At 39.9% G+C, this 72,089-nt stretch overlaps 1 long non-coding RNA gene across 1 annotated transcript; it reads left to right on the top strand.

The window, feature by feature from the left end:
* The first annotated feature begins 25,230 nt into the window (after positions 1-25,230).
* On the top strand, positions 25,231-44,770 carry LOC134364101 (uncharacterized). Its single transcript, XR_010021801.1, has 8 exons — positions 25,231-25,292; positions 25,888-25,958; positions 26,317-26,508; positions 28,002-28,094; positions 29,830-29,921; positions 34,409-34,480; positions 42,644-42,755; positions 44,229-44,770. It is a non-coding gene; the product is annotated as an uncharacterized LOC134364101 (long non-coding RNA).
* Positions 44,771-72,089: the final 27,319 nt, after the last annotated feature.

The raw sequence follows: 72,089 nt of genomic DNA, 5'->3' as shown, positions 1-72,089 counted from the left end.
TTGCTTTACATGTGCATATCCAGTCTTCCCAACACAATTTATTGAAGAGACTGTTCTTTTCCCATTGTGCGTTCTTGGCACCTTTGTCAAAAATCAATTGACTGTAAATTTGTCAATTATTTTTCTTTGTTTCTGGTCTCTCTATTCTGTTCCATTGGTCAATGTGCCTGTTTTTATTCTGGTATCATGCTGCTTTGATTACTACAGCTTTGTATTATATTTTGAAATCAAGTAGTATGATGCCTCCAACTTTGTTCTTCTTGCTCAAGATTGCCTTGGCTATTTGGGGTCTTTTGTGGTTTCATATGAGTTTTAGGATTTTTGTGAAAAATGACATTGGAATTTTATTAGGTATTCCATTGAATCTGTAAATTGCTTTGAGTAGTATGAACATTTTCATAGTATTAACTCTTCCAATCCATGAGCAGCGTATATTTTTCCATTTCTTTGTGTCTTCCTTAATTTCTTTCATCAGTGTTTATAGTTTTCAGTGCATAATCTTTCACCTCCTTGGTTAAATTTATTCCTAAGTCTTTTTTTGTTTTGTTTTGTTTTTTAGCTATTGTAAATGGAATTATCATCTTGATTTTTTTGCGGGGGGGGATAGTTCATTGTTCATGTACAGAAATGCTACTGATTTTTGGAAGTTGATTTTATATCCTGCAAGATTACTGAATTTATTTATTAGTGCTAACAGTTTTTGGTTAATTTTTTTTTTTTAGGGATGACCGGTAAGGGGATCTTAACCCTTGACTTGGTGTTGTCAGCACCACGCTCTCCCAAATGAGGTAACCGGCCATCCCTATATAGGGATCTGAACCCGTGGCCTTGGTGTTATCAGCACCACACTCTCCCAAGTGAGCCACGGGCCGGCCCTGGTTAATTTTTTTAGGGCTTTCTATATGTAAGTTCATGTTGTCAGTAAACAGAAACAATTTCACTTCTTCCTTTCCTATGTGGATGCTTTCTATTTCTTTCTCTTTCCTAATTGCTCCAGCAAGAACTTCCTGTACTATGTTAAATAGAAGTGGCAAGAATGGGCATCCTTTCAACTTTTCACCACAGAGTATGATGTTAGTTGTGAGCTTGTCATACATGGCTTTTATTGTGTTAAGGTACATTCCTTCTATATCTAATTTGTTGAGGGTTTTATCATAAAAGAACGTAGAATTTTGTCACATGCTTTTTTTGCACCTATTGAGATGACCATATGGTTTTTGTCCTTCACTCTTTTAATGTGGTATATCACATTTATTGATTTTTGTATGTCAAACCACCCACACATACCAGTTGATCATGGTGAATGATGCTGTTGAATTTGGTTTGCTATCATTTTCCTGAGGATTTTTTCATCTATGTTTATCCGGGATATTGGCCTGTAATTTTCTTTTCTTACTGTGTCCTTGTCTGGCTTTCATATCAGGGTAATGGTGGCCTCGTTAAATGAGTTTGGAAGTATTCCCTCCTCTTCGATGTTTCGGAAGAGTTTGAGAAAGACTGGTATTAGTTCTTTAAATGTTTGGTTGAATTCAGCAGTGAAACCATCAGCTCCTGAGCTTTTCTTTGATGGGAGACTTTTTATTATTGATTCAAACTCCTTACTAATTATTGGTTTGTGCAAATTTTCTGTTTCTTCATAACTCAGACTTGGTAGGTTGTATGTGTCTAGGGGTTTATCCATTTCTTCTAAGTTATCCAATTTATTGGTGTGTAATTGTTCATGGTAGTCTCTTATGATCCTTTGTACATTTCTGTGGTATCAGTTGTATGTCTCCTTTTTCTTTTCCAATTTTGTTTATTTGAATCATCTCCCTTTTTCCTTAGTCTAGCTAAAGGTTTGCCAATTTTGTTTTTCTTTTCAAAAAACCAACTCTTAGTTTTGTTGATCTTTTCTATTGTTTTTCTAGTCTCTATTTCACTTATTTCTGCTCTGATCTTTATTATTTCCTTCCTTCTAGTAACTTTGGGCTTAGCTTGTTCTTTTTCTACTTCCTTGAGGTATAATATTATGTTACTTATCTGAGATCTTTCTTCTTTTTGATGTGTTTTTTGCTATAAATTTTCCTCTTAGAACTGCTTTCACTGTGTCCCATAAGTTTTGATATGTTGGGCTTCCATTTTTGTTTGTCTCGAGATATTTTAAAATTTCCCTTTTAATTTTTCATTTGACCTATTGGTTGTTCAAGAGCATGTTATTTAACTCCTAGATATTTGTGAATTTTCCAAAATTCCTCCTATTATTGATTTGTAGTTTCATACCACAGTGATTGGAAATGATACTTGATACAATTTTTGTCTTCTTAAGTTTATTAAGACTTCTTTTATGACATAACATATGATTTATCCTGAAGAATGTTCCATGTGCACATGAGGAAAACTTGTATTCTGCTGCTGTTAGATGATAAGGATCTTGAGATGAAGAGATCATATTGGTTTATGGGGGGGTGGTCCTAAGTCAAGGGCAAGAGTCCTTATAGGAGACATGTTGGGAAGATTTGATAGAGGGCACAAAAGAAGGCAATGTGAAGATGGAGCCAGAGATTTAGAGAATGTGGCTACAAGCCAAAGAATGCCAGGGAATGTTAACAGTCACCAGAAGTTGTAAGAGACAGGATGGGACTTTATACTAGAAACTCTGGATGGAGGATGGCCCTGCTGATACCTTGATTTCAGACTTCTGGCCTCCAGAACTGTGAGAAAATAAGTTTCTGTTGTTTTAAACCACAAAGTTTGTGGTAATTTGTTATAGCACCCACATGAAACTAATACAATGGTTATACCACATTTTATTTATCTATTCACAAGGTGATGGACACTTGGGTTGTTTTTACTTTTTGGCTATTGTGAATAATGCTGCTATAAATATTTATGTACAAGTCTTTGTGTTGGCATATGTTTTCATTTTTCTTAGTTACATATCTAGAAAGGTGCCTTGGGTTGAATGTTCCTCTAAAACTTAATTCCACTCTAACTGTTGAGGATGGGAAATCCTATTATGGTCATTGAAAGGTGGGGCCTTGAGAAGGTGATTAGATTGCAGGACCTGCAGTAGTGAATGGATTAATAATGGTGATCATGCGCATGGTACTGAGGGCTTTAGAAAGAGAGTGAATGAGGAGGTTAGTCTTTCTTTCTCTCTCTGCTCCACCATTTTGCAATGTGATAACCTGAGTCACTGAAGCCACCTCCAAAGAAAGCCTTCACCTGATGTGTTCCCTGGACTTTGGACTTCCAGCCTCTGAAACTGTAAGCAGTAAATTTTGTTTTCTTTATAAATTACCCAGTTCCAAGTATTTTATTATAAGCAACAGAAAACAGATTAATACAGAAAATTGGTAGGCTTGACCCGTGGCTCACTCGGGAGAGTGTGGTGCTGACAACACCAAGTCAAGAGTTAAGATCCCCTTACTGGTCATCTTTAAAAGAAAAAAAAAAAAGAAAATTGAGAAGTGGGGTTTTGCTTATAACAAATACTTGAAAATGGGGAAATTGCTTTGGAACTGGGTATTGAGGAAAGGCTGGAAGAATTTGGAGGAGCAGGCTAGAAAAAGCCTAGCTGGTGGTGAGAGTTTAGAAAACAAGAAAACCAGGGAAAGTTTGGAATGTTTTAGAGACTACTTAAATGGTAGTGACCAGAAGGCTTACGGAAATATGGACTGTAAAGACCATTCTAAGGAGGTCTCAGATAGAAATAAGAAGGAATTTATTGGAAACTGGGGCAAAGGTCAACCTTGCTATGAACTGGCAAAGAATTTGGCTGCATTGTGTCCATGTCCTAGGACTTTGTGGAAGTTGGAACTTAAGAGTTGTGAACCAGAGTATTTGGCAGAAGAAATTTGTAAACAGCAAAGCATTAAGGAGGCTGCATATCTTCTTGTAACAGACTATGCTGTTATGGTAGCAAAGGCATTGCATAAAGCCAGAGTGTAAAGATTTGGAAAATTTACAGCCTGGCCATGTGGTAGAGAAGCAGAGAGAATTTTTAGGAGAAAAATGCAATAGTGCTAAGAAGATTAGTACAAAAGAAAGGAATTATCAAGAGAAGGGGAAAAGGCCCTGAAGGCATTGCAGAAGCTTCTGGGGCCAACCCTTCCATTACATGCCCAAAGGCCTAGGGAGTCAGAATGGTTTTGGGGAACAGGCCAAGGCACCTTCCGTGGACTCACTGCCCAGGGCCACCTCATAATGCTGGTCCATGCACCAGCACCCCTGCTACTTTGGCTGCTCCAGCTGTGGCTAACTTTGCCCCAGGTGCGACTGGACCTGTGGCTTTGGAAAATACAAGCCGGGTGCCTTGGCGATGTCCACATGGTGTTTGGTCTGCAGGCTCACAGAATGCCAGACTTGTGGAGGCTTGGGAATCTCCACCCCAATTTCAAAGGATGTATAGAAAAGTCTGGGTGCCCAGGAAGAGATCTGTCACAGGGCCAGTGTTACTGCAGACAGTCTTCATTAGAGCAATGCTGAGGGGAAACATGGGTCGGAGTTGCAGCTGAGAAACCCCATCAGCACCATGTCTAGTGGAGCTGTGGCAGCAGGACTGCCATGGAGACCCTAGACTTGTGGAGTTACCAGGATGGAACGCCAGCTTGGGAGAGCTGAAGTGTGGCCTGAGACCAGCAAAGCCATAGGATTGGAGCTGCCCAAGGACTTGGAGACCCAACCCTAACACCAGCATGTAGAGGACATTGAACACGAAGTCAAGGTACATGATTCACCAGCTATAAAATTTAATGTTTGCCCTACTGGGTTTTGGACTTTTTGGGGACCAGTTACACCTTTCTTTTGGCCTATTTCTCCCTTTATGAACAGGAATATGTATCCTATGTTTGTCCCACCACTGTGTCTTAGAAGTAGATAACTCGTTTTGATTTCATAGATGGGACTTTGAACTTTGGACTTTTGAATTTAAACAAGATTTTGAGGATAAAATAAATGTATTTGTTTGTGGAAAGAACATGAGTTTTAGGGGCCAGGGGTGGAATGCCTTGGGTTGATTGTCCCCCCAAAACTTAATTCCTGCTGTAACTGTTGCGGGTAGGAAATTCTATTATGGTAATTGAAAGGTGGGGCCTCGAGAAGGTGATTAGATTGTAGGACCCTGCAGTAGTTAATGGATTAATAATGGTGGTCATGGGCATGGTTCTGACGGCTTTAACAAGAGAGTAAATGAGGAGGTCAGTCTTTCTCTGCTCCACCATTTTGTAATGCGATCCACTGCCATCACTGAAGTACCAAAGAAAGCCTTCACCTAATGTTCCCTGTATGTATAACATTTTGAGAAACTGGAAAACTGTTTTCAGAAGTGTCCACACCACTTTGTATTTTACATGTAGGGTTCTAATTTCCCCACATCTTCACCGTAACTCATTATTTCTATCTTTTTGACCACAGCCCTTTTGGTGGGTGTGAAGTGCTATCTCATGTAGTCTTGATTTGCCTTCCTTTAGTGACTAATAGTGTTGAGCATCTTTTCACACGCATATTGGCCATTTGTATATCTTCTTTGGGGAACTGCCTATTAAAATCCCTTGCCCATTTTTCAGTTGGGTTGTCATTTTATTGTTATATTCTTTATATATTCTAGATGTAAGTCTCTTATCGGATATATGATTTGCAAATATTTTCTCCCAGTCTGAAGAGTTCAGTCAGGTAGCACTTTTTTCCCTTTTTTTTTTTAACCTGTAGCACTTTTATGGTAGGACATTTTTGAGTCTAAATAAAGCACCTAGGGACTCGTTGAAACAGTATAATGTTACTGTGTGAGGTGGTAGTGGAATTATGAATTCTTCCTTGCTGTAAAAAAAAAACCTTTCATTTTAATTCATGTAACATAAATATTCAAGTGTCAAAATGTAAAGATAATCTGTACTGATTTCTTAAACCTTAATGACATACAGGATTATTATAGTCTTTTGAATATATTAATTTCATATGGACCACAATGAATAGCTATGAATTTCATGTACTCTGATATTTTTCATTGACTTTGTGATTTCTCCTGCTTGTTACCAGTGGGCAGATTTTTAAAAAGGTCTTGTATTTGAGAAACATCTTGTCATGATATTACATTAGTAGTTAAGAAAATTAGTTATTTGTTATTGGTTAACTAATATAATAAAGAAACTCCGCTAGCTGAGGTTTGTCTGAGTACATTTGGATTGGTCCTGTTTTAACTCTCATTTTGTAATTAAACCTCTGTCTGAAGATTTGGGGAGAAAGACCTTCATAATTGGACTTTTCTTCCTTCCTTCCACTTGTTTATTCCCTTCTATTTCTTTCAGTGGGGTGAACTTGCAGAGGTGAGGTAAAGATAATGTTCTCCAGCAGGGGAGAAGATTCATAGGCATAGGCAGAATGTCATGGCCAAGGACAAGTAGAAAGAGAACTTAGGGCCCTTAAAGAAAGAGGGCCTATCTCAGAGAAAATAGAAGTCATCAGAAGGGAACCTTCAAATAGCACCAGCTAAGCTAACAACCCTCCTGTGTCCAGATGTTTCCTTTCTTTCTATTCCAGTGGAAGACACACCCTTTAACCAATAGCCAGAGTCCTAGCTTCACAGATCATCTTCTCATAGTCCTGTGTCTTCAACTTTTCCCTCCCTACTGGATTTTTACCGTCAATATCTGAACGTGTTCAGATCTTTCCTACTAAACAAGAAAAATAAGAAAATTTAAAAAAAAAATCTTCCTTAACTCTTCCTCTACTCTTAAGACACTCCAATCCATTCTCTGTACAGGAGCCAGAGTGATCAATATGAAGATCCATCTCATCATGCCGTTCCCCTTTTTAAAACCTTCCTGTTCCTTTCAGAATAAAATTCCAAATCCTCACCATGACGCATAAGCCCTGCAGAATCAGCCCCTTTGCTTCTACCACTCCCTCTCTCTTCTTTCTCTGGCTCAGTGGATGCCAGTGAACTGGTCTCTTATCTGTTTCTGGAACTTGCCAAAATCTTTTTACTTTTACCTTTTCCCAACCTGTTCTCCACATTGCAGTCATGACAGTTTAAAAAAACAAGTCCATAATCTTAGCATGGCCTATGCAGCATTAGATAATTTAGCCTCTACTGACCTCTCCATTCTTTTCCCTCACCATTCTATTCCTTTCTCTCCATGGTCTGGTTGTATCAGAATTATTTTGATACCTCTAACATGCCAGGTTCACCTCCAGCCTCCATGCAAATGCTGGAAATTCTGCCTCGAATGCTGTTTCCTCACACTCCCGCCCCTGCAGCTCCTCCTGTCCCCCTTCACCTTAGGTAACTGCTGTTTTTCAGATTTCTGCTGAACGCTTCCTTCCTCATCACTTCCATTTTCCTTCACTCCCCAAACTAGGTTGCTTCCTTGGTAAATACAGCTTCCTGTGCTTCCTCTTTGCTGGGATTTAGCAACTTCAGGATTTGTATTTGATGACTGGCTTTCCTATTACACTGTGAACCTTGTGACGACAGGGACCACATCTGCTGTCTTATTGACCATTGTATCCTCAGAATCTAGCACAGTGCCTGCCCCAGAGTAGCAATTCTAAACATTTGTTCATTAACGGATTCTTCTAATTCCCAATATGTAACATAGAGAGGCTATAGTTGAAATAGGGAGCTGTCAGTCCATAGCCCTGTATGCACACATCCCTCCAAACACAGACACAATTGCTTTTTCTCCCCTCTAAAGTGTCTTGAAGTAAACTCTCTGGCTCTAAAGAACATGGTTTGGGAATTGTGTATTAGATTAATAAGATCACGAGAGCCTAAATTAATAAAATACCAATAGGGAGATTAAATAGTTATTTTCATGGAAGATTTAGCATGTTTTATTCACTAGTTAGAGACAAAAAATGATGGGCAGAAAAGATAGTTCCCATGTTTCTGAGTCCAGTGACAGGGTGGATGATAGGACCATCTTTCAATATAGGAAATAGGTAAGGGACAACTTTGAAATTCATTTTGGAAATGTTGAGTATATACCACTTGTGAGATGTTGAAATGGAAATGTCCAGTGGGCACTGAGTGTTCTAGAGAGTAGCTGTGCGCAGGATAAATAATTGTAGGAGTGGGTAGAGTAACCCAGGGATTTTTTTTGCAGTGAGAAGAGGACTAAGAACAGGACCACAGGGGACACCAAAATGAAAGAGCTGGGGAGAGGCAGCTCAGAGCCCAGAAGGATCGTATGGGAAGAGAAGAACCAAGGCCATTGTTGCCATTAAAGCATTCTATTTACATTCCCTTATGAAGGAGCTACTTTCATTTATTTTTCCTAAAACTATTTTCTAAGCCTTTCCTCTTCATTCTCAAAAAAGACCATAAACCATAGATCTTATCCTCTCTATCAATGTTGGAAGCAGCCTGAATACAATGGAAAGATCACCAGAAGCCTCTTGTTTGTTGGGAAATCTTAGGCAAATTATAATTCTGAAATCCTTAGTTTTCTCAGTGGTTAAAAGGTGCATAACAAGATTGTTTGTAGGAGAAAATCATCAGAATCATGTATATAAAAATGATTTGCAAAATGAAAAGCAGTATATGATATTAGCTAACCTTTACTGGTGTTTCTAGGTGTCAGGCCCTGTTGCAAGCTTACCTGTATTATCCTTAAGCTTTGCCTCTTTTGATTCTTATCAACCATAAGATTTCTCACTACTATTATCCCTGATTTACAAATGTGGAAACTAAAGTTCAGAGAGGTTAAATAGCCTATCCAAAGTGTGAGAATGGTGGACTAAAGATCTTGCCTTCTTCATAGATCAGTCCATGATCTGTGAAGACACTTTTTCCAATTTTAATCGTTTGTTCATAAAAAATAAAAGAACATTACAGAATGGAGGTAAATGTAACATGACGCTAACAGTACTTCTAGCAGACATGTCAAGAGTATGAATCAGGCACTAAATATTGAGAGCTAGACCTGAGAAGTAGCAGAAAGGCTGGGTCTCACGGTATGCTGTCATCCGTCCAGGAAGCGGGACGGGGACACTGGTGCGCACTGGGACAGTGGGGAGCATCTGCGGAGAGGACCTAGGTGAGAGGAAATCTCAGAAGTGGAAATTGGGAAATTGAAAGCACCGAAGACGAACTTAGCCTGGGTCACAACTAGAGCCATTCGTGTTCACTGTCTTTTACGAAAACATTGGGGCCCGTTGCAACCCAAGATGAGGTGGTTTCTTTTTCTCGCTGAGGAACCCCCAGGAAAACGTGAAAGCCCACCTGCGATGCCGCTTCACGCGGAGGCGTCTCCCAAGGCAACCGGGGAGGCGTGGCTTGAGGATTGATCCCGCCTCCTTTCTCTCCAACCCGAACAATGATTGGTCCGGAGGCGCGGCGGAGGCGCAGGGAGGCGGATCCAGGACCACCCTCAGGCAGGCCTGTGCCGCCATTTTGGGTTGTGTGGGTTTTCGGGACGTTCCGAGTGCGGCCGCACGCCCGGCCGGTTCCTCAGAACGCAGGCCGGTGGCCCTCATCCGAGTGTCAGGTTGGAGCCGGGAAGCGTCCCTGGGGGTAGCGGCGGCGGGGGCAGGATGAGCGCGGAGGCGGCGGACCGGGAGGCGGCCACCTCCAGCCGGCCCTGCACCCCGCCTCAGACCTGCTGGTTCGAGTTCCTGCTGGAGGAGTCGCTGCTGGAGAGGCATCTGCGCAAGCCCTGCCCGGGTAAGCGCGGCGCCTGCAGCCGGGGAAGCGGGACACGGTCACCGGCGCTGTCCATCCGGCCTCTCTCGACCCCGCGCCTTCTCGGCCACCGAAGCTGCGGCCTGGGAGGCGCGCACGGGGGCCGAGCTCTGGCCCGGTGCCTCGATAGGCATTAAACATCCTTGTGCTGGGGTCAGACATCCTTTTGCCGTTGAGGGTCAAGAAAAGGTTCAAAACAAAGGCTTTTCCACACCCGATGGGCGGGCCCTGCTTTGTCAGCCCGCCTTCTTTGGTCCTGTTTACTGTCTGGGGTTTTAGCACCTGCGAGGAGGGTCGGAATCCTCTTTTACAGAACCCCGGGCTGTATAAATTCAGGGAGATGGGGAAAAATCAGCTATTCTCATGCTGATCCTGACGCTCATTAGTTCTTATCTTAGGTTCTGACTTTACCATCTGTTTCTCAGTGTGTGTGTGTAGGGGGGGGTTACTGACTCTTAATTATATGTTCCAAAGTTGGGCTGTAAATTTTAAAATGTTTGAAAGCAGGAACTGCTGTACAGTTGCAAGATGGCTATTGTATAGTGGTGATAATGAATAATATTCCAATTAAATGGGCATTATTGGGGAAGAAGGAAACTTCCAGGCATTTCTGGAAAGAGGTACTAGCATGAAAATTAAGTTCCTTGAATTGCATTCTGCTAAATTCAAATCCAAATATAGCCTGTTCCGTCTAAAAGACTGCCCTTAACTGATGAGGACTACTGTGTGAGAAGTTAGTGCACCTTTACTTGGGCTGTTTTACCACCTATATTATGTCCTTTTAATTCATTATTTTTGAGAAGCCTGTGTTGAGTGCTTACAGGGTGCCAGGCACTGTGCTAAATTCTTCACCTCTGTTATTTCGCTTAATTCAGTTTTCATAATAATCCTGTGGGGTGGGTTGTGCTATCCTCTATTTTGCACTGGAGGAAACAGGTGTAGAGAAATAACTTGATGGAGGTCCCCCTAATTAAGTGTCAAAACAATAGTTCTTAAAGCTTGCATCTCTTTCCTCTAGTTGGCATTGGTTATTTGCTGAAGTGGGAATCTAGAACTATTATGCTCTTCTCTTTCTTCTGCATTAATCTGTTATCCTTTCCTCCTTACCACTCGTCCTGATCTTCCCCCCTTCACCCCCCTGCACACTTCTTATCTTTAGTCATTATAACTACACAGCTGTTTGTATTCCTTTCGTGGCCAAAAAACAATACATTAAATCCTTTTGCATCTTCATAATTAAAACTTTAATTAAGAATTTGCTTTCTTTTAAATCCTAGATCCAGCACCAGTTCAACTTATAGTTCAGTTTTTGGAACAGGCTTCCAAACCTTCAGTTAATGAACAAAACCAAGTCCAACCTCCACCTGATAACAAGAGAAATGGTATTTTAAAACTACTTGCTCTTAAAGTTGCTTCACATTTGAAGTGGAACTTAGACATATTAGAGAAAAGGTATACAAGATTTAAATGACATTCTATTTGCAGTACCATCTAGATATCTTGGTTTATTTCTATATATGCTTTTTGATATTGGCCCTTAAAATAGAAATTTTTTTTTATTCTTGGTAAAATAGCTTATTAAAATCAATGCATATTTGTTTAAACATAAATACTTGCAAGGCTATGGTTAGAAATGATTTATTTTCATCCCCTTCCCTTCACAATTTAAAAAGAAATACCTTATAGAAAATTTGAAAAAATTCAGAAAATAGGAAATAATAGGGGAGGGGAGAGAAGTATATTTTAACGTTTTTTGTGTAATTTTTGTATTTTCTCACTATATTTTTAAAGAAAATTTATACCTCCATTGGTACTATTTTGATTTTTTTTTTCCACTTAAATATGAGTATTTCCCCATTTTTGTTTTTTTGAAGATGATTCCATTGTGTGGATGATTAACTCATCCTCCATTGACAGTCATTTAGTTTATTTCTAGTTTTTCATTGTTATAGATCACAGGGCCTTAAATATCTTTGCCCATAAACTTTATTTGTGTCTTGATTTATATCCTTAGATAGAGTCTTAAATTGTTGGTCATGTGGTACAACTATTTTTAAGGCACGTGAGGTGTATTGCATCCCATGAGAGTTTATACTCTTGCCAATAGTATTTTTAAAAAAACCTTTTTTTCAGCACACATTTTCCGGCATTAAATATTAGAATAAAAAATGTATTCTTTAATCTGAGGGGAAACGTATACTTTAATAGACCGAAGAGACATATTAATAGCAGTGTGTATAAAGAAGTATGGTATACATGAGACAATTGGAAAATGTAATACTGATTGGATATTTGATGATAATAGCAAATTTTGATTTTTTAGATGAGAAATTAATACAGTAATTATGTTGAGTTAATTTTTTGAGACACAGTCTGAAATATTTATGGAAGTAATGATTTGGGAAGTCGGTAAGAGTAGAAATGAAACATGATTGGCAGTCAGTTGATAATTGTTGAATCTGGGTGATGGATACATGGGGTTTCATATTATTCTGTCTACTTTTGTATATGCTTAAATTTTTTTCATAATAAAAAGTTTTAAAAATCTTTTCAAATTTGATAGGTATACATAAAGATTTAGTTCTTTAGCAATGTAGTTGTTTTCAGTGAAGATATGGAATTGTGTATTTTGTGCTTCTTATGCAGCTAACATGCAAACAATGTACCTTTTGCTTCTTCCTTTTAAGTTTGTCAGTTCCAGTGTTGAATATGCTGCTAAATGAACTGCTGTGCATCAGTAAAGTTCCTCCTGGGACAAAGCATGTAGACATGGATCTGGCCACTTTACCTCCAACCACTGCCATGGCTATACTTCTCTACAATAGATGGTAAATTTTTTCATAGACCCAGAACGTGTTTGGGCAACCTCTGTTTAATTGCACTGTGGCTTTCAGGGATATGCTTTTAAGGGACCTCTTTTGCTCCAGAGGTCTCTAGAGGATATTGAGAGCTATGAATCTGATGGAGAAAATTTGTGACTGCATAAATGAAAAGCATTCTACTAAAAATCTGGATGATTTTTAAAGCATTATATGTCAAAGTGTCAGATAATTTATAATACAAATCTTCTAAGGAGTACTTAAAAAATAATTGAAGTGACACTTGTAATATATTAAATTTTCTTTTTTCTGTCTTTTCTTCAGGGCGATTAGGACAATTGTTCAAAGTATTTTTCCTGTCAAACAGGCAAAACCTGGACCCCCTCAGTTAAGTGTGTAAGTTGGCAGATATGACCCTTACTTGGCAGTTTTTTCATCAGAATTTTAAAAATTTTTGCAAGTTTTTAATAACCCCTGTTACAGAGGAAGGAGAGTAGAAATAGGAGGGTAGAAGGCCTGCATGAAGGTTTGTTTGGGGGAATTACAGGGGTTGGAGAATCAGGTAGTGCCCTAGATATCTAGAGGAGAGAGCTCTGAAAAAGAAAGGGAGTACTTTGGGTATTGTGCCATTCATCAGAAAGTATTAAGATTTTTTTTTTTCATTTAATTAAATTGTCTTGAAGAAGTTATATTTTTGTTTTACATGTGGGCAAATTAATATATGTAAATACTAGTTTAGCATACAAAAGTTAATTACAAAAGTGATCACATCCGGAGTTCTGAAACTAATTCTTAAATTCTAGGTAGCAGCTTACCCAAATGTGGAGCTAGAGAGCATAGTTTGTAACTTGATATAAATGAACTTTTTGTAGTCAATAAGTTTTACTCTTAAATTGAGTAATTTTTTTAATGCAAATCAAATGAGAAAATACTGTTCAGTTAATGAACATCATAATAACTAGGGTTTTTGTTTTTGTAAACATGAAAAGAAATAGCATTAAAAAACTTTAAATTGAACCTCACTTTCAAGAAAGTTGTTTTTTAAGTTTTGAATTTTTTAGTCTTGAGAGTAACATTTGATCGTCTTCACTCATTTCTTTTAGTATGAATCAGATGCAACAGGAAAAAGAGCTAACAGAAAACATTTTGAAAGTGGTAAGTATCGGCATCAGTTATGCAGACATTTCTGGAACATGTAGATGTGCCTCTACTGTTAGGTTTTTACGGTTAGATATAGGTAATATTATAAATTGTACAGATTTTCAACTCTAATGGTAGTGTACTTTACCATTGATTCTATTGTTGAATATTTCATGATACTTTAGCAGGGAGAATCAATCTTACAGGTGATGTCTTTATATTCTTTTGTATTTTTCAAAAGTTCTACAATATGTATGTATTACTTATACTTTTAAAATTATTTTTATAATCAGAATTATAGCAGTTATCTTTTAATTGATCTACTTAATATAAAAGGAGAAATGTGGAAGTCTCTGTAATTATTTAATACTTACAGTGTTCCAGAGATACCATGTGAGGTGTAGATACTGGGGGAGGAGAGGGAAGATAAAAAATAATCTAGCAGAAAAACAAAACAAAACAATCTAGCTATATAAAACAAATATGCCGTAGTAGTTTGAATAAGCAAAAAGCTTGTATCATTTTATTTTTGTTAAGTTGAATATAATAGAAATTTAAAAATATTTGATGATATCCTAGGCACTAGGTTAGTGCCTTTTAAGCTATGTTCTCATTCCTTAGTTGTGTGAGTTGGGGTGGCTTCTTTCATCACTACTTCCTTTTCTGGAAAGGGGCAGAAATAGTTATGACAGAGTTGGGAAGGTGCCTTTTCAAATTAGCTGGTTATAGAGCTGAATCATTTTTTTCAAGACCCCGTGAGATGGAGTTTACAGTAGGAGTAGGAGTGACGAAGTATTGATACTTGGTAACCTTTTAAAATAATTAATGAAACTTGTATATATAGGAGGGTTTCTGGACTCTGGTATTTCATAATCTTTCAGAGTCTGTTTAAAAGTTTTTGTAGCACTTCTGATTTTCACAATATGGTGGATGATATAACTTGAAAAGCAAAACGAAATTCCTATAAAACACCTAAGGGTGCAAGGTAAACTTTATCAAATATTCTTTTAATTACATAGCAGAGTCACAATTTCTGTTTTTTGAATTGCAAATTAACGGTAATACTCATTTCTTGGCATGATAATAAAGTATGTTCTTTACATTACTAAAGTTTACCTAAGTTTCAAAAGAAAAATTTTTAATTTTTTTCCCAGTAAACCAAGTGCTGACCTTCAGGGCAGCTGCATTCTCAGTTTTGTTTTGTTTTTTTTTAATCTGTTGAACACCTCTTATCTACAGAATTAAAACTCGTTTTAATACTTGAAAATATCTTTTTGATATTTTATACTCTGTCTTTGCCTGGAAAGGGAAATTATTTATAACTATAGTATGTATACGTGTGTGTGTGTATATATATGTATGTAGGTGTGTATATTTATTTTTCACTGCTGTAGCAACCCTTCACTCTAAATGGGAGGAGCGCTCTAGAATGAAAATTAGCCACACATTTGGTGTGGATTCAGTAGTGCTTAGCAGTGTTGTAGAGGCTGAGGAGAATAGAACTATATCTATAAAGCATATCAATAAAGAGAGGTTCCATAATGAGTACCAGACACTTGAATTTGGCAGAGGAATAAGTATCTGTTGGCTAAGGTTGGTTTGGTATAAATGGAGATAAGGGGTGTGGAATGAAGCTCATTTCTAGGATTTGATATGAATGGGGAATTGAGAAGACTTATGTGATTAAGATAGAGGACAGTAGGGAGATTTGGAGAGAGAAGTTAATCCAGATTCTGAGATCCTTAAAGATTAGTACAAGGAGTTTGAATTTTGTCCTAGTTTGGGGAATAATTGAGGACTTTTTAAGTAAGTCAGGTGAAGAAGACTGATCTGTCAGCTATGTGTAGAATAAACTTGAGGCAGTATTAGGAGCCTAGGGATCTGGGTTCATGCCTGGGCTCTGTCACTACTTGGTTTGTATGCTTTTCTTGTCACTTCTGGGCCTTTGTACTCTTGTCCACGAAATGGCCAAGTTGAAGTAAATCTGAATCTTCTTTGAGTTCTGTATTTGGTGAATCTGGGCATCAATCTAAGAAAGTGCTTGGAAAAATATAGAAATTCTACCATTAGAAAAAGACAGCTGGAAGAGTATTATTTTATAGTCATTAATTTTAATTTTTCAATTTACTCTAGCCAATCTATTATGATAGACATTTCTGCCCCCTCCCCTTTCAAGGGGCTCCCCAGCATCTGTTCTCCTAAATTAGAAGAATTTGCTACCTTTTGAGACTTGGTATGAGGCAGAGAATGCTTCCTGTAATAGAAACTAAAAACTCCAAATACTAGCTTTCTCTAGCCTCATCGTGCTTGAGGGCAGGTATGTCACAGGCTCGACAGACAGAAACAGTTGTCTGTGAATCAGTAGCTAGGAAATCAAAGAAGTAGGTAAGATAGAGACTCCGCTGAGGTGGTGGGTCACAGCAACAGTGACAGTAAAATCTAGTTTCCAGGGGCAGTGCTTGAGAAGTGTAGCTGCTGCTTTCAGTATCTAGTTTTGGTGGCTGCAGGGGATATAAGCTGTGAGGTCTAGTGTTGACATTGGCTGCAGTTGTATCTTCACTAGAATGGTTTTGGCTCTTGTCCTGACTGCCTGCCTTCTCCCTTGCCTCTTTTGTTTTCCTAGCCTGATTTGCCTTCCCAGTAATTCTGTAGGTTACCTGAAATCATATCAGTAAGTCAATTTTCTGCTTAAAAATCAGTCAGAGTTGGTTTCTGTTGATTGTGACTAAACATTGATTATGGCATTGCTCATTGAAATGTTTTCTTCCTATTTCTTTCTTTCCTTTGTTTTCCTTAGATAATGATAATTTTGAGTTCAGTCAGCTCTTAAGTACATGAAAAATTATTAAGCAAATTGGTACTCATTACTGTTTCAGGTGTGTTATGATTTGGGTGCAGCATACTTCCAGCAAGGCTCTACAAATTCAGCTGTCTATGAAAATGCCAGAGAAAAAGTTTTTAGAACCAAAGAACTAATTGCAGAGATAAATAGTTATAATAGGCACATAATATTCAATTCCTTAACACATCTATAGGTTTTTTGGCTTTAATGTTTCTAATGATAAAAAACAATGTGTTCATTGTGCTAAATTTGGGATGTTAAAATATACTAAAAACCGGTTTTCAAAAAATCTATATTATTGCCTGGAAATAACCCCTTTGGCTATTTTAGTGTATTTTCTTCCAGTTATTTTCTTTTTATTTTCATATACTTAAGTTCATATTGTACAAGGGGTCTTCAAAAATTCATGGAAGGATTTGTATTACCTTTTTTAGTTTTTCCATGAACTTTTTGAGATACCCTTGTATATACTATTTTGTATTGCTTAAATCTTTGAATAGGCATTTTAAATTTATCATGTGGATGTGGTCTGATTTACTTTATTTCCTTATGTTTGGTCATTCAGGTTTTTTTTTTTTTTTTTTTTTGGCAGGTGGTGGGTATAGGGATTAAACCCTGGACCTTGGTGTTACCAACACCGTGCTCTAACCAACTGAGCTAACTAGCCAGCCTTATTTAGGATTTTTACTCTTTATTATAAAGCTGCAATATTTATATCTCTAAGCATAAATTTTTCAGGTTTTAGAGACTTTCAAGTTAAATTTCTATGAGTAGAATTACTGTGTCAGTGGTTATTAATTTTTTAAAGGCTATAACTTATAGAACCAATTGCTTTCCAGGTACATTTCTCCCAGGGTACTCCAATCAGCAGTGAGTGTTTTTAAAAAATAATTTTTTTTTTGTTAATTTGATGGGTGAAATATGGTATCTTTTATAAATTTGCCTTTTCTTAATTCCTAATAAGGGCAAACTGTTTTTATGTGTTTATCATTTGCATTTTTCTTTTTATGATTTCAGATGACTGATTAAAATACATAACAAAAATATTCCTGGTGCCTGGAAAAATTCCCACTTTAATCTTTCCTCTTCTCAGTAGAGAAATTGATTAAATGCCCTAGAGGTTTAATTTAGATCTATTCTAGCCCCGTTAGGAATCCCCGTTTTACTTTGCCTAGGGAACTTATCAGATTTCTAATTTTATAGCATTTCAGGTATGGTAATTGAAAACTTTCATTATTTTTTCAAATTGCCTTTTAAAAAAAATCTTCTGTTTTGGTAGAAGCATTTCTGTTCTTTCCAATTGAGTTTTCTTTGCTTTCTCCTTTAAATCTCTGCCTGTTATGTGTACTTTAAAATGTTTAAGCTTGTTTTTAGCAGTGTTCACTCTTCATTAATGCGTTATTTGTCATACCTACTTAGAGTGATAATAATGTCCACTTTCTGTATGTTGGCCTGAAAACTCTAAATCAGGGGTTGACAAACTTTTTTGTAAAGGATCAGATAGTAAATATAGACCGTGTGTGCCACATTCAGTCTCTTTTGCATATTCTTATTTGGTTTTTTTTTTTTTTCCCTTTACAACACCTCAAATCGTTTATAACTCTAAAATTGCTCATAGTCCAAGGGACAATCAAAAGCAGAGCACTTCTTTTTTTATGGTTTAACGTTTTCTTTAACCTTTAACCTTTTCTTTTTTTATGGTTCTTCCAATTTTGAATTTCTCATTAGTATTTTCTTGTACTGTTAAGATGTGCTAAGGGGTGCTAGACTACTGTTTATATTACATTAATGGATAATGATGTATACCTCTTGCTTTACAGATAGGTTCATTATCTCTTCATTGTACCATAGATGAGAAGCGGTTAGCTGGCTATTGTCAAGCATGTGATGTTCTTGTACCTTCTTCTGATAGTACATCTCAACAGTTGACTCCATATAGTCAAGTCCATATTTGTTTGAGATCTGGCAGCTATCAGGTAAGATGTGTGATGGAGATGTGTGGTATAGTTGAAAAGTTTTGGAAGCCAGATGAAACTGGGTTCAAATTCTGCCACCACCATTTACGAGTTGTGTGATTTGGGACAAGTATTCTCAAAAGTGTTATACTGGCCTATAAAACAGTGGTAATAATTATCCCATTTCATAAAATTCTTATGAGAAGTAAGAAGTTATAGGTTATAAGTGCTAAGGCAAAGCACTGTTCAGATGTTAGTTCATTATTACTGGTATTAACCTTTCTTGAAGGTGTGGAGGTTGCCCATTTTAAATAAATCTGTAAGAAACTCTGTAAGCTGAACTCTTAACATTCAGAATTATAGGTAGACAGCTTTTAGTTTTACAGAGCCAGAACTCTTTTTGTCTGTTTTGAAATTTTGGCCTCGTAGCCCAGTTTTATTAGCCACTGCAAACATTAAGACCAAAGGAGAAAGTGAGCAAAGCAGTTTGGGTAGGTTGGATGGTCTTTGTCATGAGCCTGGTCATCATTTCTGTTTTACTCATGAAAAAGGCTTAATTAGTCTATTAAGATTTTTATTGTCCCTTTGGGATTCTTATCTTTAGTTTCATAAATGAAAATCACTGGGAATTAGAATTCGTGCTTTTAAAATCTTTATTTGGAAAGCCTTTATTCTAGAGACTGAACAGTTCCTTCAGGTTATCTTGCTCAAAACAGGAATCATGAAATAACAAAACTTGTAACTTCTTTCAGTTTTATGTCTCCAGTTGGATTTTATCCCAGCTCTATAGTTCACTCTTCTCATCTAGAGTTTCTTGCTTTCACAGAAAATACATGAAGAGGGAGGAGATAGCACTTCCTCCCCTCCCCTTTTCCCTTGCCCATTTTTCAAATATTGCATTGCCCTAGGGAAGAAACTAAACTTTTTTGAAGATGAATTACAGATCCAGGTGAATTTTATTAAAGACTAGAGATCTTTTAGTTACATTTCCTTAGTACAGGGAGGCTTATAGAGGGTCAGGATCAATTATGGTGAGATACAGATTCTTTAAGCAGCTCACTAGAATGTGAAGACTTGTGCAGACAAGAACTTTAGAATATTACCCATAGACAGGCATGTGTTACTGTGAATATATTAAAAGTACCAAAATATGTAAGTCAGAAAATAGTGTAATGAGGAAGGGGAAAATAGCAATTTTGTTGCAACTCTGAAATTTATCACTTTGGTAAATAATATATGTGGAAGTATCTTGGAAATCATATTTAGCCTTTTATTTGAATAGGATTTTCTTTATATGAACTTTATAGTTTTGTTTTGTTTTTGTTTTTGTTTTTCCTGATCAAGCAGTAGTTGAACAGCTGTAACCAATGTGTCTTCTCACACTTGGGAAGTGGCTGTCTTGCTCCTTTGAAGCCCTACATTGCTCATGTTTTTCTATGGAGATGAGACAGTGGATTCTCTATAGTTTTGAAACCACTTTTGTTAGTACTTTGTGGTAGTGGCCGATTAGCTTGAACTGTTTCCAGAAATCCTCTTCCCTGTCTCTCCACACTATCTCCCCTTCTTTCCTTCTGTTCCATTGCTTGAGAAAAAGCTGAGACAAAGTCTGTATGTAATAATGTAGGTATTTTCTGTAATTCACTAAATAATATACTTTAAACCATGTACCTTTATTAGAAGTGTTAGCATATGTTTTTTTTCTAGCTGAATTATTTCTAATTAATTTAGTATTTTTAAAAGTTTGTTTAAAGTGGATGAGAATATTAAACTTTTTCTATAATAGCATAACTGAGTTGCATCTTATTGATTGATTTCTCCCTCACCTCTCATTTTTGGTTCATGATCATCAATTTTTTTTAAAAAAGGGGGGGAGGGCTGTTTTTACCCTTAATCTAATTTTAGAATTTTAGAAAGAGGTTTTTTCTAGTAAGATATTTTTATTATTTTCTCAACTTATATTTTTCATTATAGAAAGACTTTTTTAAAAGAAAGAAACTTTGCGATGGTTTTTGCAGTGGATGCAATTTTATGTATGTGTTCCAGGAGGTAATACAGATTTTCACTGAAGATAACTTAACCTTCAGCTTACCTGTCTAGTTCCGGCAGTCAGTACTAAGAAAAATCTTTCAGAAAGCTCAACAGAAGTAAGTAAGTTGAAAAATTACTTTTTGAATAAAAGAGCAAGTGCCTTTTGGTTTATCAAAAATACACCTCCAAATTACCTATGAGTCTGTGGCATTACTTTCACTTTTGCTAATGTAAGGGAAATTCACATAGCCAGAGGAACCACTCTAACATTTGGCCATTTAGTTCATTTTAAAAGTGCTCGGGGAAAAATTATATATAGAAGAATTCCATTATGTTGCCTAATCTGTAACTAAATTGTCTCTTGATAAATTCAAAAACTATTCTGCTTTTTTCCCCCAATTTGTTATATGATATTTACTAATGTGCTTGAATATCTTAAAATCTTACCTCAAGAATAAATGACTCATTCTTGTGAATTTAGTTTTGTAATATACACCTTTCATTTATAATAAATATAACTTTATTGGATCTACTTTTGTATTCTACAGAAATGAAGCTCTAGATGAAATCTGTTTTAAAGTCTGTGCCTGTAATACAGTCCGTGATGTATTGGAATGTAGAACAGTTAGTGTTCAATTTAACCAGCTATTTCTTAGACCTAATAAAGAGAAAATAGACTTTCTTCTTGAGGTGACACTTTATTTCCCCTTTTGATTTGTACTTTTGCTTTACAATTACTAGTGATCTCTTAATTGCTAAATCCAGTGTCCTCTTTTCTGTCTGTCTGACTTGCTTTTCTGTAGCTGATAGTTGACACTGTCCACAAACTGTGCTCTTCTGCCTTGTCATCTGCTAAGCTTGTTTCTAGTTCTTCTCCGGGTTTCCTGTCTCTTTATTGGGTTCTCCTTCGTCTTTCAGTGACTTCTCTTTTGCTCTTTTTAGTGTTTTTGTTTATTGGACTTTTATCCTTGGCTCACTTATTCTTATGTCACTTTTTATTCTCATCCAAAGCTTCAGTCACCTATTCAATCACCTGTCTAATAAAAACTCCAAAATCACACCTCTAGCCTCTCATGTAAGCTGCAGAATCTGTGTTTCTACTGGATTTCTCAACCTTTCTCTTAAACAGTCTTCATGTAATAGACATTGAGAGAAGTACATAAAGCACAAGTAATACCACTTAATTTCCCAAACACAACATTTCCAGCACGTAGAAGCCTTTCTTATGCTCTTTACCAAACCCCTCTGCCTCCCCTTGAGGTGAACACTGCCTTGCCTTTTGTGATAATCATTTCCTTGCTTTTCTTTATATTGTATCGCTTGTCACCTTTTTGTGCATCCTTAAAGAATATTCTTTATTCTGCCTATTTTGAACTTCATATAAATGGAATCGTGATATGTATTCTTCGTTTTCTTTCACTAAGCATTATATTTGTGAGATTTATTCAAGTTGTGTGTGAAGATTTTTTTTCATTGTCGTAAGGTGTTAGAATATTATGTAGACCATGCCACAATTTATTTATCCATGCTTATAATGCTGGACATTTGTGTTGTTTATAGTTTATACTTCTTGGAACATGCTTGTACATATATCTACATGTACACACGTGCCAGTTTCTCTGTGTTATATCCCTAAGGAAAGTATATCTGCAGCATTAACTTTTTGGTATCAAAGTGATTTGAACCATCAGCATGCATGAGCATTCTCATCAGTCAATATCCTATGCCAACATTTGATATTGTCAGATTTGCTTGTGAAGTGGTTGTATAATAGTATCTCATTGAGGTTTTATTTTCCATTTCCTTTATTACCAAGGGATTTAACAGCTTTTTGCTCATATAGATTTTGTTCCTATAGATTTTGTCTTTTGAGGTACTTGTTCTAAGTGTTATGCCTAATTTTTCTATTAGAATGTCTATTTTTTTTAATTTTTGGAAGGAGTTTTCTTGTAGTTCTTTAAATATTCTTTTACCAGTTTTAAATATTACAGGTGTCTTCTGAGTTTGACTTCTCTTTTAATTTTCTTCATATTGTTTCAAAAACTCTTATTTTTATTTTTTATTTTTTTAACCAATAAGGGGATCGCAACCCTCGGCATGGTGTGGTCTGCACCACGCTCAGCCAGTGAGCTCACTGGCCATCCCTATATAGGATCCGAACCTGCGGCCTCGGCACTACCAGTGCCGCACTCTCCCTAGTGAGCCACGGGGCTGGCCCCAAAAGCTCTTAATTTTAATATGATCAAATTTATTAATCTTTTTTTTTATGATGATAATTTCTCTGTTTTGTTAAAGAAAGCTTTTACAATCATGAGGTTGTGAAGATAGTCTTCTGTTTTATCTTCTAAAAGCTTTATAGCGTAGCTTACTTTTACGTTTAGGTCTTTACCTACAATTGATTTTTGTGTTTTCAGGTGAAGTAGGGGATCAGACATCTTATTTTTTCTCCGTATAATTATTCATTTGTTCCAGCACAAATTTATTGAAGTCCATCTTTTTTTCACCAGTCTTTAGGTCCATCTCCGTTGGATGACAAGTATCCATAAATTTGTGGGTCTGTTTCTGAGCTCTCTGTTTTGTACCACATTTTAATTTGTTTATTCATACCTCAATATCCCTGTGTCTTGATATCATCAAGAGCAAGACCTCCTATCTTGTTTATCAGGGTTGTGTTGGTTATGTTTGTCCTTTGCATTTTCCTGTGTAAACAGACTCAGATTGTCAAGTTTCACAAGTAAACCTGTTGGAGTTTTGTTTGGAATTACATTAAATTTAAAAACCAATTTGGGAAGAATATACAATATTGAATGCTCTAATATCTGAACTGGTGTGGCTCTTGATGTGTTTAGGCATTCTTTAATGTCCTTCAGAGCTTTATAATTTTTCCATAGATGTCTTAAATATCTTTTTATTAAGGTTTTTAAAATATGAACTTGAAAATAGTTTATGCATTGATATAGAGATACAATTGAACTTTCTAATGATTTCGTGTCCAACAATTTTGCTAAACTGTTAGCAATTCTACTAATTTATCAATAAATCTTTTGTTTATCTAAATACACAGTCTTCATCTATGAATAATGCATTTTGATTTTTTTTTTCTAACCTTTCAGTTTTTATTTTTAACTTGTCTTATTCTTAATGTGCTGACTATGACCTCCAGTATAGCATTCAGTAACCTCCTGGCCTCACTCCCAATCTCATAAGGAAAGCTTGTAATATTTCTCCATTTAGAGGGATGTTTATTGTAGATTATTCTGTTAGCTGTTTCTTACCTGATTAAGGAAGTTCCCTTCTATCCTCAGTTCACTAAGGGTTCTTTTTTTTGAAATCATGAATGATTTTTAGATTTTATTAAATGCTTTTTCTGTGTCTATTGAAATGATCACATAATTTTTCTCTTCTAATCTGTTAATGTGGGAAAGTATATTAATTGATTTTCAATTGTTAAATTACCCATGCATATCAGGAATAAACCCAGCTAGGTTATGATCTTTTAAAAATATAGCTGAATTTGATTTGCTAATATTTTATGATTTTTTTTAATGTTCATGTGTGAGATTTATGCATATGTATTTTTTTCTTGCCTTTGATTTTACTGTCAAGGTCATGCTTGCCTCATAAATAACTTGGGGCATGTATCTTTTTTATTGTCTAGAAAAGTTTATATAAAAAGGAGTCATTGCTTCTTTCATTGTTGGATAGAATTTACTGGTGAAGCCTGGGCCTGGAGATTTTTTTTGTGGGAAGATTTTGGCAGTGCTTCAGTTTCATCAGTGATTATAGAGCTGTTCTGTTTTTCTCTTTTTTCTTGAGTTAGTTTTAAGAAGTTATTTTCTAAGAATTTGTCCACTTCATCTAAATTTTTAAGGTTATTAATATTTAGATTTACTATCTTTTTAATGTTTACAACATCTGTAGAGATGTCTGCTAGTTCATGTTTTTAATTAAATAACTTTAATTGAGGTGAAATTCACATAACATGTGATATGTTACATTTGCTTATTAGAAAGTAACACATATTCCCTACATTGTTCTATGACATGGGTACAATGCGTATCCGTATGTGAATAAATAATCTATTATGAAAGGGGACTCAGTTATTACCATAATAAGCTATCTTACATATGGCAGCAGACTTAATAGAAATTTAAATATACAGTGGAGCAAAATTATTAGAATGTAAGTACATTGTACATACTCAGATGTGATTTATCCTTATAGGTTTTTGTATTAATCAGAAAATAGTATATTTGAGCATGGTACTTTTAAAATACTATTATTTCTTTTTTCTATAACAGCTCTATTGAGATGTATTTCACATACCATACCATTTGCCCATGTAAAGCGTACAGTTGGCTTTTAGTATGTTTCTAGAGTTGTGCAACCATCACCTTATTTCTTCATTCCCCAAAAAACCCTCTTCCCCAGTAGAAGTCACCCTTCATTTTCCTTTAATGCCCCCAACCCCAGCCAACTACTAATCTACTTTCTGTCTCTGTAGATTTGCCTATTCTGGAAGTTTCACATAAATGAAGGCATATAATAGATGGTCTTTTGTATCTAGCTTCTTTTACTTAGCATAGTGTTTTCAAGACTCAGGTTGTAGCATATATCAATACTTCATTCCTTTTTATGGCTGAATAATATTCCATTGAATGGATATATCACATTTTAGGTGTCCATCAGTTGATGAACTCCAGGTTGTTTTCACTTTTTGGCTATTATGAATAATGCTGCTATGAACATTTTTTTTTTTTTTTTCTTTTGGCAGCTGGCTGGTATAGGGATCTGAACATTCTGTATTTCTTCGTGTCAACATAAAGAATATTTGACAATTTTTTGAGGTCGGGGACTTTCACATTAATATTTTATTTTGGCTTGTAAATACCATATGGGGAGGAATCCTAATTTAACGAATAAATTCAGAATAATATTATAAAAATATTATTTGTAGATAACGAATATTACCATGACTAGTTTCTGTTATTCTTTGTTTTCACTGTTTTTAAACCTTGGTTACCTTCTTAACCACTGGTTCTATATTAATTAGAATTTAGTTATTGATCATTCTTTAAAACTCTCTCTTACAGGAGCTACTCATTCCTAAAGTTTATCACTTCGTACAATTTGGCAACATACTTATAAATTCTGAGAGAACTCTGTAGTGTGTATATTAGCACACTACACACACACACACACACACACACACACACACACACAAAAATACCTGCAGTTATTAAAATAGTCACATTCTACTCCCTGTCTATAGTGGATTGTCATTCCTGGGTCTCATTTATTCTCTTAAATTACTTAACCAAATCTGTGGTTGGTATATGGTTGAAACAGGAAAATTCAGTTGTTTTTATCTGTAAACTTTTCAGATTATAATCAACATTTTTTAAAGGACTTAAGTCAAATGAACATTACTCAAATTCCTAGGTGTGTTCGAGATCAATAAATGTAGAAAAAGCTTCAGAGTCTTTGAAAGGAAATATGGCTGCTTTTCTAAAGTAAGTATGTTTCTTTTCTTTTTAAACTTTGAACTTAGTCCTATGAAAAAAGTATCTTTTATTACTTATCTTTTTGTATTTGTTCTGCATATCTTATAACTGGGCACTGGTATTTGAGAACCAGTTAAGTTCAAATTTGTGTAGCCACATGAAACTTTAGGTTTATATAGTTACTTTTTGTGTATTGTGGCACAGAATTCACAATTTTAAAATAAAGACCAAAGGGAAAATTTAAAATTTGTTTCAAAATATTATTGTACAGTTAATGAAATGGTGGCTTTTTAACTAGCTTATTAATAAAAATTGGTTGATATGATTATTTTCCCCAAACTAAATTATAAATGTTTTTGTTTTACAGTATTTCTTACTGATCTAGGAATGTGTTTCTGGAGTTGGAAGATCTACAGTATGTTTTCATGATTTCTTCACATGAGCTTTTCATTGTTGTTGAAAGATGAAGAACGAAAGCTACTTGTTGATCAGATAAGGAAGAGATCCCCTAGAGTAAATCTGTGCATTACGCCTGTAACTTCATTTTATGATATCCCAGGTTAGCTCTCTAGTCTGCCAGCTAAAATGTTGGCACATTTTGCCCCTTTATTCAAATTAATATTGGAATGTATTTGAGGATTTCCTCTTGTTTTAGTTTATGCTTGTGTTGGTAATTAATAGAAATTTACGTGTCTTCCACAGTCACATTTCTGTATGAGCAGTTAAGTGCTGGGACTCTGCTGAGCCTATGGTTAATGAAGATTTAGGTCTAAATTAATAACAGATTTTAGCTGGGGAAATAGACCAAGGTAACAAACCCTGCTGCTAATACAAGGGTACTTCAAAAAGTTCATGAAAAAATGGAATTGAAAGATAATACAAATCTTTCCATGAACTTTTTGAAGTAAGAGGTAAAAACTAGAAGGGGGAGGGGAGTGGTAAAGGATGCTGGGACCAAAAGGAGTGCAGACTTTCATGCATTTTAGCCTGTATCACTTTGCTCCTGTCTGCTGCTGGCTGAATGTTCAACTTTGGCCATGTTGCCATTTTTGCCTTGTTTGTTTGATGATTTTTTTCTATTTTTGTCTTTATATATATAAATAGGAAAACAGTACTGTTCATAAAATAGGAAATGGAAGCTTTAAAACAATACAGATGAGACAGAATTCAGTCGGTTTAACAAAAGACAAATTTTAGCTGCTGCTTTTGACCCTTACTAGATTTAAACTGGTTGAAAGTCCAGTTGTAAAGGAAAAGGATAACATTAACACATACAAAATGCTGGAAGCACATTATTGAAGACTATCTGATAGCTGAGCTGTAATTAGGGATTTTAGTGATCATTTTTGGTTCTCTGGGAAGGGAATACCTCCTCCTTTTCCTCTCCACTCAAAAAACACATTCTTGATGTTTTTACTCAGAATTAACATTTTATATGTGCTTTCATTAACACATTATGTTCAAATGTAGGGATCTGTGTGTGTAAGTTAATTCTTTTGGGGGGGGGGATAAGAGTGGCTGGATTTAAGGGAGGACAAGGTTTAAAGGAGAACTGGGAATTTTTTTTTTTTTAACAAGATGACCGGTAAGGGGATTTTAATCCTTGACTTGGTGTTGTCAGCACCAGGCTCTCCCAAGTGAGCTAACTGGCCATCCCTATATAGGGATCTGAACCCGTGGCCTTGGTGTTACCAGCACCACACTCTCCCAAAGTGAGCCACGGGCTGGCCCTGTAAGTTAATTCTTTCCATATATCCTACATAGTTCATTCCATGAACCAATTATTGACTTATACCTTTGTTTATATTTTCACTATTTAAATACATTCATTTATTAGATGCAGATATAATACAAGTTGCATTGTTTTCTATATGAGGATAAAGTTAATACACAATTTACATTATGTTGAATGAATCAGTTCTCAAGATGATAGCTGCTTTTAACTTATAAGCATACATAGTTTCAATAAATTGGCATTCTCGTATTTATAGGTTTGTGTATATCTTTCAGTTAAATCACTATTGAAATAGAAATCTCTTTTTCCTTTCTTAGCCTCAGCAAGTGTCAACATTGGCCAGTTGGAGCATCAACTTATATTGTCAGTGGATCCCTGGAGGATTAGACAGATTTTAATTGAATTACATGGTATGACTTCAGAACACTAATTCTAGACAGTAATAAAGTAAGAAATTCATGTATATTTTATGGGGTTTAAACATACAAGTGCAGTGAAATAAAAAGTTGCTTTAAACATTATTGGACTACCTTAGTATTGGTGCTGTTTATTAGTGTTAATTTTTAAGATGAAGTATATTTTAAGATGAAGTATATTTTCTTATTTGAATATATATGAATTATATAATCATAAGAAGGAAAGGAAAAATCTTAAGCATGTGACTAAAATATACCCTTTTGAAATAATACAGAACTGTCTAGGGTGCCTTTGGATCAGAATGGGAGGCAGTGTAGTATAATGGAAAGGGCACTGGATTTATAGGCACTTGGATTATAAAAGTCTAGCTAGTAGGAGGAGGAGGAGCAGTGATAGTGTAGGATAGAAACCCAAGTTTTTCACATGACCTGCGAGGCCTTTGAAGGGTGTGCATGCTTCTGCAGATCCCGCGGCAGCATCAGATGCAGAGGCAACTTGGGGCTGTGGGAGCATGCATGGCAGAGCCGCCTGGACTTCAGGTGTGGGTCTGGCGGCTGCATCTGGCGTGGAGGCACATGGAGGTTGCGGGGCTATCCACTGCTTGGTTGTGGGGACCTAGGGTGCTGGTCCTGCTGCTGCATCTGAGGCGGAGGCCCATGTGGGCTGACGGGCAGTCCATGGCAGGGCTACAGGGACCTTGGGCCTGGGTCCTGCAGCTGCGTCTTGGTCGGAGGCTCATGGGTGGTCCCTCACAGCAGGGCTGCGGGGACCTCTGGCGCAGATCCTGCGGCTGCCTCAGGTGCGGAGGCACGTGGGGGCTGTGAGACTGCCCACGGCAGGGCTGCACAGATCTCTGGTGCAGGTCCTGTGGCCGCCTCTGGCGCTGAGGCATGTAGGGGCTGTGGGGCTGTCCCTGGCAGGGCTGCGGGGACCTCTGGCGTGGGTCCTGTGGCTGCCTCAGGCGCAGAGGCAACTTGGGGCTGTGGGAGCATGCACGGCAGGGCCGCCCAGACCTCGGGTGTGGGTCTTGAGACTGCATCTGGTGCAGAGGCATGTGCAGGCTGCAGGACCGTCCACGGCAGAGCTGCGCGGGCCTCGGGTGTGGGTCCGGCAGCTGCATCTGGCGTGGAGGCAGGTGCGGGCTTCCGGGCCATTTATGGCAGGGGTGCACGGACCTCTGGTGTGGGTCTTGTGGCTGCGTCAGATCCAGAGCTACACGGTGTCTGCGGGGCAGTCGGCAGCAGTGTTGAGTGAACCTCTGGTGAAGATGTTGCTCTTGCTGCTTCCAGAGCTCAGGGGTGATGAGGTCCCTTGAGAAGAGGGAGATTGACTGTTGGTCCTGGAAGGCCCTGCTGTTAGGAGTGAGTTGGCTAAAGGCTTCCTGGTGTTTCTTGATGACACAGTGTAAGAACCCAAATGCCCCAAGGGATCACACCATGATCACATAAGCCCTTCTTGGACGCACCCCATCATGGCGCTGGTTGCCCTTCTCTTCTGCATTCTCTTTCCCGCCGGCGCGAATCGCACACCAATCAGCTCCCCACCAAGCCCCATGCGGTATGCTAAATAGGGATTGTATTTTAAACCAATCAGCTTTCCCTTAAAGCCCTATATATATGTGTGTGTGCTGCCTAATAAACGAGCTCTCTCCGGTAGATCGTCAACTGGTGTCGACTTGTCCTTTTCACAGAGTAAATGCCTTATACTTTCTTGTTCCTTCTTCAAAAGGTGACATCTCATGTGTTGGATGGAAGTTGGGATAAGAAGTTGGGCCCTCTGCTGGTTTGTAGGGCAAGGTGCTCCCCGGGCCATGATGTGTGGTGAGTAGCATGGTGGGATGGGGAGACAGGATGAGGTGTGGGGCTGGCTCTGGATCTGAGCCAGAGGTGAGGCTCGAGTCAGACGTTGGAGTTGGGCCACATGGGGGGACCAGAGTTGGAGCTGAAAAAGTTGTGGAGATACTTGAGTCTGAATTTGTACCAGGAAGTAATTGGAGACTTCATAGAATAAAACAGGGAAGTTCTAGTGGGGGACCAGAGACCGTGATTGTAGCCACCAGAGACTCACGGTACAGAAAGAAGAGGCCCCAGAAGAGCTGGCTGCATTTCTGTTGTAAATGGGCCTCCAAGACCTTGGGGTAAGAGAGCAAGAGCTGCTGGGGACCAGGGGAGCTTTGAAAGACAAGCTCTGGTTTGTCTTTCATGCTCCACAAAGGTCATGGGATTCTGGTGTTCCACTCATCACCCGGTGATTGTAGCATATTCCACAGTGAATGCGGGGGATGCTCTGATTCCTCTTCTTCTTTCCAAAAATTCGGTTCTTCTGTCCTGGCAATTAGTACGGCCAGCAGCTCTTGGATGTAGGAGTTGTCCAACGTGAGGCCACCAGCCTCCTTCTGCCCATATGTGAGGTCTCCCATGAACGAGGGCTCTGGTAGGTGGAAGGAAAGAAATTCTTGCTGGGATTGGCTGTGTGACAAGGTGGGTAAGAACAAGGCAGCTGCTTGCCACCAGGAGAGGGCTGAGATTGGACAGCTCAGGCAACCAGTGTTCAGGATAGCTTGGACAGAGTTGTCAGCCAGCAGCTATTGTGTGGACACAAGCTCTGTGGGATGGAGCCCAGCAGGAGTGCCACCTAGTGACACTGATAAATAGCCAGGCTGGAGACTGGTGGAGGCAGATGGGAGGCCACAGGGTCCAGGGGTTGTGATGGGGAGGAACGGGGGCGAATGGCTGCGGGGAGAGGAGGTCTAGTGGGAGCAAAGGCTCTTGTGGTTGAAAGGCACCCAGGGTTGAATGGGAGCCAAAAGAAACCATGAGGTTGTTGGGCCTAGTGACAGGGTGGAGGCCACAGACAGAGGACACTCACCCAGAGGAGCTGGGGCAGCCTGCTGGCACGTGGTGATGGGACCAGCATCTTCTACATGCTCCCCGCACGGCTGGTGGATTCTGGAGGTGCTGCTTTGCACACCTCACCAGCAGGGTCTGGGATCTCCACCAGGTGGCAGCAGGAAACAGGAGACACATGCTGCAGCCAGGAGCGGTGTCTGCACCCACGGCCCCTCCACTGCCCATGCGCTGACTTCACACAGCTCCTGCGACCTCTGCCCCAGGACTTTAGTCACATCAAGTCCCCTTCCTTGGTCCCCCCTCCCATGTCCACCCCAGGCCGTGGGGTCACATCATAGGCCCTTGTGGGAAGGATGACATGGGAGAGAAGGGGAAAGTTCCTCACCTTTGGTGATGTGAGATCAGGCCCTGCGCCTCCTTCAGTTCCCCCAGGCCATCTCTACAGGCTGAAATCAGGAGACTTAGTTATGGTGGAGGGAGGGGTCTGGGGATCTTACGGGAGGCTTAATGGAATGTCCTTTAGGGGAGACCATGGGAAATTAGACCATGAAGCCCTGGCATCAGTGTCCAAGGCCATGAGATCCCCGACAGTGACAGCAAGGCAAATGGATGGGCAGTGCTTTGTCATTCACAGAGTGCTTCCATATCCAGCACCCCATGGTCCTTACAACTGCCCTCTGGGGGAGGAAGGGCGGTGTCACCTCAAAGAGGAATCAGCTTTCAGCTTTAGCAATGTTAAACAGCATGTCCACATTTGGACCAGAGGTCCCAGCTTAAAACCCAGGCAGTGTTGGCCCACTCTTTCCCCCGCCATCCCTGCTGGGCAACACTCCTTCCCTGGCCTGCTGTGGTTTCATTCCCAGCACAGAAACTGAGAAGTACCCGAGATTCTGGTCTCCTTCCCAGGACCCTTCCCCTCAGGCCTCTGTAAGGACATCCTCATAGACATGGCCCTCATTGCTCAGGGACATGCAAGGTCAGGTTACCTCTGGGGCTCCAGCAGAAGGGCAGAGCCTTCCCTGGCCAAGTGTCACTCTTCCTGCTCCTCCTTGTCTCCTCCTGATGCTGAAAGACAAGAAAGAATGAGAGCTGGGACCCTAGTCTCACTCTCCTCCCCCTAGACAAGCTGCAGACGCAGAGCATTCACAACATGACTTTCTACAGTTAGCTGATGGAGCCCTGTGCTCTTTTCTTGCCTTTTACTCATTTTGAACGTGGATAAAATTGATTCCTCTTTTCCTTCTGTGAAAAACAGAAAGAGGGATTTTCTATGTGAGCTCCACTGCAGACGTCCTCAGTTCCTCTGGAAACCCACAAACTAGGCCTGCTATCTGAGCTGTCAGGTAGGATTCCACGTTCCAAGGCCAGAGTCACCTCCAGCCTCTGATGGGAGCTCTCAGGGGCCCAGGAAGGCCCTCATAAGAGCCCAACACACAGACAAGACTTGGCCCAAGACACCTGCCACAGGAAGGGACTGATGAGCTCAGGGCCTGTCCTCCCATGGAGATCTCAGCTCTCAGCAGTCCCGTTCTAGGCTACTGAGTTGAGTCTCGGTGTCTGACCTTGCCTTGGTCCCTCCCGCTGAGCAGCACAGCTGGTCTGAGAGCTTTGGACAGAAATCCTAGTGCCCACTCTCATCCCTGGCCTGCCCCGTCTGTCCCTAGAAGGATGCTGTTCTAATCTTTCCTAAGATTTCCCATCTCAGGCATCTCTAGTTGATTTGGAAGAGTGGAGATAGTAATAGGAAGAAAAGAGAGAACCACTGTCTGTTAGGTCTGGACAGAGGTTTGCTTACCTTCCTCATTTTCCTTGGTTTCCTCAGTTCAGGTAAGGAGGCATCCTTCCGGATAAAGCGGGGTAAGAGGAAGAAGCGCCCCAGCCCACCCAGGATGGCAAGGGTGATGTCCACCTCCCAGGAAGTGGAGCTGGGGCTCAGCCATGTGGCTCTGATGCTTTTCAAACATAAGAGAAGATTCTCCATAGTCTGAATCACAATGCCTGAGAGGCAACTGAGCTCTGGGAGTTGCCTTTGGTGCTAAAACCCAGGCCTGCATCTGGGGGGGGGGGGGGGAGCAAAAAGAGGAAGATGCTGAACCACAGCCCCTCCCCCACCACAGGCCCAGCAGATCCCTACATTCTAGGCCTTCTTGATCCCTCCTTCCCACTCCAGCTGCCCAACCTGTCACAGATAAAGCTTAGTCAACTTTCTGTTCTTTCCCCCTGGAACCCAGATATTACCTGCTTCCTCAGAGATCCCCGCTTGTGGTCCATCCATTTCATAGTTTTTGAAAATGTGGAGTTGTCCCTGTAATTTTTGTTATTTCCCAGGGATTATTATTATTTCTCTCAGGAGACAGGATCTCTTCTGTCTGCAACAACATTCTTTTGTGTAGTATGTTCTTGCCTTGCATCAACTCAGATATAGGAGTTAAATTTCTTCCATACTTTAGCTTTTTTGAATAAGATTTTTATAATTTTTTTGTTTCAATTAATCTTTACTATCTTGAGGTAGAGGGACTTAAAAATACTTTAAAATTACACAAAGTTCAGAAAGCTACATAAGTATAAAAAATTGAATTATTGCATGCGTCAAATGACATTTTTATATGTTTCTAGTATTTTTGCTTCTAAGATAAGTGAAAGTTAAAGTGCACAAGAAATTTTGGAACATTTTGTACACACACACACACCTTTGAGAAATCAATCCAGTACTCTCAAATGTGAGAACCAAGCATTGCTTTTAGTTCCAAGGACTTCTTTTTACTATTTCTAGTAATGTAGGACTGCCAGCAGCACCTATTTTAGTATTTGTATATTTGGGAATTTATTTTTCCTTCATTTTATTTTATTTTATTTATTTATTTATTTATTTATTTTGTCTTTTTTGTGACCGGTACTCAGCCAGTGAGTGCACCGGCCATTTCTATATAGGATCCGAACCCGTGGCGGGAGCGTCACCGCGCTCCCAGCGCCGCACTCTCCCGAGTGCGCCACGGGCTCGGCCCCCTATTTTTCCTTCATTTTAAAGGTTAGATGTTCTGGACACGGAATCCTTGGTTGACTTTTTTTTCTTTAAGCTTTGGATATGCCGTCTCACTGCCTTACCCCCACTGTTTCTGATCAGAAGTCAGTGGTTAATGTTATTGTGGTCCTTTGAACAAGAAGAGAATTTTTCTCTTGCTGCTTTCAAGATTCTCTGTCTTTTCACAGTTTGATTGTGATGTTTCTGGTAGTGGATATATTTGTTTTCATTTTACTAAGGGTAAATGTTGACTTTATAGATTACTGTTTTAAGTCAAGTGTGGTAAGCTTTCAGCTATTATTTCTCCAGGTATATTCTCCTTTCTCTTTTTTCTGAGACTCTTTTTCCGCCTACATTGGTGTAGATAATGATGATGCCTACATGATGATGCCTCATGCGTCAGTTTTCTTCAGTCTCTTTTCTCTTTGTTTTTCAGATTGTGTAATTCTTTTGCATCTTCAAGTTTACTGAGTCTTCTGCCATCTCAAGTTTGCTGTTACATCTCTCAGTGAGTTTTTTTATTGGTTGTTGTACTTTTCAATGGCAAAGTTCTATTTTAATAAATAACTTCTAGTCCTTTATTGGCTTTCTGTGTTTGTTGAGCCATTGTAATTCCACTTACCTTGAGTTCTTCGTGTGGTTTCTTTTAGTTCCTTTAAGTACTTAAATTCACTGCTTTGAAGTCTTTATTTGCCAAATACAACACCTGGGTGCACTTAAAGACAGTTTCTACTAATCCTTTTTTGTTTTTTGGTTTTTGGTTTTTTTCCCCCACAAAAGTATGAGTCTCATTTGCTGGTTTCTTTTCATGTTTTGTAACTTCTCATTAAACACTGGATATTTTAGACAATATATCGTAGCAACTTTGCATAGTAATTTTTTCCTCATGAGACTTGTTGCTGGTTTGTTTGTTTAGTAACTTGCTTGTACTACATCTGTACTACATCTGTGAATTCTGCTAGCAGTGTATAGCCATAGTTGTCTCTGCTTAAATTTTTGCCTTGTTTTTATTTTGATGCATGGTTTCCCAGGAGTTACTCCTTTATCTACATGCATGGTATTCATTCAACAGTTGTCTGGATTTGCACACAGACACCTTGAGTCAGTGAAGCTTCCACTATTTGCTGATGATCTGTGTGTGGACAGGGAGTGCATTAAGAATCCTGGCATCACTGGTGTTTACCTTCTGCTGGGCTCTCCTCTTGCTATGTCTTCTCTGCACATGCACTCAGCTCCACTGTTAGTTGGGGATGTGTGGGTAGTTTTGGCAGGCTGTGGTTTCTGAGGAGACTAGTAGAGCTGCTGGTCCTTCCTGCTTGTTTGCAGCAAATCACTAATTTGCCTGAAAATTCTCCAAATCATGTGTATCCCTCTGGCTGTGACAGCAGAGCTGTTGGCTTCGTGGCTTTCCCCAGCCTGACTGAACTACCACACCAAAGAGCTTGGGCCTGTGGGACTGTTAGCGGCCCCAGAAAGAATTCCACAGGCTCAAATTGTTCTTACATGAAGCTCAGTAATTTTCATAAACCATCACTTCTCAGTTTATCATGATTTTTGGTCAATTACCAGAATACTGAAATTGTTGCTTTTGATAATTTTGCCTAGCATTATACTTGCTCTTTGGGGAGAGAACTTGTTGATGTCTTTCATCCCATCATCCAAAATTAGTGTTCTTCATAGGTACCACATCCTGTTGTTGTGTTTTGTTTTGTTTTTTAATAGACTGTCTTTTAGAGCAGTTTTAGGTTCATGGCAAAATTGAGCAGTTATGTACAGAGTTCTCACTTTGTGTCCCCGAACACGTGCCACCCTCTCTGTCTATTGACTTATTATTGTTCTCTGACCTTCATGGACCTGTGGTTTTGTGTCTGACATTAATTTGGGGGAAAGCCACAGTGATTATTTCTTCAAATATTTTTTCTGTTTTTTTAACCTATCTTTTCCATTTGGTATTTCTATTATGCATATGTTACACTTTGTAATTATCCCACAGTCTTGGATATTCTTTTCTGTTTAGTTTTGGAGTTTTGTACTGAGACATCTTCAAGCTCAGACCTTCCTTTTTTCAGCTGTGTCATGTCTACTAATGAGCCCATCAAAGGCAGTCATTCTTTCTGGTAGTGTTTTTATTCTCTAGAATTTTTCTTTTGATTCTTTTTTAGAATTTCCATCTTTGCTTACATGACCCATGTGTTCTTTCATGTTGTCTAGTTTTTCCTTTAGAGTCGTTTGCATATTAATCACAGTTGTTTTAAATTCACAGTCTGATTATTCCACTATCACTGCCATATATGAGGCTGGTTCTTATGCTCGTTCTTTCTTTTCACACTTTCAGTGTGCCTTGTAATTTTTTGTTGCAAGCCAGTCATGAAGTATTGGATAAAAGGAACTGTGGTAAACAGGCATTTAGTAATGTGGTAGTTAGGTGTGGGAGGAGGAGAAGTTTTCTGTAGTTCTATGATTAGGTCTCCATCTTTTAGAGTCTGTGCCCCTAGACATGGACTTCACCAGTGTTCCTCATTCCCCCCCACCCAGGGGACAGGATGTCTAGAGACAGATGTAGTCAGATATTTATTTTCCTTTCCCCACATGGAAGACTAGAGGGAGCTGGAGTTGGGTATTTCCCTTTTCCCAGGCCAATTAGGCTCTATACAAGAAAAAGGAAAAAAATCCAGAGATGGAAGTAGATTAGAGGCTACAAGAAATGGGGGGTTGGAGGGATAAATAATGAGAAGTTATTGCTTAATGGGTACAGAGTCTATGTTGAGGATGATGAAAAAGTTTTGGAACTAGATAGAAGTAGTAGTTACACAGCATTGTGAATGTAATTAATTCCATGCAATTGTGTACTCAAAAATGCTTTAAATGGCAATTGTTATGTAATGTATGTTTTATCACAGTAAAAAAAAAAAAGAATAATTAAAAAAAATCTTGGGCAGTGTATGCTCTTATAAAATAGTTTTTCCTGAGGTCAGGTCTTGCTAAGAACAGAATGCTCTGGCATATGTCAAAATTGGTTTCTTTCCTCCTCTTCTGCTGGAAACATGAGGGGATTTTCTTCCCTGATATTCAATTTGAAAACCTGGACAAGCTCCTGGAGGTAAAACTCAACCAAGTGCGAGGATCCCTGTGAGGATGGCTGAGTCCTCCTAAAGTTTTTAACTCTCAGGCTTGTCAAACAGTGAGCCCGCAGCTACTGGTCAGTTATAGTTTAGGTTTTCCTACCCCAGTACTCATCCCTGCAGAGGTTTTTGCTAGTGGGCTTCTGTTCCAGTAAGTTGTGATTCTTTGTGCCTGTCTGTCTCTCCATTTTTTGTCATAGGTGTTAGTCCTGTGATATAACTTCTCTGATGAATCTGAGAAGAGTTGTTGATTTTTCAGTTTGTTCAGCTTATTCATCTTATATAACCGATACTTTGCACCCTTTGAATAATACCCTCTTTTCCCCTCTCCCATCCTTTGGCAACCACCATTCTCTTTTATTACGATCTCCTCAAATTACCCAGTTTGAGTGTGCCATCTCTTTCCTGCCAGAACTCTGATGAATACAACTAGCTATTCCCTTTCCCCAATTTGTTGCCCTCAGATATCCAAGTTTTGCTCAAATACCACCATCTCAGTAATTCACTCTGATGACTCTATTGAAAATGCCAACCCCTCTCCACTTAGCTCTTATCTCTACTTAATTTTTCTCCTTACCACTTGCCATCTTTTAATATGTTGTGTAATACAGATGCGTACTTTATTTTGTTTTGTATAACACCCCCCCTCCCCAACACATGTACACACATTCATGCTTCATGAGGGCAGGGGTCTTTGTCATTGCTTTTCATTGCTATACACCAACCCTGGGAATCATGCCTGGCATCTTATAGGTCCTCCATAAAGACTGAACAGAGGAGGGATAGGCATGAAGGCCTTTGCATTTACATGGGACCTCATGCACACAAACTCATGTGCTTCTCATGACAGCCTCCTCAAGAAGCTGAGAAAATGCTTTTTGCAAATGTAGGAAAGAAAGCTTAGGGAAGGAGCCAGGGAATGTCCATCCTGTGTTCCTTTTGATCTTCATTGTAGTCCTCGACATCATCTGCTGCTTGGGAAGAGGCTTTGAAGGCAAATCTAAACAGGGACCCTCAGCTCTTTGGGGGTATTTGTGGCATTTTTAGTTGGAGTAAATGAAAAACCTCCTAATGTGACTACTGTAAAGGAGACAGAGTCATTAGTTGTAGAAGGTCTGGTGGGTTACATGCTAATTCATCATGTTATCAGCACATTTCTCTTCCATGATAGCATGGAAAGTGTGTTTGATCCCTCCTCTTTTGCAATGTATTGGTGACAGTTCATATCATCTGAAAAACTGTTGCTTAGCACATTCCCTTGGCATTGTTAAGTGTCCCTCCTGTCGCATGAGAGAGACCCTATTCAAGTCATCTCTTTTCCTCTCCCATCGTGGCTGCCTTTAAATAATTTGATGGTTGATTGCAGTCCATGTCTGCTGCTGTGACTTCATGTAATTATTTCCTTCCCAACTCCTTACCCCATTATAACTCTCCTCTTACTTAATCTGCACTTGTTGTTCCATATATATGTATTTTAATTGTAACTTATTTTGGAAGAGGGCAGGAATTAACGTTTATATTATAAATGAAGTGAGAAGTCTTATCACTACACCATAATCAGTTTATCATCAGTGTAGATTGTTTTATGCTGACACTATAAATTAATTCCTTTTCTGAAATAAAGGCTCATTCCAAAAAGTACTTTTTTCTGTGACAATACCCTTGAGCTTCTGGATCTTTTTTTTACAAACATTAGCAGTCAGGTGAAGAAAGCTGGCTGTTACCTCTTCGGCAGAGTTAAGAAAACTGCGGCCAAGTATAGGCCAAGGATTCACTCTCCTGATACTGTGTTTGCTCCAGTTCTCTGTCCTGAATCTTCTATTCAGAGATTTGATATTTGCTGACTGTCCACCACATGTGAGGACCTGTGTGTACACACCTATGTGTGTAGACCTATGGGCTTTGCCCTCGAATATTCTAGTGAGGAAGCCAGACAGAGCCGGCCAACCTGGTGTGGCATTCTGTCCACTGAGTGGGGGCGAGGCCTGCTGGAAGTGGGTCTGTCCTGAAGTGTCAGGGATGGTTTCCTACAGATGGTGTGCCTGGAAATGGAGGAGCAGCCTGCATGTGAGGAAGGCAGAGATGATGAATCTGGGACACTGCAGGTGGTGGTGGGGCTGATGAGGTCAGCAAGGGCCAGATCATATGGAGGGGGTGGCAGAGTTGGTGCAGAGCCCTTTGAAGGACTTTGAGCAGGACCCTTATGGATCAGACTTGTGTTTGCATCTAGTTTATGGGACACTTGATGTTTGCTGAAGCCTCTTTCCAGTGCCCAGTTCCCTGATCCTACCACTCTTCCCCCACTGATGTTTCCTGTGCTGGCCCTGCTCCTACTCAGATCCCACCTCCCCTAAGAAGCTCCCTCTGACCTTTTCCAGCCTTCTTTGCTTAGAAATCCCCTTTCCCCCTCCTTTCCTGGCCTTCTTTGCTTGTTTCCTCTTAGTCATTTAGACAGTGGACCTGGTTTGAGGTCCCAGCCTTGTCATCCAGTAGATATGTGAGCTTAGGTATATCACATGGCCCTTTTGTGTCTTACTTTCTTCATCTATACAATAGACATGATAATAACACTTTCCATACAATAAAGAGAAGCAGACACACATTTGTATTAATGTGAACTTGGGCTTGATCTCATTCCTGTTAAAGGCATTCGTGGTCGGGTTCGAGGCCATAGGGCTCTGGCAAGCTGAATTTCTCGGCAGTTCTCTTGTCCAGATCTGTTCGCGCTTCCACAGTGTAGGAGATGGACATGGAATTAGACACACTCACCCTTGAATGCTGGCTCTTTCTCTTTACTTGGTTGAGCAAAATATTAACCCCTTCATGGGCCTTGGTTTCCTCACTGCAGTGCATACCAGGGTAATATCTACTACCTTTTTTTACATGAGTTGAATTAGACGGCAAATGGGTCACCCCCAGCTCAGAGCCCAGCCCAGAATAGGTGCTAATTAAATGGCTCAATCAAAGCAGCCCAAGCTCCATTACTCGATGGAATACTTGAGCTCAGTGCGAGGTTTTTGATGATTGTTCACAACTGCATGACATTATTGCCATAGGAAGAGAGCATCATTCTCTTCGGGGGCCAGCTCAGAGCCCATCCTTAGCCACAGTCAACACCTCATGGCTGCCCCTGTCACTTTGACTGACATCACTTACCTCTCCACACTTGCCATGGCAAATGGATCCCCCCACACTGCTTTCTGAGTCCACTCAGATCTCACCTCCAAACCTCTCCCTTTCCCCCGCCCATGTTGCCTTAATTTCTCATTCCTTGGCCATTAAGTATGTATTGATTTCTGTTAAGATGAACATCAGGATTTATTGAGCAGAAAGGTAAACATTGACAGAGGCAGTGTGGCATGATCCAGGTGGGGAGGCAGTTCTGCCCACCCACACCCCCCATCCTGCCTGCTGCTTAGATAGTCAGGCAGAGTACCCATGTGGCACCCCAATCTGTGCCCACCTTGGGCATGGTAATTAATGCTTTACAAATGCACCAGGTTAAGAGGGGCCTCATCCATCTTGCATGAGAATATTTCCAGCCCCGGCACAGGGTGGGTGCCAACATATTTTGGGGAGGAAGGAGAGGAGGAGGGGAGGAGTATATAGTGAGGCATTGGGCACCTCCTATCTTCGCTGAGTAAAGGGGAAGGAGGTTAGGATTTCTGTGGTGAATACTGCCACATGCTTTTGAGTGTTTATGCACAGCTAATGTTTCAGCTGTGGTGAAAAACTAGTTCTGAGATGTTAAAGCTGGAAGTCAGTAGTTGTCTACTCCTCCTGTAATTTTACACTTGTGGGCCTGAGATGTAGAGTGGGGAGGGGCAGTTGCAGGGCCACATGTCAGTTGTTGGCAGAGCTAGGCTTAGAGCTGCTTCGGATGCATTCCCTGTTCTTTCCCATACTTCTCCATTTTCCCATTTTTGTCTCAATCTGTCTGCCTATCTGTTCACTCTTCTTGTCTCTTTATTATCTATCGGCTTCCCTTGTCATTTTGTAGTTTAGAATGTTACTCACTGTGATCTCTTGGGCAGATTCATATTTCAGGGCCCAGTTGCCTCAACTGGAAAAAAAGAATATTGGAGGATTAAATGAGTGAGGTTTCTCAATCTTGGTGCCACACATTCGGGGCTGGAAAAAATCTTTGTTGTAGGGGGCTATCTTGTGCATCGTAGGATGTTTAGCAGCTATTCTGACTTACTACATGCTTATAGCATCTCTCCCCCCAGTGGTGACACCAAAAATGCCGTCAGACATTGCCAAATGTCCCCTGGGGGGGCAGATGTCACCTGCACTACTGGCACAGAGTAAACAATCATTAAGTGCTGTTAAAAACACTGTCGTCGTCGTCGTCGTTGTTGTTGTTGTTATTCTGCGGTTACTTAATTTATCCACCAAGTATTCATCCAGTGCTTGCTGTGTGCCTTGCACAGCACTGAGCCCTGAGAGACAGTGGAGAATGTAAACCTGTTGTCCTCACCTTCTAGGAGATTATGCTGGAGTTGGACAGTCACACACCTGAGCAGGGCACTGAGGTTGCTTTGAACAGTTTGTTCTGACCTAAATGTAGCAGAGGGACAATTGCTAGGCACAACTGCTGTAACAGAAGGAGAATTGCTAGGCTTGAGAGGCATGTTTACCCACTCTCAGGCCCCCTTCTGATTACTGGTAAACTCTCAGGTTCCCCCTTCTAATTATCAGTAAACGTGGCAATGGGGAGAGGTAGTGACCTTGTTGGTTGGTCCTCTGATTCCTGATAAACCCTCAACTGGGAGAGACTGTTCCTGGTTTCAGAGCACTTGGCTGTTTGAAGTGACAGACATTGCATGGTTGCTACTGTTGTCCTGTGCATTCAGAATGCCCCCAGAATCCCATGGGGGTGGGCAGGTCACTGCTGCCTCTCTCCTACACTCCTCCCTTGCTGTGGATTGATGTCCTCCCAAAACTTAGTCCCAACTGTGAAAGTATAAAGAGAGTAAGAAATCCTCTTATGGTAATTGAAAGGTGGGACCTTGAAGAGCTGATTAGATTGTAGGACAGTGCTGCAGTGAATGGATTAATAATGGTGGTCAAGGATGTGATTCTCAGGGCTTTAAAAGGAGACTATGCGAGAGTCTCTCTGTCTCTCTGCTCTGCTCTTTTGTGCCATGTGAGACCCCTGTGTTAGGTCCCTGGAACTGAGAACCTGACTTTTAGAAAGTCCTCACCCTTCAGTTTTGTTTCTCTAAGTTTCTTTCTTCAAGGTCTCTGCTTCCCTAAGTCCTTCTCCCACAAGCAGGCTTAGCAAGCTGTACCCAGAGTGTAACATTGTAACTGTTTCTTTGCATTAGCCCAAGATTTCTGTCTCCCCAAGTCTCTGTTCCCATGAGCAAGCTGTACCCGAAATGGAACATTGTGACTGTCTTCCTAGGCTAGGCCAGATGCCAATCATAACCCTATAAAAGAAGACATCCAACTGCCTCTTAGTGCTGTCGCCATTTTTTGGCTCAGCCCAGCAGGTCCGCTTGCCACATGCTAATAAAATCTTCTTTCTTCCTTTACCTGACTAGCATCTTCTTCCTGAGTGACCTTACACCCTGCATTGCTGTAAAGCCACCACCAAGAAGACTCTCACCAGATGCGTTCCCTGGACTTAGGACTTCCCAGCCTCTGAAACTGCAAGTAATAAACTTCATTTTCTTACAATTACCCAATTCCATATATTTTGTTATAAGCAATAGAAACAGACTAATACGTGCCTCCTATCCTGCCTCCCTGCTTCTTCTCTTGCCCGCACAGCAGCAGAAGGGTCCTCTTAACACACAGCCACGGCACAAAGCACCTCTGCCGAAACCCTCCCATCAAACCTGACCACTGACTTCCAGGAGCTTCCAGAGCTGCTCAACCCTGCGCCCCCTTACCCCACCCACACCAACTCAGACTCCTTTCCTCCCACCCACCCCTTCCCTCACTGTCCTCCCACCACAGCTGCTCACTGCTCTGGCCTCTTCTAGGAATGCTGTCCTCCCAGATCCCCCATAGCTCAGTCCTTCTGTTCATACTTTATCTTGTAAGAGAAGCCGTCCCTCAGGGCCCTTTATGAAATAGCAACCGCTCTTCTCCACACCCCAGCTTTCCTTGCTTTATTTTCTTCTCAGTTCAGATCACCACCTAACACCTCTGCTGTGTGTTGTTGTTGTTGAGGCTGTTGATGGTCTGTTTCTCCCAGTGGAGTGTGAGCTCCCTGAGAGCAGGGGATTTGTTAGTCTTGTTCTGTGTCCGGAAGAGGAGCCAGCATGTCCTGGTCGGTCCTTAATATTTGGTGAATGACCCAGTGGAACAGTACATGAATGAATAAAGAAAGGAGAAGTTATATGACTCTGTATTACTATAAAGTTGCCAAGCATGTGTGGAACCTGCTTCAGCATTTCCTGAGAGAGACGGGCCTCCAGTATCATGCCCCAGAGGTGTGGTCAGGTGGAATTAGGACTGTGTTATATCAACTCTTCCCGCCTCTGTCTTGAGATAATTCTCTCCTGGTTAATGAGCCCACCTGGGCGTGCAGACAAGGGCATGAAGGTGACCCATGTAGAACTCTGTGAGAGCCAGGGCTTCCCACTCAGACCTCAGATCCCATAGCATTGTCAGCCTAGTCAAGAAGCACCTGTCTTCTATGTGTTCAGGGCCCAAGGATGGGGTTCTCCCTGCACCCCCTGCTTTGCTCATTCCCCTCTTGTGCTTTCTCCTTTCACCCTTCCCATCTCATGCATGCCGAGTTGTCAGAAGGAGAGAAGAATGCCATTCATCACTGATGTTCCTTTACCTGGTCATCCTCCCCTCAGCGTTGTATGCCATGTCCCTCTCTTGCTGGCTTGCCCCACAGCCTTTCATTCCGTGCCTGTGTTTCTTTACATGCTTGTGCTCTGCTGGCCTCTGTCCCCGTCACTTGGAGTCCTGCCTGTCCTCCCACCCCCGCCCCCATACTGTCCCTGTGGGCCCTTCCCTCTCCTCTCCACTAAGCTTCCTTTCATGCTGCCTCTTTCAGACTGTGCAGCCATCTCCAGTTGACATTCAAGCATCATTCCATTTTTGAAGCAGGGAAGACCCTCCAAAGTTGGCCCTGATACTCCCTTTGGTTTTTCTCTGTGCTCTTAGGTATGACGACTGCTTCAGCCAAACCGATCTACTTATCATCTCAGGAAATCATCTTGCACATTCCTTCCTCTATGTTCCTGCTGTTTTCCAAGACTGCAGTGTTCACTTCAAGGCCTTTTTATGGTAGCTGTTGTTTTTGGTGACCCAGCATGTATTCCTCCCCTCTCCCTTCTGGTATCAGAACCTAACCCACCATCCACCAGTAGAAACAGATGTACAAATCCAGCTTGTTAATCGTGGTTTCCCCTTCCCCTGGCAACCGTGATTGTTTCAGGCAAAGATAAATGTCCAAGCAGGGCCAAAGTCCTTCTCTGAATTTTCCCTCCACTAGAATGAGCTGAAAACCTGCTTCTGCCTCTGGGGTCACTGTGTCAAAGAATTTTCATCTGGAGGAACATCCCATCTGCAGTGTTAAAGGACATGGCTGACACACAGAGAGCAGAGAGAATGTCATTAAGTCCTGGATCTACCTTGTGGTTCCTAGTAACATAAGCCAGTCCATCATTTTAGCTTAAGATACTTTGAGTCAGTTTTGTCAGGTGCAGCTGTAAGAATCCTGACAAATACTACATTGTATATTGATAACATAAATAAATAAAATTACATTTTAAATAAATAAATAAGAATCCTCACAAATGCCTTACTTTGTTCTCCCGTTGTCCCTGTGTTTTTATCTATTGTAGCACACACATCACACTGTACAAAAGTCTAATGACCTGCTTATTTCTCTGTGTCCCCCACTGAAAGTCCTTTACTGCACCATAGTGTACCCAGTACCTAGCACTGTGCCTGGCCAGCATTGGGCAGTCTATAAATATTCAACTTAAGCTACTTTCTGTCTTTCCAAATTCTTCCCATCACTCAAGGTCTTAGACTCCCAAGTCATTCATGAAGCTTTCCTATCAAGGGAGAGAATATAGTGAAATGTCCAGCACTGTGCCCAACACAAAGCAGTCTCTCACAAGAGCCGTAGCCTTCTCTCCTCTTGTTACTCCAGCCAAAAGTGATGCCTCCCTCCTCAGAAGTCCTATATCTCATTTCATCAAATGGTATCTACTTGTGATGTCTTAAGTTAGAGTTGTTTGCTTTTCTCTTAAGTTTTCAGTGTGTAAATGCCAGGAAGCAAGGATCTAGCACAGTGTTACATACTAGAGAACCTGCAGTTGAATAGACAGGTGAGTGCATACATGGCCAATACTTAGAGGTTAGATGGAGACTGGTAGTCCATTATTGGCTGCAGGAGTTCTTATGCTGTGTGAGACAGAGATAGATTCAAAGGACCTGAGAAAAGGGTAGAGCTGTTTGAAAATTTAATTAAAACATAACAGCTAACCACAGCTGAAAAGTAGCTGTGATTATCCCACATACCCAAATATCTTAGTACTTGGTAAAAGCTATACCTCGTCCAAGCTAAATAACTGGAGTGAGAGATGAGGTGAGCAAGTCAGAGTTCATAATGCCTCAGGTCTGATAAAGGGAAACGATATTACCAAAAGAAGAGGCCAGAAGTTCTGACAGAACTGTGTCTTATAACTCTCACATAGGCCTTGCACTTGTACTTTTATTTGTCTGTGTGTTCCATGTATAACTAGTAATTGTCTGGCTGATTCAACTTTTCTGATAGAATGTAAGCTCCAGAAGGCAAGAGACTTGGTCTGTTTTATTCATTGCTGAATCTCCAATACCTAAAACAGTGCCTGGTTCCTACGTATGGGGCCATAGAGGTACTCTGTAAATATTTATGAATTCATATCTCTACTATATTGGATATAGCTTATTTACCTTTTATATACCTTGCTAAAATATTTATATATCCAGATTTCCTTTTTTGATACAGAGGTTTAAAAGAACATTTTCAAGGCCAAGTCCTAAGATGTCAGTGACCTCCAATGTCTTATTCACGAAAGTATCTCTAGTACCTAAAGCAAGAGACACTCTATAAATATTTATGGAATGAATAATTCAGGTATTTGATTAGTGAAGTTTCAACTGAGCGAAGAAATGGAAATTTGAAGCTCAAATTTAGTACATTTATTTACATTTATTTTAATAACATTAGAGTTTACAGGTGCTCTCACAAATATCCCCTCACTTGAATCTTACAACAATCCTATAAAGTCTATTTTGTCAGTTTTATAGATGAGGAAAAAGGCTTAGAGGAATCTCTTAAAAAGCTTGTCTAAGATTATATAGTTAGCAGGTGGGACTTGAATTCAAGACTTGACTCCAAGATTTATGATCTTCCCACTTTTTCATGATACCAATTCATGCAGAACTCATGAGAAATTATCAACATTTTAAAATTAGAACAAAATAATAGAATCTTAGAATTGGAAATGGATTACACATCACAAATTCCAAACTCCTTCCTCATTTTTCTTTTTTTTAAATTTAAATTTATTAGTATTATGTTTTACATTTTAAGATGTGGAGCAGTTGGGGGGAGGGGGAGAGGGAAAGGAGGAAGGAAATAGGATGGGAGGAGTAGGTCCTTCCTCATTTTTCAAAAGAGGAAAATAAGGTATGGAGAGTTTATATGGTATATCTAAAGGTGCACATCCATTTTAAGAAGTAATTATACTGAAGCTGGCTCCTCCGACTACTGCCTCTAGTTTGTCCTCACATTTCACTCTTGGCTTGAGAGAATGGATTGAGCTTGCAGGAGACTAATCTGTCCTCTGCTTTCTCTGCATCAGAGGCCTGTGAAAAGCCAGGCCCCTCTCTGACAGGAGCTTGGCTCTCACTGAAGGAAACTCAATTTCTCTCTCCCTGTCATTTCTTTTTCCTCTTTCCTGCTTACCTTGCAGGTGGAGAGTGGGAGTCATGGAAGAGGCATCCTGCTGGGGTTTCCTACTCCTTCCCTATAGGAAGTCTTGGTAAAGGCCTTCCTAAGTGTGAAAGTTAATAAAATAACGACGCCACCTCACACTCCATTAATATACTGTTTTTATATTTGGTCCTGCCCTTGAACTGTTTACAATTCAGAAACCAGTGTTGTGTTTCTTTCTTTCTCTAGTGCTTCCTGGTGTAGATCCCATCCCCACTGAGAGTTCACATTGTATGGAATCTAACAGAATCTTGCCTTCTGTCCAGTAGGAATGCCTTTACCAGGCCTGTGGGGAAGATAGATTCCATTGTTTGGCCTTGCATGCCATTCTGTCATTATCGGTCAAAACTTGAGCACAGACCTGAAGTTTGCCAGTAGAAATACAATGAAATAGCATTTTTTAAACTATCAAATAGGCAAAAAATTTATAGAGATTGATCATATTTTGTGCTGGCAAGAGTGAGAAAATGCTGCTGTGAATGTGCATTGCTGTACCTTTTGGGAATGCAGCCTGCTGCTAAAATGAAAAATAGATCACATTCAGTAATGTCACTTTTGTTTGTTTATCATATGGAAATCAAGGTTCTAGTTTGTAAGGATATATGTTCAAGAACATTTACTGTAGCTTTATTTGCCGTAACAAAAACCTGGAGACAATTTGAATTTTATCCGGAAGTTTTGAATAAGTCGTAGTTCATCTGTAATATAGAATGTATCATGCAATTATTTTTTAAAAATGAATTAGCCTGTGTGGCCTTGAAAAGCTGTCTGTGGTATACTCATAAGTGATAAAGTTGTACAGTAATATTAACAGAAGGATCTTACTTTGGAGGGAAAAAAGGAAATCTTTTTATGTGTATTTACATGATTATATTGGTCTGGAGAAAGAAGTGGTAGGATACCACCGCAGCTTTTAAAATCTGCTTCCTTGAAGGTAGAATTGAGATGGGGGAGGAAACATTAACACATCTGTCTTGTTTGACTTGCTGCAGCAAGCGTATTGATATTGTGGGTTTTTTTAATATAGGAACAAATTTTGAGAGAATGGGTTTGAGATAGATGGATGATAACTTAGTTTCTATCACTTAACGCTTATGAGAAATTTGGCAAATTACTTAACCTCAGCCTCATCTGTAACAGAGAAATATCCACTTCCGTGTTTGCTTAAAGGCAGTATAGAAAGCATGTAGTGCACTGGAGTCCTATAAATGTTAGTTTCTTTTTCCTCGTACACAGCATTTTGTTTTGTTTTGTTTTGTTTAATTTTATTTTGTCGATATACATTGTGGCTGATTATTGCTCCCCATCACCAAAACCTCCCTCCCTTCTCCCTCCCCCCGTCCCCCCCAACAATGTCCTTTCTGTTTGCTTGTCGTATCAACTTCAAGTAATTGTGGTTGTTATATCTTCTCCCCCCCCCCGGTTTTGTGTGTGTGTGTGTGTGTGTGTGTGTGTGTGTGTGTGTGTGTGTGTGTGTGTGTGAATTTATATATTAATTTTTAGCTCCCACCAATAAGTGAGAACATGTGGTATTTCTCTTTCTGTGCCTGACTTGTTTCACTTAATGTAATTCTCTCAAGGTCCATCCGTGTTGTTGCAAATGGCAGTATTTCATTCGTTTTTATAGCTGAGTAGTATTCCATTGTATAGATGTACCACATTTTCCGTATCCACTCATCTGATGATGGACATTTGGGCTGGTTCCAACTCTTGGCTATTGTAAAGAGTGCTGCGATGAACATTGAGGAACAGGTATACCTTCGACTTGATGATTTCCATTCCTCTGGGTATATTCCCAACAGTGGGATAGCTGGGTCGTATGGTAGATCTATCTGCAATTCATTGAGGAACCTCCATACCATTTTCCATAGAGGCTGCACCATTTTGCAGTCCCACCAACAATGTATGAGAGTTCCTTTTTCTCCGCAACCTCGCCAGCATTTATCATTCAGAGTCTTTTGGATTTTAGCCATCCTAACTGGGGTTAGATGGTATCTCAGTGTGGTTTTGATTTGCATTTCCCGGATGCTGAGTGATGTTGAGCATTTTTTCATATGTCTGTTGGCCATTTGTTTATCGTCCTTAGAGAAATGCCTACTTAGCTCTTTTCCCCATTTTTTTAATTGGGTTGCTTGTTTTTTTCTTGTAAAGTTGTTTGAGTTCCTTATATATTCTGGATATTAATCCTTTGTCAGATGTATATTTTGCAAATATTTTCTCCCACTCTATTGGTTGTCTTTTAACTCTGTGAATTGTTTCTTTTGCTGTGCAGAAGCTTTTTAGTTTGATATAATCCCATTTGTTTATTTTTCCTTTGGTTGCCCGTGCTTTTGGGGTCGTATTCATGAAGTCTGTGTCCAGTCCTATTTCCTGAAGTGTTTCTCCTATGTTTTCTTTAAGAAGTTTTATTGTTTCAGGGTGTATATTTAAATCCTTAATCCATTTTGAGTTGATTTTAGTATACAGTGAGAGGTATGGATCTAGTTTCATTCTCCTGCATATGGATATCCAGTTATCCCAGCACCATTTGCTGAAGAGGCAGTCCCTTCCCCAGTGAATAGGCTTGGTGCCTTTGTCAAAGATCAGATGGCAGTAAGTGTGTGGGTTGATTTCTGGATTCTCTATTCTATTCCATTGATCAGTGTGTCTGTTTTTATGCCAGTACCATACTGTTTTGGTTATTATAGCTTTGTAATATAGCTTCAAGTCAGGTAGTGTTATGCCTCCAGCTTTATTTTTTTTGCTCAGCATTGCTTTGGCTATGCGTGGTCTTTTATTGTTCCATATAAATGACTGGATAGTTTTTTCCATTTCTGAGAAAAATGTCTTTGGAATTTTGATGGGGATTGCATTGAATTTGTATATCACTTTGGGTAGTATGGACATTTTCACTATGTTGATTCTTCCAATCCAAGAGCATGGGATATCTTTCCATCTTCTTGTATCCTCTCTAATTTCTCTCAGCAGTGGTTTGTAGTTCTCGTTATAGAGATTTTTCACCTCCTTGGTTAACTCAATTCCTAAGTATTTTATTTTTTTGGTGGCTATTGTAAGTGGGCAGGCTTTCTTGATTTCTCGTTCTGCATGTTCACTATTGGAGAAAAGAAATGCTACTGATTTTTGTGTGTTGATTTTGTATCCTGCTACTGTGCTGAAATCATTTATCAATTCCAGCAGTTTTTTTGTAGAGGTTTTAGGCTGTTCGATATATAGGATCATGTCATCTGCAAACAGGGACAGTTTGACTTCATCTTTTCCAATCTGGATGCCCTTTATTTCCTTCTCTTCTCTGATTGCTCTGGCTAGTACTTCCAACACTATGTTGAATAGGAGTGGTGAGAGTGGGCATCCTTGTCTAGTTCCTGTTCTTAAAGGAAAAGCTTTCAGCTTTTCCCCATTCAGGATGATATTGGCAGTGGGTTTGGCATATATGGCTTTAATTATGTTGAGATACTTTCCCTCTATACCTAACTTATAGAGGGTCTTCGTCATGAATGAGTGCTGAACTTTATCAAATGCTTTTTCAGCATCTGTAGAGATGATCATATGGTCCTTGTGTTTGAGTTTATTAATATGGTGTATCACATTTATTGATTTGCGTATGTTGAACCAACCTTGCATCCCTGGGATGAATCCCACTTGATCGTGATGAATAATTTTTCATATGTGTTGCTGTATTCTGTTTGCTAGTATTTTAGTGAGGATTTTTGCATCTATATTCATCAAGGATATCGGCCTGTAGTTTTCTTTTTTGGTTATATCTTTACCTGGTTTTGGTATCAGGATGATGTTTGCTTCATAGAATGAGTTTGGGAGATTTGCGTCTGTTTCAATCTTTTGGAATAGTTTGTAAAGAATCGGTGTCAATTCCTCTTTGAATGTTTGGTAAAATTCTGCTGTGAATCCATCTGGTCCTGGGCTTTTCTTTGTTGGGAGCCTTCTGATAACAGCTTCAATCTCCTTTATTGTTATTGGTCTGTTCAAATTTTCTACGTCTTCACGGTTCAGTTTTGGGAGCTTGTGTGTGTCCAGAAATTTATCCATTTCCTCCAGATTTTCAAATTTGTTGGCGTATAGTTGTTTATAGTAGTCTCGAATGATTCCTTGTATTTCAGATGAATCAGTTGTAATATCGCCTTTTTCATTTCTAATTTTTGTTATTTGAGTCTTCTCTCTTCTTTTTTTTGTTAGCCATGCTAATGGTTTGTCAATTTTATTTATCTTTTCAAAAACCCAAATTTTTGATTCATTGATCTTTTGAATTGTTTTTTGGTTTATAATTTCATTCAGTTCTGCTCTGATCTTAATGATTTCTTTCCGTCTGCTAACTTTAGGTTTGGATTGTTGTTGTTTTTCTAGTTCTTTAAGGTGAAGTGTTAGGTTGTTCACTTGCCATCTTTCCATTCTTCTGAAGTGAGCATTTAATGCAATAAATTTCCCCCTCAATACTGCTTTTGCAGTATCCCACAGGTTTTGGTATGATGTATCATTATTTTCATTAGTTCCAATAAATTTTTTGATTTCCTGCTTGATTTCTTCTTGGACCCAAATGTCATTAAGTAGAATGCTGTTTAATTTCCATGTGTTTGTATAGTTTCCAGAGTTTCGTTTGTTATTAATTTCTAGTTTTAATCCATTGTGGTCTGAGAAGATACATGGGATAATTCCAATTTTTTTGAATTTATTGAGACTTGATTTGTGACCTAATATGTGATCTATCCTGGAGAATGATCCATGTGCTGATGAGAAGAATGAATATTCTGAGGTTTTTGGGTGGAATGTTCTGTAGATATCTGCCAATTCCAATTGGTCTAGAGTCTTGTTTAGATCTTGTGTTTCTCTACTGATTCTTTGCCTAGATGATCTGTCTAATATTGACAGTGGGGTGTTAAAGTCCCCTGCTATTAGTGTCTATTTCCTTCTTTAGGTCTAATAGAGTTTGTTTTATAAATCTGGCTGCTCCAACATTGGGTGCGTACTTATTTATGATTGTTATGTCTTCTTGATGGATCAGTCCTTTTATCATTAAGTAGTGTCCCTCATTGTCTCTTTGTATGGTTTTTAGTTTAAAGTCTATTTTGTCAGATATAAGAATAGCTACTCCAGCTCGTTTTTCTTTTCTGTTTGCATGGTAAATCTTTTTCCATCCTTTCACTCTTAGTCTGTGTGAATCTTTATGGGTGAGGTGGGTCTCTTGAAGGCAGCATATAGTTGGGTCCTCCTTTTTGATCCAGTCAGCCAGTCTGTGTCTTTTGATTGGGGAATTTAAGCCTTTTACATTAAGAGTTGTTATTGAAAGGTGTTGATTTATTCCTAGCATTTTATTGGTTGTTTGGTTGTCTTAGGTGTCTTTTGTTCCTTGCTTTCTGATATACTGTTTGGTTTCTGCGTTTGTTGGTTCCTTAGGTTGTAGATAGTGTTTTTGTTTGCTTGTTTTCTCTTCATGAATGCCATTTTTATTATACTAGTGGGTATTGATTTTTCTTGGGTTTTTATGGCAGTGGTAGTTATTTTTCAGGAACCAAACCCAGTACTCCCTTGAGGATTTCTTGTAAGGGTGGTCGTGTGGTAGTGAACTCCCGCAGTTTTTGTTTGTCTGAGAAATATACTATTTGCCCTTCATTTTGGAAGGATAGCCTTGCAGGGTAGAGTATTCTTGGCTGGCAATCTTTGTCTTTTAGTATTCTGAAAATATCATCCCATTCCTTTCTAGCTTTTAGGGTTTGTGATGAAAAGTCTGATGTTAGCCTGATTGGGGCTTCCTTATAGGTGATTTGACGCTTCTCTCTTGCAGCTTTTAAGATTCTCTCTTTGTCTCTGAGTTTTGCCAATTTGACTATGACATGTCTTGGAGAAGGCCTTTTTGGGTTTAATACGTTTGGAGATCGTTGAGCTTCCTGGATCTGAAGATCTGTGACTTTTCCTATACCTGGGAAGTTTTCTGCCACTATTTTTTTGAATATGTTTTCTATGGAATCTCCATTTTCCTCCCCTTCTGGAATACCCATGACTCGGATATTTGAGCGCTTAAGGTTGTCTGATATCTCTCTCAGATTTTCTTCAATGTCCTTGATTCTTTTTTCTTTCTTTTTGTCTGCTTGTGTTATTTCAAACAGCCCATCTTCAAGTTCAGAGGTTCTCTCTTCATCTTCGACAAACCTGCTGGTTAAACTCTCCATTGTGTTTTTTATTTCGCTGAATAACTTCTTCAGTTCAGCAAGTTCTGCTACATTTTTTTTCAGGACATTGATTTCTTTGTACATTTCCTTTTTCAGATCCTGTATACTTTTCCTCATTTCATCATGATGTCTAGCTGTGTTTTCTTGTTTTTCATTCAGTTTCCTTAGAATTATCACTCGAAATTCCTTGTCAGTCATTTCAAGGGCTTCTTGTTCTATAGGATCTAGGGTTTGAGATTCATTAACTTTTGGTGGTGTACTTTCTTGATTTTTTGTGTTTCTGGTATCTTTTTTTTGATGTTTATTCATTGTGGCAGGGGGTTTCACAGTCCACTGGTTTGAGACTAATGACTAACTAGGATGTTGCTGTGGTTGCCAATTTGGTATGGCTACCTCCGTGGCTGCTCAGTTGGCCTCTAGTGCCTTGTGTGTGTGGTTGCCTCGGGTCTTGGGCTTCTCCGCGGAGCCACCTTTCTGGTCAGCTTGGACTCTGCTGGGCTGGTGGATCACGTACCACAGGGTGTGTTGATCTCTGTTGAGCTTTCACTTCCTGTGCAGGACTTCTCCCTGTTCCATGTGCTCTGGCCCAGGCTGTTGGATCATGCAGTGGTGACCCCACAGGGTGTGTGGTTTCTGTCGAGTCTCCACCTACCTGGCCGCACGTCTCCCCACTCTGTGCGCACTGTGCTGGGCTGGGGCGTGTCTTCTGCAACCCTCGTCTATCAGCTGGGCCTTCAAGACCCTGCTTGGCACCGTCTCGCCCAGGAAGTCTACCAGGTTTCTGCTAGGCACAGACGACCGGTCTCTCTGGGTGCCTTTGTAGCACTGTGTAGATCTTTCTCGGGACTTGTTGACCTTTGTATCCCCCTGGTATAAACCGAGTCTAGCGCCCGCCTGCAGCCAGCTCTCCGGCAGGTTCAAGCGGACCTGGGAACTCTCCTACCACACTATTCCCAAGTAGAAATTGGTTAGGCTTTTTTCCGAACTGGTGGCCACAGAAATGGTAACTGCCTCCCAGTAACAGGAAGTTTACCGGGGCGGAGTCCAGGGTGTGGTGGATGGTGGAGTGACAGTCGGCCCGCCCGTACTTCCTTGCCCTCCCGACACTGGCTGGGGACGCCCCACGTCACCAACCTGCCAGAGAACCACGGAGGGAGTGGGAGGGGAGGCCGGCCCGCAGGCTCCGGAAAGCCCCGCGCCGGGCCAAGCAAGTGGGAAGGCTCAGTGGCGGCCGAGCCGAGCGGAACTGCCAGGACCTGGGAAAATGGAGGTAGCCCCGGGGCGGTGAGTGGCCTGGTGATGCAGGCGGGAGCCAGGTGGGAGTCAGCCGCCCACAGGGCTGGGCCAGGGGTCACTCACAGGGTTGTGCCAGGTCGGGTGGTCACTCTCTGCCTCTGGTTTGCCGCCTTCCCCGTTCTCGGCCGCTGCCGCCTCGGGCTGTTCAGTCGCAGCGTGGCTCAGGCGCTCCCAGGAATCTTCTTTAATGCCGGCCTGAAACCTCGAATCCTGAATAGGGCAGCTGGCCGCCTTCAGCGCGGCCCCGGCCTCCGGGATCCTGTCTGCATCCACAGCAGCCCTGGCGCCGTGTTCCCTGTTTAGAGACTCGCTTTTGCAGCTAAGAAACAGTTCTTTTCCTGCTCCACACTTCAAAGCTGTTGCCTGTAAATGAGGCAGCCTCTCCTGCCGGGGTCAAAGTGGCGGTCACCCCCCACGACCGGCCACCAGCAGCGGTCCTCCCTTAAGAGATGGCAAGAGGAAGGTCCACAAGTTTCCCGGCTGCCTGAGGCCCAGTGGCCGCCTTTTCCACCTCAGCTACTCCGCGCCAACCGCCGCAGCCACCGCCATCTTGAAACGCCTTGTACACAGCATTTTGGAGTAGAATATTAAAACACATGCAAAATGCATTGCTTTCCTACTGGTACATGTCCTGCTGATGTTCTCAACTTGGCCTAACAAAGAGATGGATTAGTGTCTCTGCAAAAAAACCCATCCAGCACGTAATCTCTGTTTCCCCACCTTAATACTGTTAGAGACAAAGTAAGAATAACATACAATAGTGCGTTGGCCTTCCGAGGGTTATTTACCTGGTACCTCAGTTATTAGTAACCCAGCTGAGAAGTAGGAAGGAAGGAAGAGGGACTCTGAATAGCAAAACAGATGTCTAAAGTTCATGCTCTTCTCGGATTGTTAATTCTTATTGTAGATAACCCAAAGTAGCTTTTCCAACCGTGACATACTAGTGAGGATGCTGCAGCAGGCACCTGAGAGCAGCCAGAACTGGCAGCCTGGTCTGAGCCAAAGGGCACATGGAAGATTAAAACATAAACACAAGAACTCAGGAAGCTGGATGGTCTGGGTCCAGGCCCTGTTTTCACATTAATAACTGTTCTTCTTAATGACAATGCTGAATTATTAGGGGGAGATAAATTCATTCTTCATATAATGTTGTAAAGGCCCCTAGAGCATGATACAGTCTAGAAATATTACTGCCAGATATGATTAAACTCTTTCAGTTTTGCTCCTTAAAATGTAAGTTTTGTTTTTGTACCAGAATTTGTTTTGTATCCGGAGTATAACAGTGGTCTTTATTCCTACTAGAGAAAGATAGAATAACTGCCTACAGTTAGAAATCTGCAAAGCCAAGCGTGACAGGTACTAGAAATTGTTCAAAAATGATCTTAATGTGGAACCATGAAATGATTTCCTACAAGTGCCTTGTTTGCTCTTTGAGTAAATAAGGTCTACAATCTATAATCCAAAATCTTTGGGGCCTGATGAGTTTTGGAATTCAGAGGTTTTCAGATTTTTTGAAAGGTAGTATGTATGTATATATACCTTATGTTATGTAATAGCCCTGGCAGGGTCTAAGGCACCATAATAAAACATTAATATTTCAACAGTGATGTGTGAAATATTAATTAGGACAGTGTGTAGTTTATTTGAATAATAAACCAGTAAACAAAATAGTGGAATAAATATAGGGTGTAAATACTCTAATAGTCTTATTTCTAAGGAAAACATCTTATAAATCTTTAAGTAAGTACAGGTTCAAATTCAGTTAAATATGCCTGTGCATGCACAAACCATGAATACCAGTTACCTCTGGTTCTCGTGCATCCTAGAGGAGAGGAGTGTCGGTGCTTATTCCCAGCAGCAGGCAGAGGTGGACATCTGGTGCCAGCAGGAGCCAGACTAAGGGCAGCACTGTAACAGGTGCCTTTTTAAAGGACTTTTCCCTGTGTCACTTGGTTCATTAATTTGGGTTACCCTCCAAGCAGTCCCTCTTTAATTATGAAAATTGCCATAAACTCATGTTCACTGAAAAATGTGCACAGTTTGAGGTCAGCCATTGACTGCTCACATTTTTACCATATCATCTAGTGATTTTTTTCCTCCTGTGTTTACAATTTCCTTTTCATCATCACTGTTATCCTCATGATTATATTTAAAACTATTTCCACAGTTTCCCCACTTAAGACATGTAAGCATCATTGTCAATGTGGAACATTTCTTTGATGTCAGCTTTATTCATACTTTTTAGCTAATAAACTTTTGGCATAAGGTAGTCTTCTCATTAGTGATATGAAATCCTTCAAAGTTTTTATCTGTAAATTTGATTTCAAAGATCACTGTCAGCCAAAGTCCATGCCAAGCATTTTTATAATAAGCTTTCAATTTTGAAATAATTTTAGATTTACAGGAAAGTTGCAAAGATAGTAGAGTTCCCATATACCCCACACCCATCTTCCACTAATGTTAAATAACCATGGTACATTTGTTAAACCTTAGAAATTCATGGTAGCATAATACTATTGACTAAAGTTCATACTTTATTTAGATTTCACCACTTCCCACTAATGGCCTTTTTCTGTTCTAGGATCCAGTCCAAGGTACCTGATGATGAAATCTTCTCAGTCTCCTCTCAACTGCAGCAGTTTCTCAGTCCTCTTTTGTTTTTCAGGACTTTGAAACTTTTGAGTACTGATCAGGTCCTCTGTAGAATGTCCCTCAATTTGAGTTTGTCTGATGTCCCCTCATGATAAGTCTGAGGTTTTGCATCATATCAGTGCCCGGCATTTTTAATGTTGATTTAGCAACATCATTTCAAGACTTAACGACTGTGTTAATGGCATTCTGAAGCCTGAAATGTTCCAGGAAGGCTCATTCAGAGGCCCTTGTTAACTATAGCAAACAAACACCTAGAACAGTTTTTGTTATATTTTTTAGGTGCTTTTGCTTGTTTGTCATGGAGGGTAGAATTCCATGTTGGCATCACAAGAAATTGAAGATGGGCTGTATGGAGCACTTATGTAGGACCAGTGAGATGTAATAGTCCTTCCCAACCAGCTTGCCTGCAGTGAGCTCATGTTGCTGCTATGTAGTTATTGATCAGTCAAAAAGTATTTATCTGTTATTCATGTTGCGTTTGCATAGTAAAGCCCAGGTCAGTAGGTAAGTTATGTTTACCAGTCAAACATCTTGGATGTTGCTCTTTCCAGTCACTGCCAGTTTTACCTAATGTGGCCGGCAACAGTGGCACACCCGAAGAACAGCTGGCCTATTCCTCGAAGCTAGGCGGTGCTCACTCATCAGCACTGTTAATGCTTTGCAGAGCATAGCACCAGGAAAGAGCTGTTTCACCAGCATTGTCAATTTGCTCCGGACTAAGGTTTTTATCACACATGATTTTGCCATACTTGTCAATCTAATTTTGTTTTTGGTTTTTGGTTTTTTTTTTTTTTTTTTTTTGGTGCCGAAACCCAGGATCGAACCAGAATTTAATTTTTATTTTTTTATTTTATTTAAAAAAAATTTTTTCAGAATTTAATTTTCTGATGCTGCTTGATCAGTAAAAGCTTTTTCCGTTTGCTTTTCAGATTATTTTAGACAATGATGCTTCTTAAATTTCTGTAGCCAATTTTATGTTCACACACATATTCAAGGTCTAGTTCTTCATGGTATATTCTAGATATGTTCCAGGTATACACGCACTTCTTGTTGAATCCTCTCAACCAACACATGATGAAGGTCTTCAATTTTTGTGCTATGCAATGTTTTCTTATTTTCATTAATTCTTGTTCATCATGACTATAAAACTTATCTTCTGTTTCTTTATGTCATACAAAGGAGGGGTTTTCAAAAATTCCATGGAGAGATTTGTATTATCTTTCAATTCTATTTTTCTGTGAACTTCTTAAAGTACCCTCATATATGGTAACAGTTCTACTCCACAATCGTTAGTAAAATGCCTCAGGGACACACCAGGATCAAGCCTCTGTAATAACATCACTCTTTGCTATTGTTAATGAAAGATGCTTCTTATCTTTTATTTATCTTCTCACTGTTACTCCTAAGGATATCTTTGACTCTACTTGACATTTTTATGGTTACAAAAGAACAAAAAAAGCAGCAAAATATCATCACACAGCAGATATTTGGGGAGGGATGCCATGATACAACTGAGTCTTAGAAAAATAAGTTTTGGTGCCAAACTTAGGGAGTTAACTTGGTTTTGAAAGTTTTTCAGACTTCAGAATTGCTAATAAGGAATTGTGAACTGAATTTTTTGGAAGAAATTTTTTTATATAAGAGAAATGTCAATTCCCAGATACATTCATTAAGAAATGTTTCCTGAGCACCTAGGACAGTGACTCCCAATTTTTTTTAAACTACAGTCTGCTTTATCCTTGGAGCTATGTGTATACAACTGTCAAACAAGGGTTCTGATTGGTGTGGACAACCAACACATTGATATACATTGAAGTGATGTCATTTATAGAAAGAACAAGTACTGTATCCTATATGCCAATTGATGTTATACATAAAATTTGTTAATCTAATGTATATCATAGTTTAAATATACACAAAATAGAACAGATTCCTTTTATATCTTACCAGAAGTCCAAGGGTCTTAGGCTGCAAACCACTATATATGTCCCAGGCTCTGCACACAAAAATGAATGTATGGTCTTTAAAAATACGAAAGTGAGTAGCGTGTGGAACCACATACACAAAGGGAGTTGTAGGCATCTTTGGTTCAGGGCTTACAATTTAGAATGAGACCAGAACAGGTACACAGATCAATTACTCACAATGCAAAAAGCAAGTGGAAGTAGAAGTAAGACTTTAGAGGAATGAGTGACTAAGTGTCTGTCTAGGAGGAATTAGGGAAGAAATAGGAGGGCTTACAGAATAAGTGACATCTGTACCGGACCTTATAGGATAAGTGGGATTTTACTGGGTGGATGGGAGAGTTTGCTAGGGATCCCCCTCCCCTGATATCTGTGCTCTCCCTATTCATCAATAATAAATCCCCTAATTTAGCTGAAGTAGACTAAATTTCCCATTCCCCTTTCAGCTAGGAGGGGCCATTGACTGAGTTCTAGTTTATTTTTATTTATTTATTTATTTTAAATTTTATTTTGTCGATATACAATGTGGTTGATTATTGTGGCCCATTACCGAAACCTCCCTCTCTCCTCCCTCTTCCCACTCCCACCCAACAATGTCCTTTCTGTTTGCCTGTCGTGTCAACTTCAAGGAATTGTAATTCTTATGTCTTCTTCTCCCCCACCGGTTTTTTTTTGTTTGTTTTTTTGTGTGAGTGTGTGTGTGTGTGTGTGTGTGTGTGTGTGTGTGTGAATTTATTTATTTATTATTATCTCCCACCAATAATTGAGAACATGTGGTATTTCTCTTTCTGTGCCTGACTTGTTTCACTTAATATAATTCTCTCAAGGTCCATCCATGTTGTTGCAAATGGCAGTATTTCATTCTTTTTTGTAGCTGAGTAGTATTCCATTGTGTAGAGGTACCACAGTTTCCATATCCACTCATCCGATGATGGACATTTGGGCTGGTTCCAACTCTTGGCTATTGCAAAGAGTGCTGCAATGAACATTGGGGAACAGGTATACCTTCGACTTGATGATTTGAATTCCTGTGGGTATATTACCAGCAGTGGGATAGCTGGGTCATATGGTAGATCTATCTGCAATTGTTTGAGGAACCTCCATACCATTTTCCATAGAGGCTGCACCATTTTGCAGTCCCACCAACAATGTATGAGAGTTCCTTTTTCTCCACAACCTCGCCAGCATTTATCGTTCAGAGTCTTTTGGATTTTAGCCATCCTAACTGGGGTGAGATGGTATCTCAGTGTAGTTTTGATTTGTATTTCCCGGATGCTGAGTGATGTTGAGCATTTTTTCATATGTCTGTTGGCCATTTGTGTATCTTCCTTAGAGAAATGCCTACTTAGCTCTTTTGCCCATTTTTTAATTGGGTTGCTTGTTTTTTTCTTGTAAAGTTGTTTGAGTTCCTTGTATATTCTGGATATTAATCCTTTGTCAGATGTATATTTTGCAAATATTTTCTCCCACTCTGTTGGTTGTCTTTTAGCTCTGTTAATTGTTTCTTTTGCTGTGCAGAAGCTCTTTAGTTTGATATAATCCCATTTGTTTATTTTTCCTATGGTTGCCTGTGCTTTTGGGGTCGTATTCATGAAGTCTGTGTCCAGTCCTACTTCCTGAAGTGTTTCTCCTATGTTTTCTTTAAGCAGTTTTATTGTTTCAGGGTGTATATTTAATTCTTTAATCCATTTTGAGTTGACTTCAATGTATGGTGAAAGGAATGGGTCTAGTTTTATTCTCCTGCATATTGATATCCAGTTCTCCCAGCACCATTTGCTAAAGAGGCAGTCTCTTCCCCAGTGAATAGGCATGGTGCCTTTGTCAAAGATCAGATGGCTGTAGGTGTGTGGGTTTGATTTCTGGATTCTCTATTCCATTCCATTGATCAGTGTGTCTGGTTTTATGCCAGTACCACACTGTTTTGATTATTATAGCTTTGTAGTATAGTTTAAAGTCAGGTACTGTTATGCTTCCAGCTTTATTTTTTATGCTCAGCGTTGCTTTGGCTATGTGTGCTCTTTTGTTATTCCATATAAATGTCTGGATAGTTCTTTCCATTTCTGAGAAAAATGTCATTGGAATTTTGATGGGGATTGCATTGAATTTGTATATCACTTTGGGTAGTATGGACATTTTCACTATGTTGATTCTTCCAATCCAAGAGCATGGGATATCTTTCCATCTTCTTGTATCCTCTCTAATTTCTCTCAGCAGTGGTTTGTAGTTCTCATTATAGAGATTTTTCACCTCCTTGGTTAACTCAATTCCTAAGTATTTTATTTTTTTGGTGGCTATTGTAAATGGGCAGGCTTTCTTGATTTCTCGTTCTGCATGTTCACTATTGGAGAATAGAAATGCTACTGATTATTTGTGCGTTGATTTTGTATCCTGCTACTGTGCTGAAATCATTTATCAACTCCAAGAGTTTTTTTGTAGAGGCTTTAGGCTGTTCGATATATAGGATCATGTCATCTGCAAACAGGGACAGTTTGACTTCATCTTTTCCAATCTGGATGCCCTTTATTTCCTTCTCTTCTCTGATTGTTCTGGCTAGTACTTCCAAAACTATGTTGAATAGGAGTGGTGAGAGTGGGCATCCTTGTCTAGTTCCTGTTCTTAGAGGAAAAGCTTTCATCTTTTCCCCATTCAGGATGATATTGGCAGTGGGTTTGGCATATATGGCTTTAATTATGTTGAGATACTTTCCCTCTATACCTAACTTATAGAGGGTCTTCGTCATGAATGAGTGCTGAACTTTATCAAATGCTTTTTCAGCATCTGTAGAGATGATCATATGGTCCTTGTGTTTGAGTTTATTAATATGGTGTATCACATTTATTGATTTGCGTATGTTGAACCAACCTTGCATCCCTGGGATGAATCCCACTTGATCGTGATGAATAATTTTTCATATGTGTTGCTGTATTCTGTTTGCTAGTATTTTAGTGAGGATTTTTGCATCTATATTCATCAAGGATATCGGCCTGTAGTTTTCTTTTTTGGTTATATCTTTACCTGGTTTTGGTATCAGGATGATGTTTGCTTCATAGAATGAGTTTGGGAGATTTGCGTCTGTTTCAATCTTTTGGAATAGTTTGTAAAGAATCGGTGTCAATTCCTCTTTGAATGTTTGGTAAAATTCTGCTGTGAATCCATCTGGTCCTGGGCTTTTCTTTGTTGGGAGCCTTCTGATAACAGCTTCAATCTCCTTTATTGTTATTGGTCTGTTCAAATTTTCTACGTCTTCACGGTTCAGTTTTGGGAGCTTGTGTGTGTCCAGAAATTTATCCATTTCCTCCAGATTTTCAAATTTGTTGGCGTATAGTTGTTTATAGTAGTCTCGAATGATTCCTTGTATTTCAGATGAATCAGTTGTAATATCGCCTTTTTCATTTCTAATTTTTGTTATTTGAGTCTTCTCTCTTCTTTTTTTTGTTAGCCATGCTAATGGTTTGTCAATTTTATTTATCTTTTCAAAAACCCAAATTTTTGATTCATTGATCTTTTGAATTGTTTTTTGGTTTATAATTTCATTCAGTTCTGCTCTGATCTTAATGATTTCTTTCCGTCTGCTAACTTTAGGTTTGGATTGTTGTTGTTTTTCTAGTTCTTTAAGGTGAAGTGTTAGGTTGTTCACTTGCCATCTTTCCATTCTTCTGAAGTGAGCATTTAATGCAATAAATTTCCCCCTCAATACTGCTTTTGCAGTATCCCACAGGTTTTGGTATGATGTATCATTATTTTCATTAGTTCCAATAAATTTTTTGATTTCCTGCTTGATTTCTTCTTGGACCCAAATGTCATTAAGTAGAATGCTGTTTAATTTCCATGTGTTTGTATAGTTTCCAGAGTTTCGTTTGTTATTAATTTCTAGTTTTAATCCATTGTGGTCTGAGAAGATACATGGGATAATTCCAATTTTTTTGAATTTATTGAGACTTGATTTGTGACCTAATATGTGATCTATCCTGGAGAATGATCCATGTGCTGATGAGAAGAATGAATATTCTGAGGTTTTTGGGTGGAATGTTCTGTAGATATCTGCCAATTCCAATTGGTCTAGAGTCTTGTTTAGATCTTGTGTTTCTCTACTGATTCTTTGCCTAGATGATCTGTCTAATATTGACAGTGGGGTGTTAAAGTCCCCTGCTATTAGTGTCTATTTCCTTCTTTAGGTCTAATAGAGTTTGTTTTATAAATCTGGCTGCTCCAACATTGGGTGCGTACTTATTTATGATTGTTATGTCTTCTTGATGGATCAGTCCTTTTATCATTAAGTAGTGTCCCTCATTGTCTCTTTGTATGGTTTTTAGTTTAAAGTCTATTTTGTCAGATATAAGAATAGCTACTCCAGCTCGTTTTTCTTTTCTGTTTGCATGGTAAATCTTTTTCCATCCTTTCACTCTTAGTCTGTGTGAATCTTTATGGGTGAGGTGGGTCTCTTGAAGGCAGCATATAGTTGGGTCCTCCTTTTTGATCCAGTCAGCCAGTCTGTGTCTTTTGATTGGGGAATTTAAGCCTTTTACATTAAGAGTTGTTATTGAAAGGTGTTGATTTATTCCTAGCATTTTATTGGTTGTTTGGTTGTCTTAGGTGTCTTTTGTTCCTTGCTTTCTGATATACTGTTTGGTTTCTGCGTTTGTTGGTTCCTTAGGTTGTAGATAGTGTTTTTGTTTGCTTGTTTTCTCTTCATGAATGCCATTTTTATTATACTAGTGGGTATTGATTTTTCTTGGGTTTTTATGGCAGTGGTAGTTATTTTTCAGGAACCAAACCCAGTACTCCCTTGAGGATTTCTTGTAAGGGTGGTCGTGTGGTAGTGAACTCCCGCAGTTTTTGTTTGTCTGAGAAATATACTATTTGCCCTTCATTTTGGAAGGATAGCCTTGCAGGGTAGAGTATTCTTGGCTGGCAATCTTTGTCTTTTAGTATTCTGAAAATATCATCCCATTCCTTTCTAGCTTTTAGGGTTTGTGATGAAAAGTCTGATGTTAGCCTGATTGGGGCTTCCTTATAGGTGATTTGACGCTTCTCTCTTGCAGCTTTTAAGATTCTCTCTTTGTCTCTGAGTTTTGCCAATTTGACTATGACATGTCTTGGAGAAGGCCTTTTTGGGTTTAATACGTTTGGAGATCGTTGAGCTTCCTGGATCTGAAGATCTGTGACTTTTCCTATACCTGGGAAGTTTTCTGCCACTATTTTTTTGAATATGTTTTCTATGGAATCTCCATTTTCCTCCCCTTCTGGAATACCCATGACTCGGATATTTGAGCGCTTAAGGTTGTCTGATATCTCTCTCAGATTTTCTTCAATGTCCTTGATTCTTTTTTCTTTCTTTTTGTCTGCTTGTGTTATTTCAAACAGCCCATCTTCAAGTTCAGAGGTTCTCTCTTCATCTTCGACAAACCTGCTGGTTAAACTCTCCATTGTGTTTTTTATTTCGCTGAATAACTTCTTCAGTTCAGCAAGTTCTGCTACATTTTTTTTCAGGACATTGATTTCTTTGTACATTTCCTTTTTCAGATCCTGTATACTTTTCCTCATTTCATCATGATGTCTAGCTGTGTTTTCTTGTTTTTCATTCAGTTTCCTTAGAATTATCACTCGAAATTCCTTGTCAGTCATTTCAAGGGCTTCTTGTTCTATAGGATCTAGGGTTTGAGATTCATTAACTTTTGGTGGTGTACTTTCTTGATTTTTTGTGTTTCTGGTATCTTTTTTTTGATGTTTATTCATTGTGGCAGGGGGTTTCACAGTCCACTGGTTTGAGACTAATGACTAACTAGGATGTTGCTGTGGTTGCCAATTTGGTATGGCTACCTCCGTGGCTGCTCAGTTGGCCTCTAGTGCCTTGTGTGTGTGGTTGCCTCGGGTCTTGGGCTTCTCCGCGGAGCCACCTTTCTGGTCAGCTTGGACTCTGCTGGGCTGGTGGATCACGTACCACAGGGTGTGTTGATCTCTGTTGAGCTTTCACTTCCTGTGCAGGACTTCTCCCTGTTCCATGTGCTCTGGCCCAGGCTGTTGGATCATGCAGTGGTGACCCCACAGGGTGTGTGGTTTCTGTCGAGTCTCCACCTACCTGGCCGCACGTCTCCCCACTCTGTGCGCACTGTGCTGGGCTGGGGCGTGTCTTCTGCAACCCTCGTCTATCAGCTGGGCCTTCAAGACCCTGCTTGGCACCGTCTCGCCCAGGAAGTCTACCAGGTTTCTGCTAGGCACAGACGACCGGTCTCTCTGGGTGCCTTTGTAGCACTGTGTAGATCTTTCTCGGGACTTGTTGACCTTTGTATCCCCCTGGTATAAACCGAGTCTAGCGCCCGCCTGCAGCCAGCTCTCCGGCAGGTTCAAGCGGACCTGGGAACTCTCCTACCACACTATTCCCAAGTAGAAATTGGTTAGGCTTTTTTCCGAACTGGTGGCCACAGAAATGGTAACTGCCTCCCAGTAACAGGAAGTTTACCGGGGCGGAGTCCAGGGTGTGGTGGATGGTGGAGTGACAGTCGGCCCGCCCGTACTTCCTTGCCCTCCCGACACTGGCTGGGGACGCCCCACGTCACCAACCTGCCAGAGAACCACGGAGGGAGTGGGAGGGGAGGCCGGCCCGCAGGCTCCGGAAAGCCCCGCGCCGGGCCAAGCAAGTGGGAAGGCTCAGTGGCGGCCGAGCCGAGCGGAACTGCCAGGACCTGGGAAAATGGAGGTAGCCCCGGGGCGGTGAGTGGCCTGGTGATGCAGGCGGGAGCCAGGTGGGAGTCAGCCGCCCACAGGGCTGGGCCAGGGGTCACTCACAGGGTTGTGCCAGGTCGGGTGGTCACTCTCTGCCTCTGGTTTGCCGCCTTCCCCGTTCTCGGCCGCTGCCGCCTCGGGCTGTTCAGTCGCAGCGTGGCTCAGGCGCTCCCAGGAATCTTCTTTAATGCCGGCCTGAAACCTCGAATCCTGAATAGGGCAGCTGGCCGCCTTCAGCGCGGCCCCGGCCTCCGGGATCCTGTCTGCATCCACAGCAGCCCTGGCGCCGTGTTCCCTGTTTAGAGACTCGCTTTTGCAGCTAAGAAACAGTTCTTTTCCTGCTCCACACTTCAAAGCTGTTGCCTGTAAATGAGGCAGCCTCTCCTGCCGGGGTCAAAGTGGCGGTCACCCCCCACGACCGGCCACCAGCAGCGGTCCTCCCTTAAGAGATGGCAAGAGGAAGGTCCACAAGTTTCCCGGCTGCCTGAGGCCCAGTGGCCGCCTTTTCCACCTCAGCTACTCCGCGCCAACCGCCGCAGCCACCGCCATCTTGAAACGCCTTGTACACAGCATTTTGGAGTAGAATATTAAAACACATGCAAAATGCATTGCTTTCCTACTGGTACATGTCCTGCTGATGTTCTCAACTTGGCCTAACAAAGAGATGGATTAGTGTCTCTGCAAAAAAACCCATCCAGCACGTAATCTCTGTTTCCCCACCTTAATACTGTTAGAGACAAAGTAAGAATAACATACAATAGTGCGTTGGCCTTCCGAGGGTTATTTACCTGGTACCTCAGTTATTAGTAACCCAGCTGAGAAGTAGGAAGGAAGGAAGAGGGACTCTGAATAGCAAAACAGATGTCTAAAGTTCATGCTCTTCTCGGATTGTTAATTCTTATTGTAGATAACCCAAAGTAGCTTTTCCAACCGTGACATACTAGTGAGGATGCTGCAGCAGGCACCTGAGAGCAGCCAGAACTGGCAGCCTGGTCTGAGCCAAAGGGCACATGGAAGATTAAAACATAAACACAAGAACTCAGGAAGCTGGATGGTCTGGGTCCAGGCCCTGTTTTCACATTAATAACTGTTCTTCTTAATGACAATGCTGAATTATTAGGGGGAGATAAATTCATTCTTCATATAATGTTGTAAAGGCCCCTAGAGCATGATACAGTCTAGAAATATTACTGCCAGATATGATTAAACTCTTTCAGTTTTGCTCCTTAAAATGTAAGTTTTGTTTTTGTACCAGAATTTGTTTTGTATCCGGAGTATAACAGTGGTCTTTATTCCTACTAGAGAAAGATAGAATAACTGCCTACAGTTAGAAATCTGCAAAGCCAAGCGTGACAGGTACTAGAAATTGTTCAAAAATGATCTTAATGTGGAACCATGAAATGATTTCCTACAAGTGCCTTGTTTGCTCTTTGAGTAAATAAGGTCTACAATCTATAATCCAAAATCTTTGGGGCCTGATGAGTTTTGGAATTCAGAGGTTTTCAGATTTTTTGAAAGGTAGTATGTATGTATATATACCTTATGTTATGTAATAGCCCTGGCAGGGTCTAAGGCACCATAATAAAACATTAATATTTCAACAGTGATGTGTGAAATATTAATTAGGACAGTGTGTAGTTTATTTGAATAATAAACCAGTAAACAAAATAGTGGAATAAATATAGGGTGTAAATACTCTAATAGTCTTATTTCTAAGGAAAACATCTTATAAATCTTTAAGTAAGTACAGGTTCAAATTCAGTTAAATATGCCTGTGCATGCACAAACCATGAATACCAGTTACCTCTGGTTCTCGTGCATCCTAGAGGAGAGGAGTGTCGGTGCTTATTCCCAGCAGCAGGCAGAGGTGGACATCTGGTGCCAGCAGGAGCCAGACTAAGGGCAGCACTGTAACAGGTGCCTTTTTAAAGGACTTTTCCCTGTGTCACTTGGTTCATTAATTTGGGTTACCCTCCAAGCAGTCCCTCTTTAATTATGAAAATTGCCATAAACTCATGTTCACTGAAAAATGTGCACAGTTTGAGGTCAGCCATTGACTGCTCACATTTTTACCATATCATCTAGTGATTTTTTTCCTCCTGTGTTTACAATTTCCTTTTCATCATCACTGTTATCCTCATGATTATATTTAAAACTATTTCCACAGTTTCCCCACTTAAGACATGTAAGCATCATTGTCAATGTGGAACATTTCTTTGATGTCAGCTTTATTCATACTTTTTAGCTAATAAACTTTTGGCATAAGGTAGTCTTCTCATTAGTGATATGAAATCCTTCAAAGTTTTTATCTGTAAATTTGATTTCAAAGATCACTGTCAGCCAAAGTCCATGCCAAGCATTTTTATAATAAGCTTTCAATTTTGAAATAATTTTAGATTTACAGGAAAGTTGCAAAGATAGTAGAGTTCCCATATACCCCACACCCATCTTCCACTAATGTTAAATAACCATGGTACATTTGTTAAACCTTAGAAATTCATGGTAGCATAATACTATTGACTAAAGTTCATACTTTATTTAGATTTCACCACTTCCCACTAATGGCCTTTTTCTGTTCTAGGATCCAGTCCAAGGTACCTGATGATGAAATCTTCTCAGTCTCCTCTCAACTGCAGCAGTTTCTCAGTCCTCTTTTGTTTTTCAGGACTTTGAAACTTTTGAGTACTGATCAGGTCCTCTGTAGAATGTCCCTCAATTTGAGTTTGTCTGATGTCCCCTCATGATAAGTCTGAGGTTTTGCATCATATCAGTGCCCGGCATTTTTAATGTTGATTTAGCAACATCATTTCAAGACTTAACGACTGTGTTAATGGCATTCTGAAGCCTGAAATGTTCCAGGAAGGCTCATTCAGAGGCCCTTGTTAACTATAGCAAACAAACACCTAGAACAGTTTTTGTTATATTTTTTAGGTGCTTTTGCTTGTTTGTCATGGAGGGTAGAATTCCATGTTGGCATCACAAGAAATTGAAGATGGGCTGTATGGAGCACTTATGTAGGACCAGTGAGATGTAATAGTCCTTCCCAACCAGCTTGCCTGCAGTGAGCTCATGTTGCTGCTATGTAGTTATTGATCAGTCAAAAAGTATTTATCTGTTATTCATGTTGCGTTTGCATAGTAAAGCCCAGGTCAGTAGGTAAGTTATGTTTACCAGTCAAACATCTTGGATGTTGCTCTTTCCAGTCACTGCCAGTTTTACCTAATGTGGCCGGCAACAGTGGCACACCCGAAGAACAGCTGGCCTATTCCTCGAAGCTAGGCGGTGCTCACTCATCAGCACTGTTAATGCTTTGCAGAGCATAGCACCAGGAAAGAGCTGTTTCACCAGCATTGTCAATTTGCTCCGGACTAAGGTTTTTATCACACATGATTTTGCCATACTTGTCAATCTAATTTTGTTTTTGGTTTTTGGTTTTTTTTTTTTTTTTTTTTTGGTGCCGAAACCCAGGATCGAACCAGAATTTAATTTTTATTTTTTTATTTTATTTAAAAAAAATTTTTTCAGAATTTAATTTTCTGATGCTGCTTGATCAGTAAAAGCTTTTTCCGTTTGCTTTTCAGATTATTTTAGACAATGATGCTTCTTAAATTTCTGTAGCCAATTTTATGTTCACACACATATTCAAGGTCTAGTTCTTCATGGTATATTCTAGATATGTTCCAGGTATACACGCACTTCTTGTTGAATCCTCTCAACCAACACATGATGAAGGTCTTCAATTTTTGTGCTATGCAATGTTTTCTTATTTTCATTAATTCTTGTTCATCATGACTATAAAACTTATCTTCTGTTTCTTTATGTCATACAAAGGAGGGGTTTTCAAAAATTCCATGGAGAGATTTGTATTATCTTTCAATTCTATTTTTCTGTGAACTTCTTAAAGTACCCTCATATATGGTAACAGTTCTACTCCACAATCGTTAGTAAAATGCCTCAGGGACACACCAGGATCAAGCCTCTGTAATAACATCACTCTTTGCTATTGTTAATGAAAGATGCTTCTTATCTTTTATTTATCTTCTCACTGTTACTCCTAAGGATATCTTTGACTCTACTTGACATTTTTATGGTTACAAAAGAACAAAAAAAGCAGCAAAATATCATCACACAGCAGATATTTGGGGAGGGATGCCATGATACAACTGAGTCTTAGAAAAATAAGTTTTGGTGCCAAACTTAGGGAGTTAACTTGGTTTTGAAAGTTTTTCAGACTTCAGAATTGCTAATAAGGAATTGTGAACTGAATTTTTTGGAAGAAATTTTTTTATATAAGAGAAATGTCAATTCCCAGATACATTCATTAAGAAATGTTTCCTGAGCACCTAGGACAGTGACTCCCAATTTTTTTTAAACTACAGTCTGCTTTATCCTTGGAGCTATGTGTATACAACTGTCAAACAAGGGTTCTGATTGGTGTGGACAACCAACACATTGATATACATTGAAGTGATGTCATTTATAGAAAGAACAAGTACTGTATCCTATATGCCAATTGATGTTATACATAAAATTTGTTAATCTAATGTATATCATAGTTTAAATATACACAAAATAGAACAGATTCCTTTTATATCTTACCAGAAGTCCAAGGGTCTTAGGCTGCAAACCACTATATATGTCCCAGGCTCTGCACACAAAAATGAATGTATGGTCTTTAAAAATACGAAAGTGAGTAGCGTGTGGAACCACATACACAAAGGGAGTTGTAGGCATCTTTGGTTCAGGGCTTACAATTTAGAATGAGACCAGAACAGGTACACAGATCAATTACTCACAATGCAAAAAGCAAGTGGAAGTAGAAGTAAGACTTTAGAGGAATGAGTGACTAAGTGTCTGTCTAGGAGGAATTAGGGAAGAAATAGGAGGGCTTACAGAATAAGTGACATCTGTACCGGACCTTATAGGATAAGTGGGATTTTACTGGGTGGATGGGAGAGTTTGCTAGGGATCCCCCTCCCCTGATATCTGTGCTCTCCCTATTCATCAATAATAAATCCCCTAATTTAGCTGAAGTAGACTAAATTTCCCATTCCCCTTTCAGCTAGGAGGGGCCATTGACTGAGTTCTAGTTTATTTTTATTTATTTATTTATTTTAAATTTTATTTTGTCGATATACAATGTGGTTGATTATTGTGGCCCATTACCGAAACCTCCCTCTCTCCTCCCTCTTCCCACTCCCACCCAACAATGTCCTTTCTGTTTGCCTGTCGTGTCAACTTCAAGGAATTGTAATTCTTATGTCTTCTTCTCCCCCACCGGTTTTTTTTTGTTTGTTTTTTTGTGTGAGTGTGTGTGTGTGTGTGTGTGTGTGTGTGTGTGTGTGAATTTATTTATTTATTATTATCTCCCACCAATAATTGAGAACATGTGGTATTTCTCTTTCTGTGCCTGACTTGTTTCACTTAATATAATTCTCTCAAGGTCCATCCATGTTGTTGCAAATGGCAGTATTTCATTCTTTTTTGTAGCTGAGTAGTATTCCATTGTGTAGAGGTACCACAGTTTCCATATCCACTCATCCGATGATGGACATTTGGGCTGGTTCCAACTCTTGGCTATTGCAAAGAGTGCTGCAATGAACATTGGGGAACAGGTATACCTTCGACTTGATGATTTGAATTCCTGTGGGTATATTACCAGCAGTGGGATAGCTGGGTCATATGGTAGATCTATCTGCAATTGTTTGAGGAACCTCCATACCATTTTCCATAGAGGCTGCACCATTTTGCAGTCCCACCAACAATGTATGAGAGTTCCTTTTTCTCCACAACCTCGCCAGCATTTATCGTTCAGAGTCTTTTGGATTTTAGCCATCCTAACTGGGGTGAGATGGTATCTCAGTGTAGTTTTGATTTGTATTTCCCGGATGCTGAGTGATGTTGAGCATTTTTTCATATGTCTGTTGGCCATTTGTGTATCTTCCTTAGAGAAATGCCTACTTAGCTCTTTTGCCCATTTTTTAATTGGGTTGCTTGTTTTTTTCTTGTAAAGTTGTTTGAGTTCCTTGTATATTCTGGATATTAATCCTTTGTCAGATGTATATTTTGCAAATATTTTCTCCCACTCTGTTGGTTGTCTTTTAGCTCTGTTAATTGTTTCTTTTGCTGTGCAGAAGCTCTTTAGTTTGATATAATCCCATTTGTTTATTTTTCCTATGGTTGCCTGTGCTTTTGGGGTCGTATTCATGAAGTCTGTGTC

This window comes from Cynocephalus volans, chromosome 15, assembly GCF_027409185.1.
Source record: "Cynocephalus volans isolate mCynVol1 chromosome 15, mCynVol1.pri, whole genome shotgun sequence".
NCBI classification, from domain to species: Eukaryota; Metazoa; Chordata; class Mammalia; order Dermoptera; family Cynocephalidae; genus Cynocephalus; species Cynocephalus volans.
This window is presented reverse-complemented; position numbering and strand designations above follow the sequence as displayed.